Source organism: Triticum aestivum, chromosome 5D, assembly GCF_018294505.1.
Source record: "Triticum aestivum cultivar Chinese Spring chromosome 5D, IWGSC CS RefSeq v2.1, whole genome shotgun sequence".
Lineage (NCBI taxonomy): Eukaryota > Viridiplantae > Streptophyta > Magnoliopsida > Poales > Poaceae > Triticum > Triticum aestivum.
The window spans coordinates 409259523-409331611 of record NC_057808.1 but is presented as its reverse complement, the minus strand read 5'-3'; the positions used below and the strand labels follow the sequence as shown (position 1 = coordinate 409331611).

The 72089-nt window shown below is 45.4% G+C and overlaps 4 protein-coding genes and 1 long non-coding RNA gene across 7 annotated transcripts; 3 read left to right on the top strand and 2 right to left on the bottom strand.

Annotated features, from left to right (window-relative positions):
* The first annotated feature begins 23070 nt into the window (after positions 1–23070).
* On the top strand, positions 23071–24638 carry LOC123125175 (dirigent protein 1-like). The gene is made up of 2 exons (XM_044545704.1): positions 23071–23924; positions 24009–24638. The coding sequence occupies exon 1, from the start codon at positions 23204–23206 to the stop codon at positions 23750–23752; it is 549 nt and encodes a 182-aa protein (XP_044401639.1). The 5' UTR covers positions 23071–23203; the 3' UTR covers positions 23753–23924; positions 24009–24638.
* Positions 24639–35303: 10665 nt separating this feature from the next.
* LOC123120752 (uncharacterized) lies at positions 35304–37059 on the bottom strand. The gene is made up of 3 exons (XM_044540749.1): positions 36710–37059; positions 36010–36457; positions 35304–35347 (listed from the first exon to the last, which is right to left on the bottom strand). The coding sequence occupies exons 1-3, from the start codon at positions 37057–37059 to the stop codon at positions 35309–35311; spliced, it is 837 nt and encodes a 278-aa protein (XP_044396684.1). The 3' UTR covers positions 35304–35308.
* Positions 37060–37075: 16 nt separating this feature from the next.
* Positions 37076–40886, top strand: LOC123122195 (uncharacterized). 3 transcript variants are annotated; one of them, XR_006460101.1, is made up of 4 exons: positions 37076–37762; positions 37873–38133; positions 38306–38578; positions 38710–40883. It is a non-coding gene; the product is annotated as an uncharacterized lncRNA (long non-coding RNA). The 3 variants fall into 3 exon arrangements; XR_006460102.1 differs by having other exon boundaries at positions 38309–40886; XR_006460100.1 differs by having other exon boundaries at positions 38306–40884.
* Positions 40887–62637: 21751 nt separating this feature from the next.
* On the top strand, positions 62638–64324 carry LOC123120751 (dirigent protein 1). Its single transcript, XM_044540748.1, has 2 exons — positions 62638–63138; positions 64307–64324. Exons 1-2 carry the CDS (start codon positions 62638–62640, stop codon positions 64322–64324), a joined length of 519 nt encoding a protein of 172 aa, XP_044396683.1.
* Positions 64325–67645: 3321 nt separating this feature from the next.
* On the bottom strand, positions 67646–70068 carry LOC123125174 (uncharacterized). The gene has a single exon (XM_044545703.1). The coding sequence runs from the start codon at positions 69972–69974 to the stop codon at positions 67875–67877; it is 2100 nt and encodes a 699-aa protein (XP_044401638.1). The 5' UTR covers positions 69975–70068; the 3' UTR covers positions 67646–67874.
* Between the last annotated feature and the right edge of the window lie 2021 nt (positions 70069–72089).

The following is a 72089-nucleotide window of genomic DNA, read 5'->3' as shown; positions in this document are numbered from 1 at the left end:
GAGGGATCCCGATGTGGAGTGGCGGCGGCCGAAAGGGAATGATGGGACAAGCCCCTAGGATCTAGGGTTAGACTAATATTTATATCAGATGAATTTAGGTTAGGGGATACCTCATCCCTACGATCATAATCGAACGGCTGAGAAAAATAGGTAGGGAGTCCAACTAACAAAACGGAGATATTTTATAGATGTTAGGGGATGATCCGAACCCAACGGTAACGATAGTCCGGTTCGGGACAATTTTCGGACGCGCGCGAGGGGTCTATGCACTGCGCAAGGAGGGGTTAGGCGGTCACGGTCAAGAGGGAAGCGAAAATTCGATAGGTCTGAAACGGTCAACGAAAGCAGGGGGGCGCGGCAACTACTTGGGGATGCAAGTTTGAAAAAAATGACGGCAACAGAGTGCCGATGCAATGTGAATGATGCGATGATGAAAGCAACAAACAAATAAATAACAGAGGTGACACGCAAAACATGGAACGCATCTGGAGCGTCGGTATCGGGGCGTTACAAGACTCCATGTCTATGGCGGAAGGAGCTCATCAACCTTCCGAACTGGACTCCTCCGCCTCCTCCTCCTCCTCCGGCGAGTCAGGGCACTCCGCCTCCTCCTCCAGCGAGTGATCAGGGCACTCCACCTCCTTCTCCGGCGCGTGGCGGCACTCCTCCTCCTTCTCTGCCTGCGCCGGCGTGTCCGAGCAGCCCGCCTCCTCCTCGGCCTTGTCAGCAAGAGCGGAAGAGAGCCGACGCCGCTCCGGCTGCTCTGGCACGTCGTAGCACTCCGCCTCGTAAGCAACGAAAGAAGACAGCCGCAGCCGCTCCGGCGTCTAGTAGTACAGCCAGAGGCGGGAGGCAATACAAATTTGGTCCATCTCTCAAGCCTCTAGAGAAGTTACCATACGAGATGACCGAGGAGGAAAACGCGAAGATCTGTAAAGCCCAGGTGAAGGACTTTTTTGCAAAGAAAAATCCACCTCCGGAGGAGAAGATAGATGCGGTGAAATTGAAGCGCACTTTGGATGCCCTTAAGCGACCACCACCGCCTCCGCCGGATGACAACCATGTCCGCGCTCTTAAAAAGGCAGCGCAAGAAGCGCGCCATTCGGGAACTACTTCAACTGACAAAAGGTTACAAGAAACGAAGAAGTGGCAAAAAAAATCCCCAGCTCGGCGAACAGGCGAACCAATCGTGCCCCCCCCCCCCGCTGAAGGTGTCTAGCGATATCACCGTTAATGATCCGAGGATGGTGCCCGGTTATACCAATCCTGGTGATTACCTGCCCGACTCTGCACATTTTGATACAATGGAGGTGGATGAACACAAATACCGGTACGGGAGGCCTCTCGTCAAACCTGGTCATCCTCCTCTAACAATGATGATGCGAAGATTCCATAAGTGGTACATGGACACCTGCAAGTCTGGGAAGGATATTTTGACGCTGAGAGTTAAAGAGGAGCACGACCTCGTTGGAATTGATCTATTGTTTGTTCCATTTGAGGAGTACTTCCAGTTTTTCAATCAAAAGGCCCTCGATAAAATAATCATCACTTGCTACTATCTGTAAGTACTACTTCTGTAATTAAGTCTCTATATATAGCCGAGCTCTTTCATTGCATGTATATATAATTATCCTCACTATATTATGCAGATTGAAGATCGTCGAATGCAAGAAAAGACAAATCTATGTTATTGGGTTCATTAACACAAATCTCATAGATGACTGGACGGTTAAACATGATGCCAAAGAAGCCGAGGCCAACTTGCTAAAATCGTTGCTTCGAAATCAAAACAAACGTAAAATAATCTTTCCTTACAACTTCAAGTGAGTGTTACTGTCTTGTGCATATTCGGTTTCCCTTATTACTCGAGGTTAATGTAATTGATGAGTTATGCATGCATGCGCAGCTTCCACTTTATTCTCCTAGAGACTGAGCTTGAGCAGGGACTAGTAACCATCTTAGACTCAAGACGAAAAGATCCCAAGGAGTATGCGGTCATGACTAAAATGCTCGAGAAGTAAGTTCAATCGATCATTATCGCACCATATCGGCAACTTTATTCATTTCCTCATATCAAGTGAATAATTATTTTCTTTGTCTCGTAGGGTTTGGAAAGTGCTCACCGCAGAAGCTCCGGGACTATCGAAGAAGCTATGATTTACACACCCGAAAGTAAGTACTACTAGCTAGTTCCGCGTATCTCCCATTGATTCTAGCTAGTTTCATCAATACCATTTATAATGCTTGATTATCAGTTTGATTGACCTCTGTTTCTCGTAAAGTGGTTGTGGCAGGAAGGCGGGAATAATTTTTGTGGATACTACATTTGCGAGTACATCTACAACGCGGCGATCTCTAAGCGGGGCTACTCTAAAGAAGATTTTGAAGTGCGTAAGCAATAATATTCACAATTTTGTTTTAATACCATCATTTGTGTTGAGTTTCATTCATATATGTATTGATCACCTTCTTCAAATTAGCTTTGGGAGCTGCGGGACGAACTCCTACCACAAGATCGCATCAAAGCAATTCAAGAGGAATTGGCGGGATTCTTTGTTGACCACGTCATAGATAAAGACGGAGAATACCATGTGGAAGTTTACATCATATGCTAGGGATTGTAAGAGATCTTATATTGTATATATGTAGCTAGTAGCATCGGATAGATGTACGAAAACTTGTTGTTCGACCAATCTCTCAGAGAAAGAGAGGTCGATCACTTCTCTTTGTATATGTTCATGACAATCTTGTGTACTTAATGGTTTCCTTCATTTGCTTACTAGCTAGCGTGTCGATTCCTCTCTATACGTATAGTACGTAGCGTCGACCAAGCACGGAGATAAGAGAGAACACTTCTCTCTATTAGCTATCTAACACAATATATGAAACCCCTAAATTAACCCTACAAAACCCCCCACCCCCCCCCCCCTTCAAAATAAAAACAAAAACCCCAGCCCCTGAAGTGCTGACGCGTGGAGGCTTATTGGTCCCGGTTGGTGTTACCAACCGGGACAAAAGGCCCCCCTGCCTGGGCAAGCCACAGCGGCCACGTGGAGCCCCATCTGTCCCGGTTCGTATAAGAACCGGGACTAAAGGTACTGGGCTTTAGTACCGATCCTTTAGTCCCGGTTACCGAACCGGGACAAATGGGCCTTATGAACCGGGACAAATGGGCCTTTTTCTACTAGTGAGTGTGCCCAAGCTACCCGCCGCTACACCCCTTGCCATCCTGGCGACCAAGAAGCATAGCCACCGTCGCCGCATGGCACCTGCCGAGGAGCCATCCATGCGGAACACATCTTGGGCTGCCGTCCCAGCGTCCACGTCCTGAGACACCACCAAACATCCTCATCCCAACGCACCAACCATGATCAGAAGAGTGGAAGACACCCTCTTTCACTCCTAGCCCGACATCATCCACCAGGTCTGGGTCAACACCACCACCATAGGAGGTGTCCACGCCTGTGTCCCCAACCCGTCTAGGTGGACCGGAGCAATTTTAAAGTGTTCATGCAATTTTAAAAAGAATCTCACCGTAGGAGGGTTAAAGTGTTCATGCAATTTAAAAAAATCACTCATTTTTTAAAAGTATCCATTCTTTTTTCTTAAATGCATCATTTTTTAAAATGGACATTTAATTTTAAAAATGTTTTCAGTTTTTTTAGAAAAGATATTCATATGTAAGAACAAAAAAATACTGAAAAAACATAGAAAACAGAACCCCCCCCCCCCCCCCAAATCGCACGAAACCATATGCTCTGTTTAGAGAACTCCTTGCACTTTATTCAAAACTCAGGAGAAGGAGAAGAAGAAGAACACGAAGAAGAAGTTCTTTAGAGAACTACTTCCTAGTCTTTTTACTGCCCATATTGTTTTTGTCTTAAGTAAATATAATTAAATTATATCGAGCTTATAGAAAAGAATATCGACATTCACGATGATTTTTTTTTCATTTTCTTTCTCCTACAGGGTAATACCAATGCCCGTAATTTATTCTACCTTCGAAAATTCTTGTTTTTGTTTTTTTTGTTACTTCTTATTTGTTTAAGTTTAAGTTTTTCTTTCTGCAGCAAATTTTTGTAACTAGGTCACGAATTTTGTTTAACAAGGTCATTGTGTTGATCTTAATTCCACACCTTAAAGCCTATAGTGTCAGAATATTGTGGAAATCCCATATGACCAATGTAATTTATTGTGTGATTTAATTAAAAACTTAGCATAATGGTTGCTAAAAAAGAAAAATAGAATAAATATTTTAATTCCCTCTTTTCACCTCCCATTATTTTGCATAAGTACAATGTATGTGTTTGCAAGCAAATATACTTGTTAAGAAAATTTATGTACATCACGATGTTTATATAATGATTTACATGCATAGTGTGTCTGTATGCATAAAGGACAAACTTTAGCAAGTTGAGTAGATAACGTACAATACTAGTAGTATGGGCTGGTGCGCCATACATAAAATTTACGGGAAGGAAAAGAATCACAACGATCTTGGTTTTCAGCCTTTGGATGCAAATCCAATGGACAGAGGACAATTTGACTCAAACATGAAATATTTTCAGGCACCTGTCACGTAGGTGCTTGGCCCTTATCCAAACGCCATTAGACATAGCACAAGCAACCCTTCCGACGGATTTAATATTGTTTTGGCTATGTCCGGGGCAATGGCATCCAGAGTGTCGTTGAGCCAACCATCAAACCAAAAAAGAATGGACTCGCCATTTCCAGGTTCCACTTTGGCAAATGATTTGAAGATTGCACGATCCTCAGCCCCAAGCAGCACAGCTAGGTGACGCCAAGGGACATCAAGATTAGTCAAGCAAACCATGCCCTTCTCGACTACATGGACACATGGCGTCAAGACAAGAGAGTCCGAGACCTTCCTTATCTTTAGGGTGACAAACGACCTCCCATTTAACTAGACAAAGTTACCCAACAACTTCTGATCTCCTCCAAAGAAAAACTTGTCTAATTTTGTCAAATTCTTTAAGCACCCAAGGTGGAGGGTCAAGGGAGAGCATATGAAAAATCTTATATACATAAGAAGTTAGATCTCCAATATCTTATTTATCTCAACACGCACACATGTTACCTCATCAAAGGCCCATCACCACATGCATGAGAAAAAGTTTTTCATTATTAGTCGATCTCATGCACACCTTTCACCTCACCACACATGTCACATCATTAAAGGTCTACTCAACATGCATGAAAAAAGTTTTCCATTACGTCATGCCACTTATATTCAAAATATTTTCGGAGTACACAATAATCAAATACAATATCTAATATTTATTTTTAGCTTTAGTTCATATATTATTAATTTAACAATGGAAGGTTAACAATCAAATCACTGAAATATATTGCAATCAATTCCCGTAGCAACGCGCGAGGTATTCTCTAGTTACCATAGAGGTGAGAACCGATTGCACAAGTATAAGGCGGCCACTTTGTGTCAGCATGGAAGCGCGCCATGTCGCTAACCTTGCTTTGATTATATCCAACAATCTTTGAAAATCCTCTTTACGAGCCTTCTTAGAATTGAGCGGTAGACCCAGGTGAATGATGGGCAGATGGGATATTTGGCAGTTGAGCATATTGCAGCAGTCTAGTGCCACATTCAAAATATTGTTACACTTCTCTTGATATGTACAACTTGTACATGTACCATACAATATTCACGTGAGATATTTCAATTGTCTAGGACAATGAGAATGAGGTTAATTATTTTGTTCCGTCATATGCATTGTACATTACCCATGCTTATCCGGCGTATTTCCTCTTGCAATTGAAGGAAACATGAAGTACTAAAAAAGCAAATGGGAAATAAGAGAGGGTGATACGCATGCTGCAAAATTGTGATGACTAATTTCTCCAAAATGGACATGTTGGCTTTTGTGGGGAACATGTTATGGCTGCTGCTAGAAGGAGGGCGCGAGAGGGTCGGACGGGGCCTTTTTGCTCACGGCCGGGCAAGAGGGAAGGGATTTCCTTCTTAATTCTTGCTTGATTAGATTGATACATCTCCTCTCTTTATATAGAGAGGTTTACTTCACTCCCAAGCAAGGCTTACTTGACCCCTAAGCAAGCGACCCTTATCTCTAATTAACCCTAAGACAAACGGGCTATACCGCCAGCCCAGGCCCATTAGGCCCATTACGTACTCTAACACTACACCTCATCTGGACATGCAGCTTGTCCTCGAGCTGCAGCCTAACCAACTTATAACCCTGACTCGACGCAACACAAACCTAACACCTACCGCCAGCCCAGGCCCATTAGGCCTTTTACATCTTGGCTTGTTTTATTACTCTCAACCTGAAATGGATTGGGACGCTTTACTTTGGACCCCTGAACACAAAGTGGACACCATCCACACGTCGGGCGTGCACGTGTACAGCCACCTGGATCCCATGGACACCATCTGGACAAAAGGAGTGCATGTGTATGGCCACCTGGAAGTGGTCGCAAGAGCGACCAGCAGAGGCGCCCTCGCGGCGGCCGCCGGCGGAATGCAGTGGTGCTACGCGGTGCGCTCCTGTCGGTGACACCATGCCTTCTCCCCGCCGGACGGCTGTTGGATTGCACCGCACAGAGAAGAGTGGAGGCCTTTCGATGGAGAATGACGAGGAGGGGTGCCCCCCCCCAACCGCCGATGTCGTAGACTTTGAGGTCGTTGTCCGTGGGGACGAGATCGAGGTCCTTTGCGCAGCGAAGGACAACTGGGAGGAGTGGCAGCTGCAGACCACGCATCTCCCACACACGCCAACGCGTTAGGAGGCCGCGCGCAGCAGCCTGCAGCCTCACCACCGCCGACACGTGGCGGGTAGCGATCCAAGCCGGAAGTGGTGACGGCGATGGCGGAACTTGATCTGCTGGATGGGGACGCCCTGGGAAAGCGGTGATGGCGACGGCGGGAACTTGATCTGGTGGATCTGGTTGATCACCTCGAGGAGTTCCGCAAGCGCTTCCCCGCCTTCTAGCTCGAGGATGAGCTGTTTGTGCAGGCAGGGAGAAATGTTATGACCGACATATTAGGGGCTTAACCTAGTTAGTTGTGGCCCGTCTATCTTATCGTTATTAGGGGCTTAGCCTAATTATCTTAGTAGGAGGATTATATAAACTCGTGTAAGGATCCGTTTTGGAATTAAGCAAGAAGCAATCATATTTGCTCGGCTTCCTTAGGGAGCCGAGAGACCTAACCCTAGCCGCCTCCTTCCCTGCGTCATCTCCCTCTCAGCCACCGCCTCCTCGCGCACGACGGCGCCCAGCCGCCGGCGTCCGCGTGTTCGTCCACGACCAGCTCCCTCCTTCCCCTACAACCTCCGGCCTAGACCCGGTAGAACCCTAGCTCCTACCAGAACAAGTGTGTGATGTTCTCACGCACATTAGACTTTAATTATCATGCAAATATGCACCAGAGTTCCCATGTACTCATGCTTATATATATGTGTGTATCATTCCTTGTTGCAGGAACCAAAACTTCTCTACATACACTATATACCTTCCGCTGATTCCATTTCCTAGCTGAGAGTGTGTGTCAATGAGCTAGCTAATATAGCTAGCAACCAATCTTTGTGCTTGGTTACTTATTCTCGACCATGCTGTTATTCAGTGGTACTAGCATGTCTACAATGTTTGGTTATGTGAGGGATTGGAGGATACCAAGATGATAGCAAGCAGACTTCTGTCGTGGATAGATGTGAAATATCTGTCCACCCACTGTGTTCTCACAGCTCAACCAGCGACATCCACTTCTCACTGGCTGTAGCTTAAACGGATAAAACATGCTTCATGTTGGCTTGGCAAAAGCACTTGCCAGAAGCGCTTCTCATTTACTCGGGTGTTGTTTGGACCCGAGTAGAATCCCAAACAAACTCACGGTAGAGACCAATCTCGCTCATCCCCTCTCCGGCCAGACCTAAACCTTGCTGACCAGTCGAGCTGGCTGAGCTTCAGTGTCCTATCGCGAACAAGAAGTGTCGGTGCAGCTCAGCTCACTGGAAAGCAACGGGACATGATCTGAGCCTTTTACCCCTTCTTTTACTTATATTTGTATTGGATTTACTTTTTGGTTTCGTTTCAATGGAATGGAGACGGAGCGAGACCCTGTTGATCAGAAAATAAATAGATATTGGATTTATTTTCCCAGAATCTTCGTTGGGCTGCTGGATATATTTGCCACTCTTATGACTCAACAGAGTTTTTTCTCATATACAGTCGTATATTCTGTGCATCTTCATTCGAACAAATAAATAAAATCTACGAAGAAATATATCCCAATATCTGAATAAAACACTAATAACTTGATGATGGTTGCAAATGTGGTCAACCAGATGGTCAGAGTAGTAGATAACATTCTTAGAAAGCTAAAGAATGCTTGTTTTTTGAAACTATAAAAAATGAATGTCCTAATTAATTTGTTAGTTGTGACAGCTACATATACGGGCATGCAGGTCTATTGTTAGCCTGCAGGTCACAGTCCTAGCATTATGAGCAAGCTGAATCCATCGGCAGCTGAAATATCAGTTGCTCTTGCTACACGTTCTGAATTCTGATCACCATGGCCCCCTCCTCGTCGCTGTTGCTCTTGCTCGTCCTCCTGTTGGCCTAGTGGACGGCGCCGTACCTCGCAGCGCGCGCCGGCACCGGCGCCAGTGACCACGGCCTCACGCACATCCACCTGTACATGCACGAGACCTTCGCCGGCCCGAACTCCACGACGCTCACGGCGGTGCCGTCGCCGCTGGGCACCGACGCGACGTTCGGGACACTCGGCGTGCTCGACGACGAGCTGCGCGACGGGCCGGACGCGAGGAACTCGTCGCTCGTCGGCCGGTACCGAGTGAATTGCAGAAAACATCGACATCGAAGGCTAGGGTTGCAGAAACCACGGTTCTACAATTTTGTGCCAAAAATCACTAATTCCGAGGCTAATTTTTTGCAAAAAACACTAGTCACCGGCTTAGGACGTTTTGAGCACTATTATGACAGGTGGGTCCCACTGGATAGAGTGACGTGGCAAAGGAAAAGGCAAATTACACTCTGATACATTTATGATTTGCAAAAAGACCCCTGAAAAGAAAGCAATCAGGTCCTCCGTGACGTTCACCTCGCATCGGTCCGGTGGTGGACGCCGGCGGCCACTCCCTCTCCGGGCAGCTACCGTTGAGAGCCGGGGGGAAGGTGGCGTGAGGCCGCCCCTGTCGAAAGAGCAAGAAGGGGCGGATCCTACCGGATCCAGTGCCTGGCGGGGACGAGGCGGCTGTCGGGTTCGCTGGCGGCCAGCCCCCAACATTGAAGGTCAACGGGCGGCGGCGGCTCGATTCCCGGCCGAATCCCGCCGGTTCCGGTGCAGCACCGACGTCGTGGGTATTCGCGACCGTGCAGAGCAGCACCCGGCGTGCGGGGAGGAGGTTGAGGCCGGCCCTTAATTCGAACTACAGGCCTTGGGGAACTCGCGAGCGAGGTGGCCGGCCGCGGTTTCTCGCGGCTGGGGGCGGAGCTCCGGAGGCGACCCAAGGAGTTGGCCGTGAGAGACACAGGCGGGGGCGAGCAGCTCGTGGAGAGAGAGAGAGGGAGAGAGAGAGATGAGAAGGGATGTAGGGGAGGCGGGGTGGGGCGTCCGCCGGATGGCGGGCTCGCCGGCGAACTTGGGCGTCCATGGCCAAGCGGTGGAGTGAGCTCGCCGGCTGGGCAGCGAGAGGCCGAGGCATGACCTTGTCCTCTTTTTTTCACAGCACCAATCTTATCCTCTTAGTTCCTTTTTACAGTTTGGTCCATGCAATTTTGTCTATTTGTGATCTGTTATATCGTGTCACCGCCACCCTGTTAAGTGGGACCCATCTGTTATAATCAGACTTAAAACGAGCAAACTGGACGACTAGTGTTTTTTGCAAAAAATTAGCCTCGGAATTAGTGATTTTTGACACAAAACTGTAGAAGTGTGGTTTCTGCAACCCTAGCCTTCAATGTCGATGTTTTCTGCAATTCACTCGCCGGTATCAGGGCATTTTCGTCGGCGCGGGGCTCGTGAGCCCGCCAAGCGGGCAGTCGGCGATCAATCTTGTCTTCGCGGCCGGGGAGCGCCGCGGGAGCACGCTGGCCATGCTGGGCCCCGTGCTGAGCTTCACGAGCGCCATCGAGCGCGCCGTGGTAGGCGGCACCGGCGCCTTCAGGATGGCCCGCGGGTACTGCGTCATGACTCCCGCCGGCAGCCCCACGCCGGATTCCCTCGTCTACGAGGTCGACCTGTTCCTGGACATGTACCATGCCCTGATCGATTGTGTGCATGTTGGTTTGTGTGCGTACGGTGCTATGATGTGCTCCCTCTGTAAACTAGTAGTACTACAGTATAAGACTTTTTGATCGCAGTGATCTAATTATAGCGTATTAGTTTACAGAAGAAGTACATAGAAGCGAAGCCTCGCAAATTAACGTGCAGAATAGTTGTGATGACTAAATTCTCAGAACTAATAGTTGTGGCTTCTATGTGGAACAGTTGCGTGATATGCTCATGCAATTTAGACTTTATGTATCATGCATCTCGAGTTCCTATGTACACATGCTTATATGTGGGTATCGTTCATTATTGCATAGATGAAAGCTTCTATATATACCTTCCACTGGTTCCATTTGCTAGCTGAATGTGCGTCAATGAGCTAGCTATCTAGGTAGTAACCGATCTTTGTGCTTACCAAGTTATTCTCCACCATATTTCATTGGTATTATTATATGTTTACAATGTTTAATATTGTTATATGTTTACAATGTTTAATATGTGAGAGATTGGAGGATACCAACTTGTTAGCAAGCATGCTTCCCTAGGATAGGCATAGCCAACATGCCATGTTTCCGCACCTCCCTCTGCAACGCATTAGGCGAGAGATGACCTGAACCTATCAGAGCGCCATCATTTTCAGCGAGGGGAACCACCTATATTTGTAATGAATTCAGATCATGCACCACCAAAAATAAATGCTCGCGAAAAGAAGTGGCAAGAGATAATGTACTGGGTGCTAATTCCATTGGTGGGAGTCATGTACCCCAAGGACATTGCCAATAGCTATCTATGTTGGAACAATAGTCGGGAGTGTGCGTGGGCGGACACGTCTTGCCTCGGTACGAGGGGACGTGTTGCGTGTTAAATGGCAGGGGCGCATGATCCCTGATAGCTCATACAAAGTTGTTGGAGAGAATTAGGAGTACAACTTGAGGAGGAAGAATAGAGAAGATAAGGCTAGCTAGTTACGACCGAAAGCAAGATAGCTATACGCCTAAACTACCATGTAGATCTCCGGTCACGTTACAATTATATATGTGCGCATATGTGTTTGACACCCCCTTAATCACAACTTCATCAAGTTGAGATTATGTTTGAAGTCTTCAAAGCTTCTTATAGGCAAAGCCTTTATGAATCCATCTGCAATTTGATCTCTGGAATGCACAAAACGAATGTCAAGCTGCTTCTAAGCAACTCTTTCTCTGACAAAATGAAAATCTATCTCTATATGCTTTGTTCTAGCATGAAAAACTGGATTTACAGAGAGATAGGTAGCACCAAGGTTATCACACCACAAACATGGGTCTTGTGTACTTTTCACACCAAGCTCGTTCATCTGGGACCGAACCAATGTGATCTCAGTTGTAGCATTTGCTAATGCTTTGTATTATGCCTCTGTGCTTGACCTGAAACAGTAGCCTGTTTTTGTGCACACCACGATATCAAGTTAGGTCCAAAAAATACTACAAACCCACCAGTTGAGTGCCAGTCATCCAGGCATCCTGCCCAATCAGAGTTAGAGAAGGCACTGACAAGAGTAGAAGGTGATTTGCTGAGATTTAGACCAATGCTCAAAGTATTTTTTGACATATCTAACTATATGTTTGGCAGCAGTCAAGTGAACAGTAATGTGTGCATGAAGAAACTGGCATACTTTGTTAAGATCAAAAGAAATATTAGGTCTGTTAAGAGTCAGATACTGAAGCGCTCCTTCTAAACTTCTGTATTTTGTGATGTCCTCTTGATTCAAGAGTGTCCCTTCTGTAAGAGTTAATTTTTCTGAGCTGGATAATGAAGTGGGTGAGGGTTCACAACCTTGCAAGCCAGCTTTTTAAACCATACCAGCTGCATACTTTTCTTGAGAGAGATGAATTCCATCTTTGTGTGTCTTCACCTCAATTCCAAGGAAAAAATGCAAGTCTCCAAGATCCTTCAAAGCAAAATATGCACTCAAGTCCTTTAGAAATCCTATGATTGCTTCATTAGATGAGCTTGTCACAATGATGTCATCAACATATATGAGAACAAATATGCATGCGTTGGACTTGCTGTAAATAAACAATGAGGTGTCAGATTTAGAAGGAACAAAACCAAGTGCGTGCATTTTATGACAGAGATGAGAGTACCATGCCCTTGGAGCTTGCTTCAATCCATATAATGCTTTATCAAGTTTGCACACATGAGAGGGATCATTTTTACTTTCAAACCCAGGAGGTTGTTTCATGTACACTTCCTCTTTCAGAACACCATGAAGAAACACGTTCTGCATATCTAGTTGTTTGAGACTCCAGCCCCTGGAAACAACAGTAGACAAAACAAGACGGATGGTGCAACTTTTACAATTGGACTAAAAGTGTCCTCATAATCTATGCCATACCGCTTTTTAAAGCCTTTTGCAACAAGCCTAGCCTTATAACGGTCAATGGTTCCATCAGATTTTCTTTTAATCCTGAACACCCACTTGTAGTCAATCAAATTTTTACCTTGTTGTGGAGGAACCAAATGCCATGTTTTATTTTTCTGTAGTGCCATGTACTCTTCATTCATGGCTTTCTTCCATTTCTCATCACCAAGTGCTTCTTCAAGTGTAGTTGGTTCACCTGTAGAACAAACCATACCATATTTGGTTATATGTTTGTAATTAATAGGTTGTATTACCCCTTTTTGTAACCGTGTGTGTCGTGGCGGTGGTGTAGCCGGATTTGTGGCCGCAGAAGATCCTGTGAGGTGATACCAATGCCCGTAATCTATTCTTCCTTAGAAAATTCTTGTTTTTGTTTTTATTTTGTTACTTCTTATTTCTTTAAGTTTAAGTTTTTCTTACTGCAGCTAATTTTGTAACTAGGTCACGAATTTTGTTTAACAAGGTCGTTGTGTTGATCTTAACCACACCTTAAAGCCTATAGTGTCAGAATACTGTGGATATCCCATATGACCAATGTAATTTATTGTGTGATTTAATTAAAAACTTAGCATAATGGTTGCTAAAAAATAAAACTAGAATCAATATTTTAATTCCCTCTTTTCACCACCCATTATTTGCATAAGTACAATGTATGTATTTGCAAGCAAATATACTTGTTAAGAAAAATTATGTACATCACGATGTTTATATAGTGATTTACATGCCTAGTGTGTCTGCATGCATAAAGGACAAACTTTAGCAAGTTGAGTGGATAACGTACAATACTAGTAGTATAGGCTGCTGCGCCATAAATAAAACTGAGGGGAAGGAGAAGAATCACAACGATCTTGGTTTTCAGTCTTTGGATGCAAATCCAATGGACAGAGGACAATTTGACTCAAACATGAAATGTTTTCAGGCACCTGTCACGTAGGTGCTTGGCCCTTATGCAAACGCCATTAGACATAGCACAAGCAACCCTTCCGACGGATTTAATATTGTTTGGTCTCGAATTGGCTATGTCCGGGGCAATGGCATCCAGAGGAGTGTCGTTCAGCCAACCATCAAACCCGAAAAGAATGGACTCGCCATTTCCAGGTTCCACTTTGGCAAATGATTTGAAGATTGCACAATCCTCAGCCCCAAGCAGCACACCGCCAAGGGACATCAAGATTAGTCGAGCAAGCCATGCCCTTCTCGACTACATGGTAGAACACATGGCGTCAAGACAAGAGAGTCCGAGACCCCCCATATCTTTAGGGTGACAAACGACCTGCCATTTAACTGGACAAAGTCCCCCAATAACTTCTTCTGATCTCCTCCAAAGAAAAGCTTGTCTAATTTGGTCAACTTCTTTAAGCACCCAAGGTGGAGGGTCAAGGGAGAGCATATGAAAAATTATCATAGAGGTGAGAACCGATTGCACAGGTACAAATTGTGATGACTAATATCTCCAAAATGGCCATGTTGGCTTTGGGCCAATAACTCCTGTGCGACACATTTGAGGTGAATTGGCAAGAGTGCGACGTTGTTCGAGTGAATGACTGTGGTGCGACAATTTTGAGCAGGTAAATAGCCCACACACGACATGGCTGTTAAACTCAACTGATGCCCTCGTTAGCTGTTGGGGGCTGGACCCACCACTTATCCACGTAAGCGCGGGACCCACCACTTGTCTATTCGCGGGACCCACCTCCTCGCAGCTAGAAGAGACGAGCGCCCGTGCCCGTCCGCCCGCCGCCGCCCATTCATCTCCTTTCCCCAATCTTTCTCTTCTCCAGCAACCTAGCGCAAATGTCTACCTCCTCCGCCACACTCAAAATGGCGACAGTATGGACCAGTGCTGCTCACAAGGTGCCCTGACTGCCCACGCCCAGACCCTCTTAAACGGTTGGTCACTAAGAGGGATGACAATGGCAATCTTGGGCGGGAATTTGTGAAATGCTTGAGCAAACCAATGGCAGGAAGGGATGGCAAGGTTAGATCTCAGTTCTTAGCCCGTTCTTTCGCTGTCTTTTGCTCTGATTTCTCCATATTTTGTTTTTTCTCCTTGAATTTAGGATTTAGGGTTCATGTTGTTCTTTTCAGATCTTGAAGAAATGTTACCATTTCGAGTGGATTGATGAATATGTTGATAGGATTCAGTTTGAGGGCTACGTTGATTCGAGCGTGACCGCAACCCGGGAGCTCAATTTGGGCGGGGTGCCGCCGATTGCTGTGGAGAATACGGGGAGCTCGGGCGGAGGGGCGGGCAGAGTCGTGCCGATGGCGATGTATGCGTGCAATGCTGAACTGCATGCGGAGTCCGAACTGGCCGAGGAACTGAAGAAGATCAAGAAACATCTAATGCAGATTATCGATTTGCAGAAGCAAGCAAATATCATGGCTGGGGGATTCTATTGTTGTATCATTGCTCTGTTTTTGTTTTATTTGTTGTTCATCCGTCATTAGAATGGGCATTTAGGCCTGTCAGGGTAGAGGATGTGATCTGTGCGCCATGCCAAGTTATGTATCTGAATTGAAGCAGCAATTTGGAACACAAATTATTCAGTGTCCATGCTCTGTTTCCTCTGTTTTTGTTCTTCAGTTAACAGAGTACACACCCAAATTTAGTTTCTAGTAAAAAACAAAATTGGGCTGCCGAATAGATGTTGGGCCGTGACCAGCCCACCCGCGTAGGGGCACCAGCCCACCTCTAACTTTCGCAAATAAAATGGGGCCCAATAAAATGTTACTTGTTTTTATTTTGGCCTTTTTCTTGAACTAAATTTTGTGATGGATCATTTTTTTATGCACTAAAACTAAATGTTAATTGTTTTTATGCATGTCTACGGTTCCATGAACTAAATGAGTTGCATGCTTGCATGAAGTGCCCGAAGTAAATTAGTTTGCATTTCCTAGTTGCACCCATGTTCATAGTGGGTTTGCATGGGGCTCCTAGTTGCATGTCCATGGTTTGGCCAATATTTTGAAGATGGTGTGTGTGGTGATTGGGGTGTAGAAACCCGGGCCCGTAGCAACCCATAGCAATACACGAATAATAAGCAGAAACAACCCATAGTAATCCACAAATAATAGCACGAAACACACAATATATATAGTAGCATAACGATTATATAGAAGCATAACGGTTGCAACCCATAGTTCCACGATAGCCTTACAACTCCATGATAGCCTTACAACTTAAAGTACTAATAAAACTTAATAATAGTAACATAACGATTACAACTTAAAAAACTAATACGATAGATCTATACCAAGCTAGATAGATAGGGGGCACCAAACGCGGGTTCTTCGGGTTCTTCTTCTCCTCCTCCTCCGGGGCCACCACGCTCCTCCGGGCGCCGCCCTTCACTCCTCCCTGTTGTTGATGGGGTACGGGAGCGTGTGCATAACGTCGTTGTTGGGGAAGATGCCGTTGAAGTCGGTGAAGATATTGTAGGTTGTGAAAGCTATGAACTCACAACCAACCCAATACGCTCGCCCGAGGAGATGGAAAGCATCGAAAGGGTTAGTGAACGTGGAGAGGAGCCCAACCACAACGCCATTGTGGTTGACCTCCTCAAGATGGTACATCCGAGGAGAGCCGCATGGGAGGTGGCGGAAGCCGGCCGCAAGGAAGAACTCCGTTAACTCCCTTGCGCCCCTCCACCTCGAGATCGCCCAAACCCTAAGGGTTCTCTCTACATACACTCCGACCGGGTAGAGCTTTTCCGGCACGGTTGGGGGGAAGCGGTAGGTGGGGGCGTTGTACTGCATGGTGGCGGGGTGGCTCGAGGGCTCGATCGGGTTTGATGGAGAAGAAGGAAGAAGAAGGGCAGAGGAGGCAGAGGATGGGGTGTGGATGAGGAGGGAGAGGAAGATGATAGTGCCCGGCTTAATAGCCCAAGTGCGATGTGGTTTCACCCCGTAGAATTAATGGGCGGGCGGCGTTTGGTGGCACCCCATGAAAGTGTGTACACGAGCGTGGGAAACGGGCTGCGATCCTTCTGTGCCACCGGTCGCGGGTCAAGGGGGACGGGCTCACGCACGCGTCTGTGCCGTCGTGGGTCAAGGGGACACGCCTGCCCCGGGTTCTCTGCGTGTGCCGCCCGTGCATTCATGTTGTAGCCCATTAATTTGCACATCTTGCTAGGGCCTGGCTAGAGGGCAACGTTCGGTCGATGGGAGACGTGACAATAATGGACGCCTTCATTTGCCCATCTTGTAACGGGCAGCACGCCGTTTGAACTGCATCGATACCCACATCGATACCCCATGCCAGTATTGCGTCCTCAAAGAGGAGCACGCCATGTACAGCACGCCATGCAGCGTTGGCTTTTTGGTTGTCTTCATCGGGCTGCTGCATTGTGCCCGGGTGCATGCTTTGATGCGACGATGCATCGGTTCTAATGGTAGGCATGCGACAGCTTACTGCGTCGATAGGGGTGGCGGAGCAGGGCTACGTCGAGGGCATGCATGCAACGCACGGGCGCAGTTCTGCGGGTGGGCATGCATGCTGCAGGTAGGCACGGGCACGCATGCAACGATGGAAAGGGCACTGCGTAGGCTTGGTCCATGCACCGCGTCAACTCTTGCCGTTGGATTCAAATGAACGGTCCTGATGCCCCAACGAGAGAGGCTGATCCAAACCCCACCGATTCAACCAATTAGTGCGTCTCATGCGGATCGATGCACACTGATTCAACCAATCAGCGCGTCTCATGCGGATCGATGCACACTTTAGCTAACCCTAGCGCCTGATCTCAACCGTCCACGCACAACGATCGACGACCCGGTAGTGTGCGGGGTTTTGAGGGGTTTTGAGAGGGGTTTTGACTGATTAGGGTTGAGCATAACTAATGCAAAAAAAAACAAAAAAATATAAAACTTGCGCACATAGTCTTATTATGTCGTATAGTAACAAGAAAAAGATATAAACATGGTTTACATACATTTTTACGAAAAATCCTTCACAAAATTGGCATTTCTCGAACAATGTAGTATGGAGTTCAAGGGAGAGAGTAGTGGGCACCCGAGAGTAGGTGGGGTTTTGAAAATGAAAAGTGTGAAAACCTCACCAAAACTTCATTTTGGATTGACTAAGAAAGATCATAACTTACTTTTCTCATTTTCATGTTTTAAACTTGTTATATATATAATTTTCTATTAAACCTTGTTTTTTTTAAAAAAAATAGAAAATTAATTCAATAAATAGTGAGACTTTAGATTTACACTATATAGGTAGAATAGATGTGTAGAAAAATTATTTGGCTGGTTTAGACAAGGTGCCAAAAAAACTTGCTTAAATATGAGGCTGTTTACCCTACCTTTGGAGGTCATTTGAGACACACTTTTCATGACTATGAGTTCAACTTACGAAAAGGGCTCGGAATGATCAGCAAGCAAACATATTTCAGTTGAGGTACTTTAGATAGCATTAAAACATCAATACCCCATCTCTAATTCAAATTTGAGCCCAAATTTGAATTTAATTTTGAATTTTATTCGGCTGGTTTAGACAAGGTACCAACAAACAAATTCGAATAGAAATACGGGGATACATAGTGACTACCAGTACGCACCAAGTTACAAATATTTTTACATGCCCCAAATTTTCAAACTGTTCTCTGTTCTACCTCTTCCTACCACGTCGCGTGCCCTTCTTCGTCTTAGCACTTCTTCTTTTTCGGTTCTACTACACACACAAGTTCACCGATCATCTTGGTTTTCTTCACTCGTCTTTTCAACACCTCGCCAACACCCTTGTGATCAGTGTCTTCGGTCTCAATGTTGACAGGAGTTTCAGTTTCTTCGGTGTGTACCTCAACATGGCTTTCTTCAGTCTGAACCTCGACACGCTCAGGTTCAGTTTCAACCTCGAGAGCAGTTTCTTCAGTCTGAATGTTGACTACAGCAGGATTTTCTTCAGTCTGCTTAGGCTCAGGCACACTTCTCTTCTTTCTACCGCCATTGACTCTTGCTTTTTTGTTGGCCAACACTGTTCAACAACAAGGGGCTGACTTGCTCGCTTCCTCCTGGCCATTGGGAAAATGTTATAGATATAGTAATTGGAAAAAAAAGCACCAAATCAAAACACAGACAAATAAACAAGAACATACTTTGGCTTATCAGGAGTGTAACGGCATTTGACAGATCCCACTCTATGCCCAAGTTCCTGGCACAACTTACATATGTTTTTGTTACCTTTTTGGGCCCTTTTTGGCTTTCCATCTTTCTTTCCCTTCTTACTACTCCCACCTTTCTCAAACCATGCCTTGAATCTACTCTGTTTAGGCCTGCCAGCTTTCTTTTCGTCAAGGGAGGACACATGGAAAATTCAATGTCCACTTCAGGCCACTGAGACTGATCTGTAAGTGCTGGAATTGGAGTAGCATATGCAGCTTTGAATCTTTCTACCGAATAATATTCATGCAAATATGGGTGCATGTTTATCTTCGGTTGGGATGCTAAGAAGAGAATGGCATGCTCACATGGTTTACCAGTGTGTTGCCACTCGAGGCAAGTGCAATCATGCAATTCAGTGTTAACAACATGTCTCCTTTCAGTTTTGTTATCTCTAACTTCAGCACCCCAAGGTGAAGATTTTTCAACAAACAAATGTGAAAGACATCTGCTCCTATCGACCACCTGTTGTACCACTGCTGGAAGCTTATCACCTTGCAGACAATCACCTATCCTTCTTCTCAATTCCCACAACCGCATGAGCATGATCCTGATTTGGTCAACCATGTCATGCACAGGCAAATCTTTTAACTCCTTCACCTTGTTGTTGAAACTCTCTGCCAAATTGTTGTTGATGTGGTCACACTTGATGGCAGTGTTGAATGCTGACCTGTACCATAACAAAGAATGGTAGGCGTTCAGTCATGGACCAAACTCATCACATGCTGCCATTATCTTATCAAGATGATATTTGTGTGTCTGTCTAGTGTAAGATCTTGCTGCTGGCCACATGCGCCCAAATTCTTCTCCTCTAAATTTTTTGATCAAATTAATCCACAAATGACCGAGGCACTCCTTCTGCTCAGCATGTGGGAAAACATTTTTCACTGAATTTTCAAGCCCCTTACATGCATCTGTGTGTATAGCCAAAGGTGACACTGGCCCTAGGCATCTTTTCAACTGGATCATGAACCATGTCCATGAAGCCTCTGTTTCTGACTGAAACAAGCCAACAGCAATAGAAAACATCCAGTTGTGTCCATCTAGAGCATTGCATGCTGCCAACTGACCACTCCACTTGCCTGTCAAAAATGATGAGTCTATGCTCAAATATGGACGGCACCCTGCTTTGAACCCATCGATGCAAGGCTTCAAAGCCATAAAAAACTTGGAGAACTTGACTTCACCTTCGTCTGATACCTCTGTATCTATCTCCGCAACACTGCCAGGTGACCTCTTTTCCACCTCTGCTTTGAAGTTGTAAAGCATCCTAAATGTATTTGCCCAATCACCATATAAAATTTTCATTGCCCTTTGTTTTGCCTTCCACACTGTGGTATATTTCAGTTTAATGGGGTACATCTTTTCCAAGTCTACTTTGAGTTTCTTGGCAGTAGTGTTTGGTGTTTTGGCTAAAATTGGGGTGATCTTTTCTGCAACCCAAAGTTGTGATGTCATGGTTGATACTCTCTGTGAACTTGTAATACAAGTATCTTGATTGGGGATTTGGTTAACCCTGACAGTACTTCCATCAGGTTGCAGTCTAGCAGATATGTACCACTTGCAAGGCTTCACACTACCATCACATCCTCTGCACCTCGCATAAAACTTCTTTCTATCAGTCCAAACAGTCTTGGCATCAAACTCATGTTTCACTGCATAAGTCTTGAAACACATCCTAAACTTCTTCATGCTTGGGAACAACTTGCCTACTTCAATGACAGGGTTTTCTTTGTTATACACATGCACCAGCTCATCATCATGTGCATCATCTACTTCATCTGCGGCTTGTTCCATCAACTGTCCATCTACTTCTTCATCAGCATTAGCAGGCAAACTAGATTCGCCCCTCTCCTGCTTATCTCTGTCATCGACTGGAATGCCAAAAAGTTTGGCCATCTCAATGTCAGGCATTGGTGCAATGACCAAATCAGTAGGCTCATCTAATTCAACTACATTCCAATCAACAGTTGCTGCAGTTTCAGTTTCAGTTCCAGTCACCTGTCCCTCTTCGGCTATTACTGTAAGTTCAGTACACATGGGAATCAATGGCCTCTGTGTAGCCCAATCATCATCTACCATCTGCGCAGCCAATTGTGATGGCACATATCCAACCTTCGAAAAAATGTTCAGATCAACGAGCTCAGCAAAAAAATTAGCCCGTTTGCTTGTCCAGCCGTTTTGCCGATCGATTTCTTCAACAATCTGTTCACCATCTTCTATTCTCACATACTCTCCTTTCCAATCATCAAACCGCAACAGTGATACTTCTTGCTCTGGACCTCAAACAATATTCTCCCCAATTTTTTCCACCCATTTCTTCACTGTCGTCTCTCCCATGTTCTGTAAAACTTGTGGATCAATCTCTGTAAACTCAACCTCCCATTTAACAATTGTGTCTCTCTCAATGTTCTGTATGCTACCATCAACTAATTTTGCCTTTGATGGAAAGAAATTGACTGTCAATTCGAAGGTCCGAGCGGCAGCATCCCCTCTGTCAGTGGCGGACAGTGTGAGCCCCCCCCCCCCCTAATTGCATGCAAAATTGGATCGGAGAGAGGCGCATTACCTATTCGAAGTTGAATCTGGCGGCTCCATCTCAGTATGCCCACGGGCTCCCCTCACAGCCTATCGATTCCGCAAGCGAAAACAGAGGAAACGAGCTGAGATCTACGGGCCCGAGAGAGGAACGGGAGGGCGACTAGGGTTTGAATTCACTCACCATTTTCTGAGGACGAAGGCTCCGCCGCCGTTAAGAACGAGGGCTCCGCCGCCGCCACCGAGAACGCAAGATCCGCCGCCGCCGGAGAAGAAGGGGGGCAGAGTGGCGGGCCCGGCACGGTCGGGCGGCAGGGCACGGTCAGCTATTTTGAGGAACAATTAAGTTGGACCCACATATCCTAACATAAACGGGCGGGCTTGGTTGACGACCAATTTAACCACATTTAACACCCCATGTGGCCCTGGGCTATCTACACGCTCAAATGTGTCGCACCACAGCCATTCGCTCGAACAATGTCGCACTCTTGCCAATTCACCTTAAAAACGTCGCACAGGAGCTATTGGCCCGTTGGCTTTTGTGGGGAACAATTGTATGATGTGCTCACGCACGTTAGGCTTTAATTATCATGCACATATGCATCAGAGTTCGCATGTACTCATGCTTATATGTGTGTATCATTCCTTGTTGCAGGAACCAAAACTTCTATATATACACTATATACCTTCCACTGATTCCATTTCCTAGCTAAGAGTGTGTATCAATGAGCTAGCTAATATAGCTAGCAACCAATCTTTGTGCTTGGTTACTTATTCTCGACCGTGCTATTATTCAGCAAGTACTGGCATGTCTACAATGTTTGGTTATGTGAGGGATTGGAGGATACCAACATTATAGCAAGCAGACTGCTGTCATGGAGAGATATGAAATATCTGTCCACCCAGTCAGTGCATTCTCACAGCTCAACAAGCAACATCCACTTCTCATCGGTTGTAGCCCAAGCGAATACCTCATGGTTCATGTTGGCTTGGCAGAAGCACTTCCTAGAGGCACTTCTCAATTAATCGGGCGTTGTTTGGACCCGAGTAGAATCCCAAACAAACTCACATCTCGCTCATCCCCTCTCCGGCCAGACCTAAAGCCTGCTGACCTGCCGAGCTGGCTGGGCTTCAGTGTGCTAGCGCGAACAAGAAGTGTCTGCGCGGCTTGGCTCACTGGAACACAACTGAACATGATTTGTTGCTAAAAAAACATGATTTGAGCCGTTTATCCCTTCTTTTACTTATATTTATTGGATTTACTTTTTAGTTCCGTTTTTATGAAATGGAGACAGGGCCACACCCTGTTAACTGAAAAAAAAATACTCCCTCCGATTCAAAAGTAGTGTTGCAGTTTTGTATTGAGGTTAGGGTGTAATATATTCTGTGCATTTTCATTCAAAATAATAAATAAAATCTATGAAAAATACCCACAGATCTAAACAAAACACTAACTTCATGATGATGGTTGCAAATGTGGTCAACCAGATGATCAGAGCAGTAGATAATACTAGTGTTTAGAAAGCTAAAGAATTCTTGTTTTTTGAAACTATATAAAATGAATGTCCTAATATTTTTTTTAGAATAATGTCCTAATTAATTTGTTAGTTGTGACAGCTACATATACAGGCATGCAGATGCAGGTCTATTGTTAGCCTGCAGGTCATACTCAGACGCGGTCCCTCAACGAGCCGATGAAGCCTACGGACCGTTATGAGCAAGCTGAATCCATCGGCAGGAACGCTGCACTTCCACACCTCAGCTGAAACTGAAATATCAGTTGCTACACGTTCTGAATTCTGATCACCATGACCCCCTCCTTGCCCTCGCTGTTGCTCCTCCTCCTGCTGGCCTTGTGGCCGGCACCCTACCTCGCAGCGCGCGCCGGCACCGGCGCCAGCGACCACGGTTTCACGCACATCCACCTGTACATGCACGAGACCTTCGCCGGCCCGAACGCCACGACGCTCACGGCGGTGCCGTCGCCGCTGGGCGCCGACGCGACGTTCGGGGCGATCGGCGTGCTCGACGACGAGCTGCGCGACGGGCCGGACGCGAGGAACTCGTCGCTCGTCGGCCGGTACCAGGGCCTCTTCCTCAACGCGGGGCTCGTGAGCCCGCCGGGTGCGCAATCGGCGATCAACCTCGTCTTCACGGCCGGCGAGCGCCGCGGGAGCACGCTGGCCATGCTGGGCCCCGTGCTGAGCTTCACGAGCGCCATCGAGCGCGCCGTGGTGGGCGGCACCGGCGCCTTCAGGATGGCGCGCGGGTACTGCGTCATGACGCGCGCCGGCAGCCCCACGCCGGAGTCCCTCGTCTACGAGGTCGACCTGTTCCTGGACATGTACCATGCCTGATCGATGGTTGTGCCTGTTGGTTTGTGTGCGCACGGTGCTATCGTGTACGTTGGTAAATTCTAAATATACTAAACCTGGCCAGGTTTAATTTATCATATTTTTTGACTTTTTCTTATCAGTCAAAATCGGACCAATGGGTGAGCGGCACGTGCTTTAATGGGGATACAGCCAGGTATGCAGCTGTGTGCGTGTAGCGAATGCCGCTGGAAAACATAAATTAAGGATTTAGTTCTCTATTGGTTGCATGTCCATGCAGGACCATATGATTCTAATTGGCGCGGGGGCATGAAGAGATCGAGTTTGCGACCACTTCCATTCCGTCCTACTAGATCGGAAACGCGCCTTGGCGTGAGGGTACCGGTCACAACAATGTGTCCAAACAAATATTGCTCAAATTAATAGGAAGTCGGGTTTAGCGACGTATTCAAACAGGATACAACAAACTAAAAGGAAGAGGAAACATTCACATGTAATAGGAGGAAAACATCATCGAGATTGACATCGGCATGAGAAATAAGGCAGCATTCAATTTAGTGTGTTCATGAGACCACAAAAGGTAACCACTTGATATTAAGCTCGGTACTAAGAGCGTGAATATGAGAGAGGAAGTACCAAGAGCAGGAACATAATATAAATAAATAAAAACTACGTAGCCATAGCTTCTTAGGCATACTACTTAGTTGCTTCATTCGGCTGCCTTCTCGATCAACTCCATAGATGGCACGTCACTTAACCTGATGCAGGCAATGTGTTAGATATATTGCATAGACCAATTTATGTGTAGACAAAAAATGCACTTGCATTTTTGTACCTTAGCCTTTTAAAGCTTATAACCAGGGAGTGATGGTTCCCCTTTTCAATTTTGAAAGCAAAGACACATATGATACTCTCTGATCCCTGCCGCTTTGACAGAGCTTGACCAATTGTTTGTTATTGTTGGTCTCTTGTCCGTATCCAGGTGCACTCATCCAACCCGGTAATACAACCATTGAAGCATTGCATATAAAACATGGCATTATCTATGAACTGACCCACTACTACAATGCCTCTCAATTATGATGTGGACTTAATCAAAGTGGTGCTACTTGCCCAACCCCAACTCCCACAGAATCCCGTTTTTCCTAACCCGGTAATAGAAAAAAATAGGTATCTCAGGATGGAAATGTAGGGACTATCTCAAGATAGAAATGTATCAAGGAATTAATCAACTAAGTTCAATGATCAAACCTTTGATATAAATATTTCAATTAACATCTGATATTACTCAATATATCTCAGGATGGAAATATATCTGAGTAGGTGATGGTAGATACTCACAGTAGTAATCACCCCATAAAATATATCTAAAAAGATGACCCTATATATGCATGCCATCGACGCATTTGTTATAAAATATGACGTGAAATACCTCGCTTTGGTATGATAGAAACCAAAAGATAAATATCATGCATTTATTTGTTTGGCCAGACCTTTTGCCCAAAGAAACTGAATCTCTCATCACAACAAAGTTCAAGTAAACTGCAAATTTGCACTACGATGGGCGAGTGGATAAGAGACAGAGAACTATAGCAGCACAATAAGCCTCTGAAGCAAAGAAGAAGGCTCAGTGATGACATCGACAGCCTTGTCATACAACGACAAAAATGGCTTGAGCTGTTCAAAAAAATGATGAAATCAAAATGGGGGAGTAATTTCTTTAGGCAAACACTGAATCAAAATCTTAGTGGTTGGTTTACCGACAACCAGTATATGAGGTATGTTTACTATTTATGGGACTTGTCCATTTAAGCCTTAATATCCCAATTACGGATATTTTGGTAATTTATATGACGCACTGTAAAAATATTAAGCACTCACAATTGATTATTTCCTAATTGGTCACCTAAACACCCTTTAATATACTGTGACAAGTAATGTTATAAGTCATCAAGCTCTTTATGATATTTTCTACTTCAGATTCCAAGTCGCATTAAATGAGTGCACAAAAGAGAATATAAAAATAAAAAGGCTCAAGGTACTTCTGACAGAACTAATCTCAGTGTTATTTTGGTATATAGCTTAAGCCCTGGATCAACTAAGCTAGCATGGTAGATTTTTCTTCTTAATGAAAGCACATATATGTAAGAGCATGCAGAAAGGGTCAAAGAGCTAGAATCCTATAAAATACAGAATCCATCTTTCGACACAGGGAACAATTATATTTATATTTGATACAGAACATGCACTTGTGAATTGGCAGGTAATATGAAGGTCATGTATGGGAATTTTACTTTCGCTTTCAGTGACACATATCAGATCATCTTCCCCTCGACCCTTTCATGATGTGGTTGCTGCCGGTGCTCTAGGAAGAACAAAGTTGTTTTAATAGTAATTTTGGAAAACACATGGTGATTGGGAAAAGCAAAGTTTAAATCACATAACAGATCAAGTTCAATTAATATGGTGTACTAGTAGGAAAAGGGGCTTTTACCCCGGTTCATAAGGGCCTTTAGTCCCGGTTCAGGAACCGGGACTAAAGGGTCGTTACTAATGCCCTAGCCCTTTAGTCCCGGTTCTTACACGAACCGGGAGTAAAAGCCGTCCACGTGGCCGGTGCGGGGAGCCCAGGCAGGAGGGCCTTTGGTCCCGGTTCGTGCCACCAACCGGGACCAATAGGCATCCACGCGTCAGCACCTGGCAGGAGCTGAGGTTTTTTTTTGAAAGGGGGGGTTTGGGGGTTTTGGGGGGTTAATTTAGGTTGTTATTAGGTAGCTATTAGAGAGAAGTGTCCTCTCTTATATCTCCGTGCTTGGTTTACCAACGCTACGTACTGCTATACCTAAACATGGCTTAGATTGAAGTGAAGGCAACATGTGGTGCATGTCAAAAGTAATACTAATCCGGACTTGATCAAGTTTGGATTGTACTACTTTCGACACGCACCACATGCATGTTGCCTTCACTTCAATCCAATCCATGTTCATTTCACCCGCTGATATATAATAACTCTTCATGCACGCATCATGCATCATCATATATAATAACAAGTCCTACTAATCATCATCATACAACTTCTACTCGTTATTAATAACAAGTCATACGATCATCATCCTCACAGTCATCGAACCAACCCTACTTAATTGTTCTTAGCACATGATCATCAGTATTAGGTAGGATCGAAATACCCTCTTTAAGGTAAAATAGCATAAAACAATATAGACCCTGACTCTCCATTATGGAGAATGGAGATCATCCTGTCTCCAATTCTTGCGCCTCGCTTCCTTTTGCTTCCAAGAAGCTCCTTGCGACTGTCCATACATTTTTTCCATTCTTTGATTTGCATGTCTCCACTTCTTTTATAAATCCGGTATGGACAGTTGAGATTCGTAGGATGACCTGGTTGTATATTCAAAACATCAAGCCTACCATTCTGATACATCAAATGAGGCACACAATCCTCTGGGATTATCTGTTGAAAAACATAGTAATAACTTCATAGTTAGCAATGATAATGCACTAGTTTTAGAACTATGCAAAATATGCACGGATGTCATAATAGTAAGAAATTTTACCAGGGTATCTCCATAGTAGTTACCGTAGTTCAACACGTGCACTAGTGGCACGTATGGAGGACCATAATGATGAGGAGTTTGATTGTAGATATTATAATTCTCAATATCAGTACAAAATCCGACCAGATGAGTTTTCTCCTTATAAGTTAACTCAGAGCCATCGGTGTAGTAGGTTCTGTCTACCATGTTCCGCACATTGTTTGAACAATCAAAATAAGCTGTCAATGAAAATAAGCTGTCAACTAATTTGAAATGAACAATATAAATTAGCTAATAACTATGTTTGAGAAACTCACATAGCGGTAGAATTGGAGGCGTATCAACAAGGACCCAAATGTCCATATTGTCTTGCTCGATGTCAGGATCACCAAGATCCATGGTGACAAGCATACCCTCATCAAAACCATACATCTTGCAAAATGCTTCCCAATTTTTGCAACCAAAATGGGTTACGCTCTCAGAATTATACAGCTTTACTTCAAAATCTATATCATGATGGGTCCTTAGGTGAATTTTCTTTGTTTCCATACTTTCATGGTCTTCAAAACCCATCCTCTCCAAGACGTAGCGTCTTGCATGGCATGGGATAAGCTAGCCGAATTGTAAAAGATGAAAAGTACATGTTGAAATAGTTGAAGTCGTGCTTAATTACGAAAAAATAACACTAGCTTGTCGTCGTTGCGTACCGTTTCAACATCGAACGTCTCCTCCAGCTTAATACTGAAGCACCGATCTTCGTCCAGGTGAGGCCTGTCGCACTGACCTCGGTCGTCGTGGCACCAGGCGCACTCCCCCGGGAGACTTTCGTCGTCCGAGTACGACATTTCCTATGTTCATATATAATTCAAATATTAAACATCTACAATTAAATATATGTACTAAAAAACCTAAGTTAGATCATTGTTATTCATCACGGGTTGACTATCGGTTTGTCGAGTCTTTTCTTGAAAACTCTCAGCTCACGTGGTGTATACATTCGACCGTTGGTGATGGTCGCTCCTCCCTTTGTCCCCGTGTGCATTACACCAAAATGTCTAGCTAGCACACGGGAACAAAGGAGAAGCGACCCCCACGACAACAGTCGGGATTCTTCGTCCTCTCATATATATATGGTGGAACTCTCCCCCACTGATTCCTCTCTGACATTTGCGACCGTCGGTGATGGTAGCTCCTCCTTTCGTTCTCGAGTGCATTACACCAAATTGTCTAGCACACGGGAACGAAGGAGAAGCTACCCCCACGACAACAGTCGGGATTCTTTGTCCTCTCATATATGGTGGAGACTCGACAGACTTACAGTCAACCCGAAATATCGTTTAATTATCTTTCTAAAAGAGGATTTGGCTGGTCTCACCTCGATGTCGGAGGGGGCGGTGACGGGGACGACGGCGGGGATGATGGAGGGGCCGGGGAGCTCCTAGATTTCTGCAAAAACAAAAACCCTATAAGCTATCAACTAATCATAGTGCTCTCCAATTTTAGCATTCAAAGTAGGATCGGAGTAGTTTTCCACTTTGAGCATTCAATAAGCAAAATCAAATCACAAAATAAAGTAGTATTCAAATTAGGATGCATTCAATTATAAGCAAAACTACATCATCTCCACGCGTCCGTACATCGTCGAATATTATCACTAATACACCTCGAATACTATCATACATATAGCATCGCTAGTACAGCTAGAACTGTAGCGCCCGACGGATATCGGCGCGGGCGGTGGACACCCAAAGGGACGGAACCATCACAGGATCATAGCTCCAGTGAGATCCCTGAAGAACCTGCCAGGTATTGTCGAACCTGCCCTCCAACGCAACCATGTAGCGACGGACGTGCTGGTCCTCCTTGCTGACACGGTGACGTACCTCCTCCGCGGTGTCCGGAAGCCTCGGCACCGTCACTGGCCCACGCGAGCGCCACCAAACAAGGATCGGGTCAACGACGGGCTGGTTCCTCACCAACCTACGCCCACCGGAAGGTAGCACCTCCCAAAACCAGCCCGGCGGAGCCCAGTCCCGGACATGGCCCCTCTGATCAAGCCGGCCTCCTCCACCGAGTCGACGACGAGGATGCGGGATAGGCATCGTCGACGTCGATGCGGGAATAATTGCTTTAACTAAAAAACAAACTAGTTCTATTAATTTCCTTGCTAAAAATAAACTACTTCTATAGTAAAATAAACTAGTTTTGTTAAATCAACTAGTTCAACTACTAATTAAGCACTTACTATAAATAAAATAAAGTAGTTTTATTAATTAATCAACTAGTTCAACTACTAAGCACTTACTATAAATAAATAAAATAAAGTAGTTCTTACTAAAAATAAACTACTTCTATATATAGTAAAATTTAATAAAGTAGTTTTATTAATTAATCAACTAGTTCAACTACTAAGCACTTACTATAAATATATAAAATAAAGTAGTTCTTACTAAAAATAAACTAGTTTAACTAGTTCTATTATTTTTCTAACTAATTCTATTAAACACTTTCTCTTCTTATTCTATGAACAAAATTACAACAGAAAAAAATCATAAAAATTCTATGAACAAGATAAAAATTCTATGAACAAAATTACAACAGAAAAAAATTATAAAAATTCTCAGAAAAAAATTGACATATTCTTTGCATATATATGTACACACAAACATTTGCATATTCAACAATAATATCACAAAAAAAATCTATGAACACAAAAAAATTCTAACATTTGCATATTCTAACAGAAAAAAAATCTATGAACAACTAAATTAGGAAAATTCATATGAGCTCACAAAGGGGGCGGCGATCGACGAGGAGGCAGGGCACGGGGGCGACGGTGAGGGGCGCGGCCACGGGCAACGAGGAGGCAGGGGGCGGCGACGGCGACGGTGAGGGGCGCGGCGACGGGCGACGAGGAGGCAGGGGGCGGAGGTGAGGGGCGCGGCGACGGGCGACGAGGAGGTAGGGGGCGCGGGGCGGCGACGGCGTCTGGGCGGCGCGGGACAGCGTCGGAGGCAGGGCGACGACGGCGACGGCAAGGCGCAGAGGGGCAGCCTGGCGGCGTCGTCGCGGCGGGATCGAAGAACTGAACGAAAAATTTCACAAGTGTTGTATATATAGACAGAGCATTGGTCCCGGTTCGTGACAGCAACCGGGACGAATGCGACCTTTAGTCCCGGTTGGTGCCACCAACCGGGACCAAAGGCCTCTTTTCAGCAGCCCAAAGGGCGGGAAGCGATGGCCTTTGGTCCCGGTTGGTGGCACCAACCGGGACTAAAGGGGGGCATTGGTTCCGGTTGGTGCCACGAACCGGGACGAATGCGACCTTTAGTCCCGGTTGGTGCCACCAACCGGGACCAAAGGCCTCTTGCTGCCCGCGTCGCGGCCAAAAGTTTAGTCCCACCTCGCTAGTTGAGAGGGCTCGAGAGTGGTTTATAAGCGCTGCTGCGCCCACCCTCTCGAGCTCCTCTCAACTGCAGGCTTTCGGGCCTAATCTGTCACTATGTGTCTGTTGGCCTACTGGGCCTCCTGCGGGCCTGAATCCTGGTCCATGGATGGGTTTCTAGTCGTATTCAGGCCGTGGTGGCCCAGTAGGTGGCATATTTTTTATTTTTTGCCTTTTTTTGTTTTCTTTTTTGCTTTATTATTTTGTTTTGTTTCTACTTCCAACAAAAAACTAGATGCACTTCGTGTACAAAACGGACAATCTCTTTCAAAGTATCAGGATTTCATCCGGAAACTCGTCTGTTACAAAGGGATTTCATTTTTTAAAACTTATTTGAACTCCTGACTTTTTGTGTGTTCAAAATGCACCATTCAAAGCCACATCATCATTTTTCAATCCTTTCTGACTTCATTTGTTATTTTTCATGCATTTACTAATTATTTTGAGCTATAAGACCCTAAAATTGAAAAGCATTTCAAATAAACTCTGAAAAGGTTGAAAGTTGGCATGATATCATCATTTCATCCACATAGCATGTGCAAGAAAGTTGAGAGGGTTACGGCATAAACTGGATGCACTTCGTGTACAAAACGGACGATCTCTTTCAAAGTATCAGGATTTCATCCGGAAACTCGTCTGTTACAAAGGGATTTCATTTTTTAAAACTTATTTGAACTCCTGACTTTTTGTGTGTTCAAAATGCACCATTCAAAGCCACATTATCATTTTTCAATCCTTTCTGACTTCATTTGTTATTTTTCATGCATTTACTAATTATTTTGAGCTATAAGACCCTAAAATTGAAAAGCATTTCAAATGAACTCTGAAAAGGTTGAAAGTTGGCATGATATCATCATTTCATCCGCATAGCATGTGCAAGAAAGTTGAGAGGGTTACGGCATAAACTGGATGCACTTCGTGTACAAAACGGACAATCTCTTTCAAAGTATCAGGATTTCATCCGGAAACTCGTCTGTTACAAAGGGATTTCATTTTTTTAAACTTATTTGAACTCCTGACTTTTTGTGTGTTCAAAATGCACCATTCAAAGCCACATTATCATTTTTCAATCCTTTCTGACTTCATTTGTTATTTTTCATGCATTTACTAATTATTTTGAGCTATAAGACCCTAAAATTGAAAAGCATTTCAAATGAACTCTGAAAAGGTTGAAAGTTGGCATGATATCATCATTTCATCCACATAGCATGTGCAAGAAAGTTGAGAGGGTTACGGCATAAACTGGATGCACTTCGTGTACAAAACGGACAATCTCTTCCAAACGCATTTTATTTTTATTTATTTTACTGCTGCTATTTTTATTTATTTTTCTGCTGCTATTTTTACTTAATTTATTAAGGTTTATTTATTGTAGTTACTATAGTTTATTTTATTTTATTTTATTAAGGTTTATTTAGTTTTATTTATTTTATTAAGGTTTATTTATTTTATAAATATAAAAAATGAAAATAGATGCGCTTATAGAGAAAATTCAACCTAAATTCATAATAAATTTCTATGAAATTTACTGTGAATTTAGGTCAAATTCCCTGTTTAAGAGCATCTATTTTCACTTTAAAAGGCAGAGAGGGACGGGCTTATAAACTGGTGTGAGCCCCCTTCGGTTGGCGAGGTGGGACTAAACACTGGCCGCAACTAGGACCAGCCCTTTAGTCCCGGTTTGTAGTATGAAGCGGGACTAAAGGGTGGTGGGCCAGGAGCGTGGCCCATTGGTCCCGGTTTGTACCACCAACCAGGGTCCATACGAACCGGGACCAATGCCCACGAGGCCCCGGCCGGGCCCCTGGGCTCACGAACCGGGACCAATGCTCACATTAGTCCCGGTTCGTGACTGAACCGGGGCTAATGTGAAAACTGCCCTGTGACCAAAGCCCTGTTTTCTACTAGTGTGTCATAATCAGAAACTTTCTATACTACCATATAAGCATCTTTGAAAGATCAAAAGATCAAGAACAACTTATATGCAATAAAGGTATGAGAGAGAAGAAATCTTTACATAAGACGGCTATAAACACTGGAGCATAAATAAGCAACACCTTTAAATACAAATAAAAAGGGTTCAGGGTTCAATGCATAGTGGGCTCAGATTCGCCTTTCCTCGATCATATAACCTACCCCCGTCATCTCTTATCACCAGATCAATCTGTTTATACAGTTGAGCTGCCCTGGTTATCACTCAACAAGATTGACCATCCAAGGGCAGAACAGTAAGTATCACAGGATGAAAAAGGATTCTACAGACAACCGCTCACCTCCTCCATGGTGCTCGGCAGAGGGAGCCAATATGGCACTGCAGATTTTCAAGTTACCAAGGCCATCAGGAAGAGATAAATGTATGTGGTTGAATAATAAAAAAATAACAAAGAACATTGCCATTGGGACTGAGCCGACCTACTGGTGCTACTTCTCACCATGGTACACAAGGCAGCCAGCCCTGGCATCTACGGAAATGAAAGGAAAGTGCAAAAAAAGTAAGAACATAGAAAAGACAGAAAAGTAAGAACAAAGTGTGACTGATATCTACTTATCCCAGGTTAACAATTTGGGTTCGAAGAAAGTGTGAGTGTATGCTCTCGGTTTCTTCTAGATTAATAGAATGGACATGACAAACAAGACACTGGCATATTTTTCAAATGACTACTAATATTGAGTACTGCATTAGATACTTTCAGATTATGCTAAGAGACCAGACCATGTACAACTACCTGGCTAATGACGATTGCCTACCTTCATAATTGTCTATTGCCTTGAGCTCACACCAAGATTAGTACCTGCAAATAACATATACACAATTTAGTGTCAAGGCAAAGACAAAGAAAAGAAAAATGAAATAAGGGAATATAAATACTCATTATGTAACAAAACCTAATAACCAGTTGTAGATGCTAAAAAACTGTTTGTCTAAGTGTTCAAACTGAGGACTTTTGAAGGTCACCTTCTCTGATAGGTAAAGGCGCTGACGATTCTTCTAGGTAGTCTGCTCACACAGAAGACCCCACCTGTTTCCAATCAAACCAATAGATCAACAAATAATTAGTTGCAAAACCACTATTGAAGGCAAAACAGAACCACTATTTAAGTCAAAACTGCTGCAAAACCAAACCAGCATGCTTTCAAACAGAATGCCACCAATCTGGAACATTATTAGCTTCAAAGTACCCGGTGGTGAGTAAGAATGCTCCAGAGCCGATGCTCAAAAAAGAATATCATCAAATCATGCGGGGCGGTCTTAAACTCTACTCCATGGTAGACAAACATCAAGTGATTGAAATGCAGCAGAGTCCCTGCAGTACTTACCTAGCTAGCTGAGAGCGAGTGATGCCCAGGCTGCATCATCGATGAGACAAGAGGTGCGCCTTGACCTGGAGGTGTACCCCAGGGTTGAGAGCTCAAGAAGCAACAGATGTTGGTTGATACTGAAATGTAGGATTAATTAACCTGTCAAACAAGGGGGGGGGGGATCTAGTTATTGACAGGGAGAAGCATTCCATGTACATATATACGTAATTTAAAGAAAAACGGCGAGAAACAACAAAGGCGTGTGTTTATAAGAAGACACACAAGCATGATGTTGTGTTTAATAGCCATTAAAAACTCAACAGCATATAACAACAAAGCTTATTTTGCCCTTTTGTTTATAATTACCTATAAATGATGCTACCATAGGCCTATTTACCCAAAAAAAACATATCAATGTGCAACATTTTTTTTACCTAGTTTCCTCCACAATTTCTACTTAGGCTCGTAGTTCTACTGAAATCTCTTGCTCGGAGTTTGGTTTTGTGTTCTGCTCAATTATATTCAGGATGTCTTGGAATAATGAATTCAATTTAAAAGACAGTTTACTTTAAGTGATTACACATGCGAAGGGCGGGTGGCGCGCGGCAATCTGAAGAGAATATTTCACAAAAATAAAATAAAAATCACAGCAGGTATAATTCATCTTATAGTTATTTCAGTATAATATGGTAGATGCAGTCAAGAAGTAGATGCATTGCAATCTGAAACGTTTGATATGGTGTGACCATAATATAGAGATCTTAAGGTACCTGGTGAGTCCTTTTAACAGAAGACAAATTTAGATAGACATGTACAAAAAATGCGAGAGTAACATTTATACAAGCATCTATGGGAGGGACAAGTCCTATGGTTTTGTTGACATTGTACGTTTAGAACAGGGCACATACCTGTATTGCATAGATTGTTTGTATATTTTGGTCATTAGATTGTTTGTTTGTTTTGACTGAAGGCACAGACAAAGATACAAGGATGTACATGGCCATTTAGAATAGGGTAGTATGGCACAAACCAGTATTCCATAGATGTTGTTGACAACCCCTCATCTCACCTTTCAGTCTGCAAAATAAGAGGCAATCGAGCTTGAGAAAGAGATGGACTTGTAGGCCATCGGCGGTCACTATGGCGAATTTGCTTAAGAGCTGGCCAACCCTGGGTACGACAAATTCAACAATCAGCACTCCGTATAAAATAGTCTGAAGAGGCTTATCTCTCTACAGGAATTGAGTAAGGAGACAGTCATACCATACACTTTGTAGAGTTCTACGATTCTGCTGTCCAACTTGACGGCAGGCCGTCCTTCTGCACGAACATACAGAGACTTAGGAATTCCATACACAATTAGCTATCTTTTCTTCCATTGGCCAGTGCACCTAACTCGTGTACAAAATGTGATTTCAATGAATTCAAAAGAATCAACAGACTGAAGAATGGATGCCCACCTGTTGAGACCGTGGCGTCCTTCTCTATGATTTTCTGGAGGATACTAACAGATTACTACTTCTCCGGTATCGATGTCGTCCATTCTACCCAATCAAATCTCCCATTCCCAAAAGCAGAGCCAACGACAGTAACTTATGGAACTATGAATCCACAGAATAGCCATAGCTTTGCTAGTATTCATCAGAGTTGCCTGCTGCCTAATCAACAATCCCATTCCCAAAAGCAGACGACACCAACAGTAAGGAACGAAAACAAAATTCACAGATTTTGCACAGCTTTGCTAGTACGTATTCATCAGAGTTGCCCTCTATCTGCAGATCGTGGCCGACTAATCAGCAACACTGCAGGCTCTCAGGCTTGCACACCAAAAAATGGGTAATCCCCCGCGCCGGACAATTTCGCTGCTCACGCCCGCCCCACTGACAGTCGCTAGCTAAAGCTGCACCGCACAGAACCCATCGCCACGAGCCGACGAGCGGTCGAGCGAGGAGGAGCAGGGGAGGGGAGGGGTGACTGCTCACGGGGAGGTAGTCGGCGAGGTGGGGCACGTCGTCGAGGACGTATCCGAAGTCGCCCTCGGAGATCTTGATGTAGGCGGCGTTGGTGAGGCTGTCGTTGGAGGCGTTGTGGAGGGCGTGGAGGTTGGGGTAGGAGTCGCGGGAGATCCGCACGCACATGGCGGAGAAGGGCAGCGCCGCCTTGGCCTGCTGCTGCCGCTCCCTGCCGCCGCCGCCGTCGTGCTCCTCGTCCTCCCTCCGCTGCTGCTCGTCGCCCAAGGCCTGCTGTTGCGTCGCCTTGTCCTGCTGCTGCTGCTCCGGCGCGGTTCGAGGCGGTGGGTGGCGGCGGCGGCGATGTGGGTGGGAGGAGAGGAGGCGGGAGGGGAGGGGAGAGGAGGCGCGCGGGAGGGAAGGGGAGGCGGCGGCGAGCTGGGAGGGCGGAGGAGGCGCGAGTGCGGGAGGGAGGCGGCGGCTAGGTCATCCCACGGCAGCGCCCCCTTTTTATACCCAATAGTCAAATGACTAAAATGCCCTCGGGGGGGCGCTGGAATCACAGGCGGTGGCACGAACGATGGAGAACTATTCATTGTAGTAGTGTTCGTTTTTTTATCCAACAGCCAATATCTTCCCAGAGCGAGATCCGACGGCCGAAAACACATCAAACAAGAGATCTGACGGCCAGAAATCGCTGAGCTCTGAGAACGCTCATGTTCTCCCAACTAACATAGTTTTGGATGGTTGGTTCTGCATGTCTGTTCTCTTCCAATATGCATGTCTTATGTGTTTGTTCTTATTTGCATGTCTGTCCTCGGGGTTGCTGCCGCCGCGGAATTGCTTCGTTGTGGGCGACTCGAATGCTGCTTCTTCCTTCCTGCTCCTGCTTTTTCTCTGCCACGTCCGCCTTGTTGGAGTCGGCTGCCGCCCGTGCCTTCTAGTTTTCCCATGCAGTCGGTTGCCGCTTTTGTACAGCCTTCTGGGTGTTTCTGCAACGTGTGCGGTCGTTGGTTTCAATTTGTGCTCTGTTTCTTTGCTGCCTGCTATAAATACCGGTTGTGCGGTGCATCCTTCTTCCATTCCAGCTGCTCCCAGTTGTGCTCTCTTCTTTGCAATTAGTGGTGGCATCTGTTGACCCGGAAATGGTTGCTCCTGCTTCTGCCCGGTCTGGACGGCGTCGTCTCTCCGTCGAGCTGCCTCCAGGGGCGTACCGGGGAGGGGCTGCGTCGAGCCGTCGTGTCCATCTCGCCGCCCAGATCCCCTCGCCATCCCGCAGGTCCAGCCCAACCACGACACAGCCGATGTCCAGCGGGCCTCGCCGTTATGGCCATCTTCACGCCGTTGGGTCCTCCGCGCTGCCGATGCCTAGGCCGACCCAACGTGCGCCGCCCGCACCCGGCGCGCGACGGCTGGGGGCTCCGCCGCCCACGATAGCGAGCATGCCCCAGTCTGGCTCACCATGCGCCATCTTCCCCAACGGCATGAGGGTGGCCACCCCAGGACCTACCTGGCGGACGAGATTGGGACGGGTCCAAGGTTCTTCGCCGAAGTCCATGGCTTCACGAGCCCAACGAGCAGAAACAGGCATCCATGGAGGGATCCTCGATACGCCACCCGATGCTCCCTCCCTCTTCTTTCACGTCTCTGGCTACGCTGAAGGAAGGGCTCGAGCCGAGAGCGCTGCCCCCGTCGGTCTCTAGCTCCCCAGCTGGTCTCCGCTATCCGGTGTCACTATCTGATCCTCGCAGGCCCTCTTCCCCTCCTCTGTTCTCTAACAAAAACAGTAAGTAATTCTTGCTCTGCGTTCTCTTTTCTACAATTCAATTGACATTCAATTGACTCAGTAAGAAACATATTGTGGGATATTGCCGGTTGATCGATTGCTTTAATTAGTTGTTGGTTTGCAAGTCTGCCGCATGTATACGAGTACGAGCAATGGATGTTTGTGAAGGCTATGAGATACTGGAAAATCGAGGAGCTAATTGTTTGGGTCACTTGACTGAATTGTAACTGCACCATTTGAGGCGATTTTGCCCTGGTTTGGCTGGGTGGTGAGGTAGTTTATGAGGAGTTTCTGATTTGGTGGAAGATTGGGGCATTTGCATATGGTTGGGATTGAGGAGGATTGTGCTGCCGGAGTGGGGAGCAGGAGAGGTATGTTATCCTAAAATGTACACTCTTAACTGTTTTCCATTTGTTGCGTGTTAACCTCAAATTGGTTATGTAGGAGAATTTTAGGTCGATTTGGTGGAGTTAATTCTTTTTATTTGGTTACTTGGTTTAACATGATGCACACCATATCGATGACAAATTTTTGTTGTTGCAGCAGCCGTTGGATCATGGATTTTTTCCCCGAGCAGAATGTGGACTTACTACCTATATATTAAAGATTCGGCAGTTGGAAGCTGATGTAACACGTTAGAAGTTCTCCACTCCTCCATAAATGGATTACATGATCAACCTGCAATGTTAAGTTCATGCTTATAGACGATCTAGGTTCAGATTGTGAAGTAGGAGCACTCAAATTGTGAAGTTACTGAAACAATACCATGTGTTCGTGACACTTTCTCTGCTTCTTCAAGTGAAGTTGATGACAAAGGTAACCACAACTGACATACGATTCTAATAGTCAAAATTGTGCTCTGCTATTGTGCTCTTTGTTCCATCTGGAAATTTAATTATACCCTTTCAAATTTAAATTTCTGAACGCGGAGAGGAGACAATTTTCAGGTGCTTATGAGACGGAAGTTAAACGAGATGGGACAAGAAAAGAAGGTTTTTCAGGTTTTACTTGTTTAAATTTGCTGATTCATTAATTTTTAAGAAACATCATTGCATAAGTAAGATTTACTTGCTATCCATTGGAATCAAAAAATTGAGCGGAGATATGATTTTATTGTTCATGTTCTTTATTTCTATTTGTATTGAGGTTCATGCTTGAATATATCATGTTGTGGTACTGTCTGATCCATGCATACTTTTTTCTTTCAGTTTTTTTATTGATAGGCAACATCATAATTTTTTTGTATCGTAAACCTCTATGGGGTTGGTGAATCTGCGTTCATTGGATGATCTCTTCTTTCATATTAATAAGAATGATCCTTTCTTTAGTATAGCAAGACCGAATCTGGTTAGGTTGCGTGTGAAATTGCCCGACATAGAATGCACTCTATACACCAATTATCTACTTCCATTTTCATTGGCATGAAGTCTGCCATTAACATACATTTTTGTTAACATATGTTTAAGTAAATGCGGGAACAACCACACTCTTGATAATTAACTTTGTCATTTGTTTCAGACTACAGAAGTTACAAATAATGTTACCCAGATGTTTTGTAATGCTCAAGTTAAGATTCTGACGGGTAATAATTACCATTCCTCAAAATCTGGCAACTATCGGTGCAGTTGCAAATAAAATAACCAATGACGGTTTCCTCAACGGAATCATATTTCAAATGTATAGTCTGAAACAGTTCTTCAGCTCAAAAACTAAGGAAGGCTATTTTAATTCTCACAACTTCTCCCAAGTTGGACAATGGATTTTTATTTCTTCTGCCAGTACTTCTGTTTTCACTGCACCTACAGGGTGCACACAAGTCTGAACAAGAATGACCTAGATGATTAATGCATTTTCCTATTATATATAAACATATATTTCTAAAATAAATCCCAGTCTATATGAAATGCTAATGAGATCTTGTGCTGTAAATACATTCTAAAATCTCTTCAAACTGAGACTTCCTTCAGAGTTTTGTAGTACTTTCTATGGTTGCAGTGCACTGATCTTATGGAAGAAACCATTAATGATTGTATCGAGCGAAACGCTGGCCCTTTTCCTTTCAACTACCGGACAACTATAAACTCAAACTATGCTGCTTAGCTGTGCTATAATATGATAACTCTGAACAATTGATTTGCAGTCAAGTAGCACCAGACGCCATGTTCATCATTTTTGCTAGACAAAATGCAGAAGATTTAATTTCCCTTCTCTGCATCCTGCCCTGCCTCCTCTTCCACTTGAAGCTCCTCTGCAGCCATGGTGATGGCGGTGCGCCTCTGTTACTGCAAAACCGCCAACCTCGAGGTATACAACAGCAGCCACTGTGTTTTGCAAATGAAGCCACCAGGGCTTGGCAGGCCATGCCCATCGTGCCGCGTATTGTCAAAGTTGCTGCCACTACCACTGTTTACTTGGCCAAGGTCAAACTACAGCCACGATATCAGATGGTTCCACGTGTGCTTTTGTTTGCCCTGTAGTTAAATCAAGTGTTCTCTCTTTTGCTGGCTACTAAGAACCAGCTCGAGTGATGGCGGCCACGATGGCATGGTGTTTTTCTCCATTAAAAGCAGTAAGTGTATTCTGTTTGAGAGTGACCATGTATGTTATCAGGATGTAGTTAATGACATGGTTAGTTTCATGTTATTTGTATAAATTTGTATCTTGATGACACGCAGAAAAAAGATGTGTAAACCACAAATAATTTGTCACCTCTCAAATTTAACTATGTAGCTGTAATACCTTTTGATAGGCTACGGAGCTTTGCTTTTTTTTAGAAGGAGGATCACTCTGCATCCGGCTTTGCTACTCTTAAAATACTATATTCTGCAAACTTCGAGTCTTCGAGTCGAGTTCCCATGTTTCACGGATATTATGAAGGAACATAAAGCGGTGGACTCCATTTGCAAATATAAAAATATCAATTGTGTTTCGCATCCATCAATATTGAATAGAGCACTCATCGGAAAGTCGAGATCTAGCAGTTCAGTAGTAGTTAGTAGGAGTTTTGGCCCCTTTGTAAGAATAGAATATTTTGATAAATTTAGCCACATGCCATACGAAAGCTACTCTTCAAGAATCAAGAGGATATGCTGAAGATCTCATATGTTAAGCGTGTTGATACATGCTTACATCTGTCTAAGTGGAAATTTAAGGAAGAAATTTTGTTCTCATATATGGATGTCGTCCTCCAAATTATGTGCTCCTTCTGGTTCCATGTCGATTCTTACCGGGTTCTATCACGTGCGTATTGGTTGGCCCTTGCCTCAAAGAATAAACACAATGTATATAACCACACTGTATCGGCCGTCACGGCGTGCCGTGCGGGGAAAGGCTAGTATATTTTCAATTGGTGTTCGAATGTTCTTGAAACCCCAACAAAATGCATTCAACTACTGAGCATATGTACTGTATGTATGGAAGCAAAGCCTAGCAAACATGCAGCGTGCACGTATGTACTCCCTCCGTCAGCATTTTTGACACTACATTAATATAAAAACACTCTTTTATTATGGGACGAAGGAAGTACAATTTACATAGCAAGGAGGACTGAAGCCCGGAAGACAAGCTTGAAGAAGAAGCACCGCCATCCGCCCGAGCATTGCAGCCGTGAGAACTAAAAGAACTCTAACTTAAACTAGTAACTAGACGAGCTATTTACCCAAAAGCATCACACTTGAGCATATGGTAATAACTTAGTACTACACTGAAGGCAGGGCACAAAAAACGCCGAAAATGCGCCTAATGCGTAACGCGAAGCACTGACACTCGAATTTAGTCGCGAAAACAACAAAACCGACAGGTGGGGCCCGCCTGTCGAGACGAGGTGACATGCTTGTGTGGACAATATGCTCAGTTGGACGAGGGTCCCACTTGTCAATGACTAAAGTGTTTATTAATTCTTCACCTTTTCTTTTTGTTTCTTCCTTCTTTTCTCTCTAGGCATTTAACCGAACAGGTTGTGAGCGCCGGACATGGCCATCACCGGCGCAGCCACCAGAGAGGACGTGCACAGCGGCAACGCCTGACCAGGTCGTCGCGCCGGGAGACCAGATTGTGTATGAGGGCCGCATCCTGGAAGTGGTCGCCCGTCGGAGGAGGACGCGGACACAACCAGTGCGGGATCTCGCCGGAGCGCGGCGTGTGGCCACTGGACCTCGTGTGTGGCCACAGGGAGGTGCACGAGAAACACAGTATGCTCGCCGGCGCGGACAGCAATGGCGGCCGGCGGCAAGGCGGGGCCTCGCGAGTGCGCTCTTGTAGGGCCACGCGTGAGGTGCGTGTGTGTGTGGCCGAGGTCAGCCATGGCTGACGACCAAGGACAGTGCGGGACGAGCTGCTGCCGGATCTCGCGGGAGTGTTGTTGTGCGCGTGTAGGTGCCTGTATGCTCGCGGCGTGGGTCACGAGTAGACAAGGCGGCCCGGGGCTAGCTCAAGCAGGAGCTCGGCTGCCATGGCCATGGTGGCCATGGAGCTCTCAGGTCGCACGGGGACAGAGAGCTCGAGCGTCCACGCCGACGGGAGCGGCGTCGGGCTACGAGCCTCACGGGCTCCCCCTCCTCCCCCCCCCCACCCCCACCCCCACCATCACGGTGCTCGCCGGTGTGGGCATAGTCGCCGGAGTCCGGCCGCCCACAAGCTGCTCGATGTAATGTCGCATAGAAGAAGATCATGTAGTCACAGACAGGTGGGGTCCGCGTCCCATTTGCCACCTCAGTTGGTCAAAGCTTTTCTCTGCTTGGTCTTTGCCACATCAGCCCCGACAGGCGGGCCCCACTTATCGGTTTTGCTGTTTTCGCAACCAAATTCGAGCGCCAGTGCTCTGCGTTACGCATTAGGCTCATTTTCGGTGGTCTTTTGTGCCCTGCCTTGAATGTGGTATCAAGTTGTTACCCTAGCCCCAAGTGTGGTGGTTTTGAGTAAATAACTCTAACTGGACGGAGGCATCGGGATTTCCCTCCCCGCCACCGACCGCCGAAGCGGCAGACAGAGGGGAGAGGCGAATCAACGGGCTCGTTGGTGAAGCCTGCGGGGGAGAGTTTGCTCTAACCGCCTAGAGTAGGGGTGGAAAATGAGAGGACGTGTAGAGTGAAGCACAAATATTCATATGACTGGCTAGCATGCACCCCAAGCCTTGACTTTGTTATTGGTACAAAATGACTTAAAGGTGTGATTCCTATGTCCTTGGTACATCAGACTGATTTTTTTGTAGTGTCATAAAACTAGTTACCAACTTACCATATCATTTTAACAAAATAATATAGCTGAAAAAGATAACAATCAAAGTCAACATGTTCTTGCTTCTGGTTTATGCTAGGGTGGGAGACATGCAAGCATTGCAGTATCGCTAGCAACATCATGCATCTAGGATCGATGAGAATAACAATTTCTTCTATATTCATTCTAGCCAAGTCCAAACTGACATAGGATAATCTATATTGTTGAAACAAAGTCATTACTAAAGAACTGACTATCAATGGCACAAAGTTGCTGACATGAAATGATTATATTCAAGAGAACATGGTTTTTTTGTTTGCCAAGTGCTGAGTGTTGGAAATATGCCCTAGAGGCAATAATAAATTGGTTATTATTATATTTCCTTGATCATGATAATCGTTTATTATCCATGCTAGAATTGTATTGATAGGAAACTCAGATACATGTGTGGATACATAGACAACACCATGTCCCTAGTAATTCTCTAGTTGACTAGCTCGTTGATCAATAGATGGTTACGGTTTCTTGACCATGGACATTGGATGTCGTTGATAACGGGATCACATCATTAGGAGAATGATGTGATGGACAAGACCCAATCCTAAGCCTAGCACAAGATCGTGTAGTTCGTTTGCTAAGAGCTTTTCTAATGTCAAGTATCATTTCCTTAGACCATGAGATTGTGCAACTCCCGGATACCGTAGGAATGCTTTGGGTGTACCAAACGTCATAACGTAACTGGGTGGCTATAAAGGTGCACTACAGGTATCTCCGAAAGTGTCTGTTGGGTTGGCACGAATTGAGACTGGGATTTGTCACTCCGTGTAAACGGAGAGGTATCTCTGGGCCCACTCGGTAGGACATCATCATAATGTGCACAATGTGACCAAGGAGTTGATCACGGGATGATGTGTTACGGAACGAGTAAAGAGACTTGCCGGTAACGAGATTGAACAAGGTATCGGGATACCGACGATCGAATCTCGGGCAAGTACTATACCGGTAGACAAAGGGAATTGTATACGGGATTGATTGAATCCCCGGCATCGTGGTTCATCCGATGAGATCATCGTGGAACATGTGGGAGCCAACATGGGTATCCAGATCCCGCTGTTGGTTATTGGCCGGAGAACGTCTCGGTCATGTCTGCATGGTTCCCGAACCCGTAGGGTCTACACACTTAAGGTTCCATGACGCTAGGGTTATAGGGAATAGATATACGTGGTTACCGAATGTTGTTCGGAGTCCCGGATGAGATCCCGGACGTCACGAGGAGTTCCGGAATGGTCCGGAGGTAAAGATTTATATATGGGAAGTCCTGTTTTGGTCACCGGAAAAGTTTCGGGTGCTATCGATAACGTACCGGGACCACTGGGAGGGTCCCGAGGGTCCACCAGGTGGGGCCACCGGCCCCAGAGGGCTGCGTGGGCCAAGTGTGGGAAGGGACCAGCCCCTAGGTGGGCTGGTGCGCCTCCACAAGGGGCCCAGGGCGCAGGAAAGGGGGGAAGGGGGAAACACCTAGTGGGGCGCCCCCCTCTCTCCCCCTTTGGCCGGCCCCCAAGTCCCATCTAGGGCTGGCCGCACCCCTTGGGGGGGGGGGACCCTAGATGGGGGCGCAGCCCCTCCCCCTCCCCTATATATAGTGGGGGTTTTGGGGCTGCCATACACATGAGACTTCCTCTCTCTTGGCGCAGCCCTAGCCCTCTCCCTCCTCGTCTCTTGCGGTGCTTGGCGAAGCCCTGCAGGATTGCCACGCTCCTCCATCACCACCACGCCGTCGTGCTGCTGCTGGATGGAGTCTTCCCCAACCTCTCCCTCTCTCCTTGCTGGATCAAGGCGTGGGAGACGTCACCGGGCTGCACGTGTGTTGAACGCGGAGGCGCCGTGGTTCGGCGCTTAGATCAGAATCAACCGCGATCTGAATCGCTACGAGTACGACTCCTTCATCCGCGTTCTTGCAACGCTTCCGCATCGCGATCTACAATGGTATGTAGATGCACTCCCCTTCCCCTCGTTGCTAGATTACTCCATAGATTGATCTTGGTGATGCGTAGAAAATTTTGAATTTCTGCTACGTTACCCAATAGTGGTATCAGAGCCAGGTTTATGCGTAGTTTCTATGCACGAGTAGAACACAAAGTAGTTGTGGGCGTCGATTTTGTCAATTTACTTGCCGTTACTAGTCTTATCTTGATTCGGCGGCATTGTGGGATGAAGCGGCCCGGACCGACCTTACACGTACACTTACATGAGACAGGTTCCACCGACTAACATGCACTAGTTGCATAAGGTGGCTAGCGGGTGTCTGTCTCTCTCACTTTAGTCGGATCGGATTCGATGAAAAGGGTCCTTATGAAGGGTAAATAGAAATTGGCATATCACGTTGTGGTTTTTGCGTAGGTAAGAAACGTTCTTGCTAGAAACCCATAGCAGCCACGTAAAACATGCAACAACAATTAGAGGACGTCTAACTTGTTTTTGTAGGGTATGCTATGTGATGTGATATGGCCAAAAGGATGTGATGAATTATATATGTGATGTATGAGATTGATCATGTTCTTGTAATAGGAATCACGACTTGCATGTAGATGAGTATGACAACCGGCAGGAGCAATAGGAGTTGTCTTAATTTATTGTATGACCTGCGTGTCAATGAAAAACGCCATGTAATCACTTTACTTTATTGCTAACCGTTAGCCATAGTAGTAGAAGTAATAGTTGGCGAGACAACTTCATGAAGACACAATGATGGAGATCATGGTGTCATGCCGCTGACGAAGGTGATCATGCCGCGCCTCGAAGATGGAGATCAAAGGCGCAGGATGATATTGGCCATATCACGTCACTTTATGATTTGCATGTGATGTTTATCATGTTTACATCTTATTTGCTTAGAACGACGGTAGCATAAATAAGATAATCCCTCACTAAAATTTCAAGAGACGTGTTCTCCCTAACTGTGCACCGTTGCGAAGGTTCGTTGTTTTGAAGCACCACGTGATGATCGGGTGTGATAGATTCTAACGTTCGAATACAACGGGTGTTGACGAGCCTAGCATGTACAGACATGGCCTCGGAACACATGCGAAACACTTAGGTTGACTTGACGAGCCTAGCATGTACAGACATGGCCTCGGAACACAAGAGACCGAAAGGTCGAACATGAGTCGTATAGTAGATACGATCAACATGGAGATGTTCACCGATGATGACTAGTCCATCTCACGTGATGATCGGACACGGCCTAGTTTGACTCGGATCATGTATCACTTAGATGACTAGAGGGATGTCTATCTGAGTGGGAGTTCATTAATCAGATGAACTCAATTATCATGAACATAGTCAAAAGGTCTTTGCAAATTATGTCATAGCTTACGCTTTAGTTCTACTGTTTAAGATATGCTCCTAGAGAAAATTTAGTTGAAAGTTGGTAGTAGCAATTATGCGGACTGGGTCCGTAAACTAAGGATTGTCCTCATTGCTGCACAGAAGGCTTATGTCCTTAATGCACCGCTCGGTGTGCTGAACCTCAGCGTAGTCTGTAGATGTTGCGAAACATCTGACATACATGTTTTTGATGACTACGTGATAGTTCAGTGTGTAATGCTAACGGTTTAGAATTGTGGCACCAAAGACGTTTCGAAACGTCGCAGAACATATGAGATGTTCCGAAGACTGAAATTGGGATTTCAGACTAGTGCCCACGTCAAGAGGTATGAGACCTCTGACAAGTTTCTTAAGCCTGCAGACTAAGGGAGAAAAGCTCAATCGTTGAGCATGTGCTCAGATTGTCTGAGTGCCACAATCGCTTGAATCGAGTGGGAGTTAATCTTCCAGATGAGATAGTGATGGTTCTCCATAGTCACTGCCACCAAGCTATTAGAGCTTCGTGATGAACTATAACATATCAGGGATAGATATGATGATCCTTGAGCAACTCGCGATGTTTGACACTGCGAAAGTAGGAATCAAGAAGGAGCATCAATTGTTGATGGTTAGTAAAACCACTAGTTTCTAGAAGGGCAAGGGCAAAAGGGATACTTCATGAAACAGCAAATCATTTGCTGCTCTAGTGGAAAATCCCAAGGTTGAACCCAAACCCGAGACTAAGTGCTTCTGTAATGAGGGGAACGGTCACTGAAGCAAAACTACCCTAGATACTTGGTAGATGAGAAGGCAGGCAAGGTCGACAGAAGTATATTGGATATACATTATATGAATGTGTACTTTACTAGTACTCTTAGCAGCACCAGGGTATTAGATACCGGTTCGGTTGCTAAGTGTTAGTAACTCGAAATAAAAGCTGCGGAATAAACGGAGACTAGCTAAAGGTGAGATGACGATATGTGTTGGAAGTGTTTCCAAGGTTGATGTGATCAAGCATCGCATGCTCCCTCTACCATCGAGATTGGTGTTAAACCTAAATAATTGTTATTTGGTGTTTACGTTGAGCATAGACATGATTGGATTGTGTTGTTCATTTAAGAAGAATAATGGTTACTCTTTTATTTGAATAATACCTTCAATGGTCTTGCACCTAAAATAAATGGTTTATTGAATCTCGATCGTAGTGATACACATGTTCATGCCAAAAGTAATGATAGTACCACATACTTGTGGCACTGCTATTTGAGTCATATTGGGATAAAACGCATGAAGAAGCTCCATGTAGATGGATCTTTGGACTCACTCGTTTTTTGAAAGGATTGAGACATGCGAACCATGTCTATTGGTATATGTGCATGAAGAAACTCCATGCAGATGGATCGTTTGGACTCACTTGATTTTGAATCACTTGAGACATGCAAATCATACCACATGGGCAAGATGACTGAAAGGCCTCGTTTTCAGTAAGATGGAACAAGAGAGCAACTTGTTGGAAGTAATACATTTGATGTGTGCAGTCCAATGAGTGCTGAGGCACGCAGTGGATATCGATATGTTCTTACTTCACAGATGATTTGAGTAGATGCTGAGAATATTTACTTGATGAAACACAGGTCTGAATTATTGAAAGGTTCAAGTAATTTCAGAGTGAAGTTGAAGATCGTCGTGATAAGAGGATAAAATGTCTATGATATGATCATAGAGATATCTGAGTTACGAGTTTGGCACACAATTAAGACATTGTGGAAAGTGTTTCACAATTAATACCGCCTGGAACACCACAGTGTGATGGTGTGTCCGAACATCATAACTGCACCCTATTGGATATGGTGCATACCATGATGTCTCTTATCGAATTACCACTATCGTTTATGGGTTAGGCATTAGAGACAACCGCATTCACTTTAAAAGGGGCACCACGCAATTCCGTTGAGACGACACCGTTTAGAGAAACCTAAGTTGTCATTTCTTAAAAGTTTGGGGCTGCGATGCTTATGTGAAAAAGTTTCAGGCTGATAAGCTCGAACCCAAAGCGGATAAATGCATCTTCATAGAATACCCAAAACAGTTGGGTATACCTCCTATTTCAGATCTGGAAGCAAAAGTAATTGCTTCTAGAAACGAGTCCTTTCTCGAGGAAAAGTTTCTCTCGAAAGAATTGAGTGGGAGGATGGTGGAGACTTGATGAGGTTATTGAACTGTCACTTCAACTAGTGTGTAGCAGGGCACAGGAAGTTGTTCCTGTGGCACCTACACCAATTGAAGTGGAAGCTTATGATAGTGATCATGAAACTTCGGATCAAGTCACTACCAAACCTCGTAGGTCGACAAGGATATGTACTACTCCTGAGTGGTACGGTAATCCTGTCTTAGATATCATGTTGTTAGACAATACTGAACCTACGAGCTATGGAGAAGCGATGGTGGGCCCATATTCCGACAAATGGTTAGAAGCCATGAAATCCGAGATAGGATCCATGTATCAGAACAAAGCATGGACTTTGGTGAACTTGCCCGATGATCGGCAAGCCATTGAGATAAATGGATCTTTAAGAAGAAGACGGACATGGACGGTAATGTTACCGTCTATGAAGCTCGACTTGTGGCAAAGAGTATTTTCACAAGTTCAAGGAGTTGACTACGATGAGATTTTCTCATCCGTAGCGATGCTTAAGTCCATCAGAATCATGTTAGCATTAGCTGCATTTATGAAATCTGGCAGATGGATGTCAAAACAAGTTTCCTTACCAGTTTTCGTAAGGAAAGGTTGTATGTGATACAATCAGAAAGGTTTTGTCGATCCTAAGGATGCTAAAAGGTATGCTAGTTCCAGCGATCCTTCCATGGATTAGAGCAAGCATCTCGGAGTCAGAATATAAGCTTTGATGGAGTGATCAAAGTTTTTGGGTTTATACAAAGTTTGTTAGAAACTTGTATTTACAATAAAGTGAGTGGGAGCGCTACAACATTTCTGATAAGTATATGTGAATGACATATTGTTGATCTGAAATGATGTAAAATTTCTGGAAAGCATAAAGGGTTGTTTGAAAGGAGTTTTTCAAAGGAAGACCTGGATAAAGCTACTTACATATTGGGCATCAAGATCTATAGAGATAGATCAAGACGCCCGATGATACTTTCAAAGAACGCACACCTTGACATGATTTTGAAAGAGTTCAAAATAGATCAGCAAAGAAGGAGTTCTTGGCTGTGTTACAAGGTGTGAGTATTGAGTAAGACTCAAGACCTGACCACAGCAAAAGAGAGAGAAAGGACGAAGGTCGTCGCCTATGCTTTAGACGTAGGCTCTACAGTATGCTATGCTGTGTACCGCACATGAAGTGTGCCTTGCCATGAGTTGGTCAAGGGGTACAATAGTGATCCGGGAATGGATCAGATAACAGCGGTCGAACTTATCCTTAGTATCTAGTGGACTAAGGAATTTTCTCGATTATGGAGGTGAAAAGGAGTTCGTCGTAAAGGGTTACGTCGATGCGAACTTTGACACTAATCCGGATGACTCTGAGTAGTAAACCGGATTCGTATAGTAGAGCAGTTATTTGAAATGGCCCCAAGTAGCGTGTGGTAGCATCCACAAGATGACATAGATATTCGTAAAGCACACACGGATCTGAAAGGTTCAGACCCGTTGACTAATAACCTCTCTCACAAGCATAACATGATCAAACTAGAACTCATTGAGTGTTAATCACATAGTGATGTGAACTAGATTGTTGACTCTAGTAAACTCTTTGGATGTTGGTCACATGGTGATGTGACCTGTCAGTGTTAATCACATGGTGATGTGAACTAGATTATTGACTCTAGTGCAAGTGGGAGACTGTTGGAAATATGCCCTAGAGGCAATAATAAATTGGTTATTATTATATTTCCTTGATCATGATAATCGTTTATTATCCATGCTAGAATTGTATTGATAGGAAACTCAGATACATGTGTGGATACATAGACAACACCATGTCTCTAGTAAGCCTCTAGTTGACTAGCTCGTTGATCAATAGATGGTTACGGTTTCCTGACCATGGACATTGGATGTCGTTGATAACGGGATCACATCATTAGGAGAATGATGTGATGGACAAGACCCAATCCTAAGCCTAGCACAAGATCGTGTAGTTCGTTTGCTAAGAGCTTTTCTAATGTCAAGTATCATTTCCTTAGACCATGAGATTGTGCAACTCCCGGATACCGTAGGAATGCTTTGGGTGTACCAAACGTCATAACGTAACTGGGTGGCTATAAAGGTGCACTACAGGTATCTCCGAAAGTGTCTGTTGGGTTGGCACGAATTGAGACTGGGATTTGTCACTCCGTGTAAACGGAGAGGTATCTCTGGGCCCACTCGGTAGGACATCATCATAATGTGCACAATGTGACCAAGGAGTTGATCACGGGATGATGTGTTACTGAACGAGTAAAGAGACTTGCCGGTAACGAGATTGAACAAGGTATCGGGATACCGACGATCGAATCTCGGGCAAGTACTATACCGGTAGACAAAGGGAATTGTATACGGGATTGATTGAATCCCCGACATCGTGGTTCATCCGATGAGATCATCGTGGAACATGTGGGAGCCAACATGGGTATCCAGATCCCGCTGTTGGTTATTGGCCGGAGAACGTCTCGGTCATGTCTGCATGGTTCCCGAACCCGTAGGGTCTACACACTTAAGGTTCCATGACGCTAGGGTTATAGGGAATAGATATACATGGTTACCGAATGTTGTTCGGAGTCCCGGATGAGATCCCGGACGTCACGAGGAGTTCCGGAATGGTCCGGAGGTAAAGATTTATATATGGGAAGTCCTGTTTTGGTCACCGGAAAAGTTTCGGGTGCTATCGGTAACGTACCGGGACCACCGGGAGGGTCCCGGGGGGTCCACCAGGTGGGGCCACCGGCCCCAGAGGGCTGCGTGGGCCAAGTGTGGGAAGGGACCAACCCCTAGGTGGGCTGGTGCGCCTCCACAAGGGGCCCAGGGCGCAGGAAAGGGGGGAAGGGGGAAACCCTAGGCTAAGATGGGCCTAAGGCCCATCTAGTGGGGCGCCCCCCTCTCTGCCCCTTTGGCCGCCCCCCAAGTCCCATCTAGGGCTGGCCGCACCCCTTGGGGGGGGGAACCCTAGATGGGGGCGCAGCCCCTCCTCCTCCCCTATATATAGTGGGGGTTTTGGGGCTGCCATACACATGAGACTTCCTCTCTCTTGGCGCAGCCCTACCCCTCTCCCTCCTCGTCTCTTGCGGTGCTTGGTGAAGCCCTGCAGGATTGCCACGCTCCTTCATCACCACCACACCGTCGTGCTGCTGCTGGATGGAGTCTTCCCCAACCTCTTCCTCTCTCCTTGCTGGATCAAGGCGTGGGAGACGTCACCGGGCTGCACGTGTGTTGAACGCGGAGGCGCCGTGGTTCGGCGCTTAGATCGGAATCAACCGCGATCTGAATCGCAACGAGTACGACTCCTTCATCCGCGTTCTTGCAACGCTTCCGCATCGCGATCTACAATGGTATGTAGATGCACTCCCCTTCCTCTCGTTGCTCGATTACTCCATAGATTGATCTTGGTGATGCGTAGAGAATTTTGAATTTCTGCTACGTTACCCAACACTGAGCATATACTATACAAGGAAGGAAGCCTGAGAAACATATATACAATGTGCAAGTACGTACAACATACGTGCTCTGTATCTAAAACCAATCATAAGGCAGTCAATACCGTTTTATATGTCATGTCCTGTAATTAATTAACCTCTCAATGATGCATATCAATGGGTTTAACTGCTTGAATACACAGAGTGGTCGCAAATATTACCTCTTGTATGTGCATATCTTATATGGGGAGCTTGCAAGAACTTTCAATCGTGACACAGCGATCTCTTTTCAATTTGTGCAACTTGAACATGTATCATACCATTGATAGACTTTGGATCGGAGTAGGCTAGTAGATCCGGTGAACCTACCTTCTCCAACAGTGGATGAACTCGAGCCGGAGGCCATCGTGGCGCTGGGGTGCACGGCGATGGCGGAGGGTGGGCGAGGTGGAGGTGGAGCTTCCCGTGAGCACCGCGCTAACCCTAGATCGGTAGGGATTGTAGGTGGGGATTGTGGCAGCGATTAACCTCGTAAGTCATGCCCTGGCCCCCACCTCTGTTTATATAGTGCGGGTCACAGGGGCCCACCAACCATGGTTTGGTTGGGCGCCCCCGATCAGGGCGCGAGTCAGGGGCCCGTTCGACCCGTTGGGTTCGAACGGGAAAGAGATCAACCTAACATTCTCCCCCTTGATCTCAACTTTACTTTTAACTTTATACTTTCTAGTTTATTTATTTTATCACGTATTGGTACATAGAGCATGTTTCATCGTCACAGCTTAATTGCCGATAGAATCATACAGCTACAACATACGTTATGTTCAGAAACAAATTCTGTTCCTTTTGGGCCTATCCAGGAATCATAAGGCTTTCCCTTAAACCCATGCCGGCTAAGTGTTCCTTGAACACATTGGGTGGTAAGCCTTTCGTTAGCGGATCCGCAAGCATATCCTTTGTCCTTATATGCTCGAGACTTATAGTTTGATCCTGGATTTTATCTTTCACAACATAATACCTTATCTCTATTGTTTTGGCAGCATTACTCGACTTGTTGTTGTGAGCATAGAATACTGCGGGCTGGTTATCACAGTACATCTTTAGTGGTTTGTGAATGCAATCTACCACTTTCAAGTCGGGTGCAAATTTCTTTAGCCATATTGCCTGCCCCGTGGCTTCGAAGCATGCTATGAATTCTGCATACATCGTGGATGATGCAACTATCGACTGTTTGGAGCTTTTCCACGAAATAGCTCCCCCAGCGAGGGTGAATATGTATCCTGACGTGGATTTTCTATCATCTCTGTCCCCCGCAAAATCTGCGTCTGAATACCCTTTTATCTCTAGGGAATCACTTCTCCTGTATATTAGCATGTAGTCCTTCGTGCCTTGCGCATAACGCAATGCTTTCTTTACCATCTTCCAGTACTCTAGGCCTGGATTCTCTTGATATCTACCGAGTACCCCAGTGATAAAAGCTAAGTCAGGGCGAGTGCACACTTGTGCATACTGTAAGCTGCCAACTGCCGAAGCATATGGTACTGCTTTCATTTGATCGATCTCATACTGGTTCTTGGGACATTGGAATTTCCCAAAACTATCGCCCTTGACTATTGGAGCAGGTGTGGCTTTACTCGCATGCATATTATACTTTTTAAGAATCTTTTCTAAATATGCTTCTGAGATAGTCCTAAGACTCCATTGTTCCTATCTCGGTGAATTTCTATACCCAAAACATATGATGCTTCACCAAGATCTGTTATGTCAAAATTTGAGGATAAGTATTTCTTTGTTTCTTGTAGTAGACTAACATCACTACTAGCAAGCAGGATATCATCCACATACAAGATTAGGAAAATATATTTCCCATTTTTAAACATTGCATAAATGCAATTATCCTCAATATTTTCTTTAAATCCAAAACTTTTAATCGTTTGATTAAACTTTAGATACCACTGCCGAGAGGCTTGTCTTAATCCATAAATGGATTTCTTCAGGCGGCATCCCATATTTTCCTTGCCTTCCATGATAAAACCCTTGGGTTGTTTCATGTAGACCTTTTCTTTTAAATCACCATTCAGAAATGTCGTCTTAACATCCATTTGATGTAACTCTAAATCGAAATGAGCAACTAATGCCATTATGATTCTGAAGGAATCCTTACACGAGACTGGAGAAAATGTCTCATTGTAATCTATCCCTTCTCTTTGTGTAAATCCTTTTGCCACGAGTCGTGCTTTATACTTTTCTATATTCCCTTTAGAGTCATACTTAATTTTGTAGACCCATTTACAGCCTACTGTTTTGGCTCCTTTGGGAATTTCCTCTAAGTCCCAAACATCTTTGGAACTCATTGATTTCATCTCGTCTTCCATTGCCTTCATCCACTTCGATGAATGAGGGCTTCTCATGGCTTCTTCATATGAGGTGGGATCTTTTTCCATATGAACCATTTCTGTGTTATAAACTTTAAAGTCAGTAGAAATAGCTGACTTTCTTGGTCTTGTAGGCCTTCTAAGGGCCTCAGTTTCTGGCACATTTTGTGCCTCAACTTCTGGCACTTCTTCTAAAATTTGCTGTTGCACCTCCCTTTCATGCTCAACAACGGGTTCAGTCGGCTCCTGACGGACAGGTTCCGGGTCTTCCCCCATAGCTGTCATGGGTGGAGTTGCAACTGGTAGTGAGAAAAATGGCTCCTGAATCATCGGATTAGGTGCATGCACCCTCTTCTCCTCAAGATCAATTTTCCGAGCTACCAAGCTCCCCCTCATCATTTCGTCCTCTAAGAAGACTGCATGTCTCGTTTCTACAAACTTTGTATATCTGTCAGGGCAGTAGAAACGAAAACCTTTTGATCTGTCTGGATAGCCAATGAAGTGGCAACTTACTGTTTTGGGATCTAACTTTGCAATGTTCGGATTAAACATTTTGGCCTCAGCAGGGCACCCCCACACCCTGAAGTGTTGTAGGGAGGGCATCCTTCCTGTCCATAGCTCGTACGGTGTTTTGGGCACCGACTTGCTTGGTACTCTATTGAGAATGTGAATGGCGGTTTTAAGCGCCTCCATCCATAATCCCAATGGCAAGTTGGAATAACTCATCATGCTGCGCACCATATCCATAAGGGTACGGTTGCGCCTTTCAGCTACTCCATTTTGCTGAGGCTCGCCCGGCATTGAATACTGGGCTACTATGCCAGTCTCCTGCAAGAACTTCGCAAAAGGTCCAGGGACTTGGCCATATGGAGTGTGTCGACCGTAGTACTCTCCCCCACGGTCGGACCTTACTATCTTTATTCTTTTATCGTGCTGATTTTCAACTTCAGCTTTCAATATTTTAAATTTATCCAACGCTTCCGATCTTTCTTTGATTGGATAAATATAACCATAGCGAGAGTAATCATCTGTGAATGTTATGAACGAGTCATATCCATCCACACTTTTCACCGGAAATGGTCCACAAATATCAGTGTGAATGATTTCTAGTGTGCCTGTGCTATGGATTGCACCTTTTTTGATTTATTTTACGTACTTTCCTTTAACGCAATCTATGCATTGTTCTAAGTCTGAAAATTCTAACGGAGGAAGAATTTCACTTTTGACTAATCTTTCTATTCTCCCCTTCGAAATATGGCCCAAGCGACAGTGCCATAATTTCGATGAGTCAAATGTTCTTTTTCTTTTCTTTTGTTCTTTATCCGACGCGGAAACATGTTCTTTCACATTGCAAACGGAATAAACTTTTTCACGAAGTGATAACAAATAAAGCTCATCATGTAGTAAAGCATCACCCACATAAGCATTATTTAACCAAATGGCACACTTGCCATGTCCAAAATAACATTCATAATTATCTTTGTCCAAGCAAGAAACACTTATTAAGTTTCTATGACATGATGGAACAAATAAAACATCTCTAAGTAGAAGATTGAATCCATCAGCTAACTCCAAGGAGATATCACCGACAGCTTCAACTTCTGCTTCAACTCCGTTCGCCACTTCAATGCGTCTTTCGCTTCTTAGCGTAGTCCGCGTCGAATGGAATCCCTGTAAAGAATTTGCAACATGAACAGTTGCTCCTGAGTCAATCCACCAAGTGGATTTTGAAAACTGTGCATACAGGGATCCATTTACAAATGAAACTATATTGTTACCTCTTTTTGCCATGATTGACTTTAGCCAATCAGGACAGTCTTTCTTGTAATGCCCGGTCTTCTTACAGTGGAGACAAGTGTCTTTGTCCACTGAGAAAGGTTGTTGCTGACGCTGATGCTGATAGGAAGCTTTTCCTTGTGGCTTTGAAGGAGAACTTTTGTTGTTTTGATTGTAATTCTTTCTTTTGTGACCCTGCACATAGTTGAGTGTACCACCATGTGAGGCTTTGAGTCTCTCCTCTTCTTGGACACACATTGCTATTGTCTTTTCAATGTCCCATGTTCCAGGTGACATATTGTAATTCACAACAAAAGCTTCAAACTCCTTCGGCAGTGAAGCCATGACAAGGTGGACCAGGAGCGTTGGTTTGATCTCCAGATCCGCATCCATGGGCTTGAGCTTTGCTGCCATATTGCTCATCCTGAGGATGTGCTCTCTTATGCCATGACTACCACCTGTGTAGCGTTCTGTCACCAGTTGCTCTCACCTAGGTGGCATATATCTTTGAAGAGCCAGTGAACTGGCTCTTTATCTTTGAGAGCAACTCCCCTGCGGAAGTGCACTCTGCAATGGAGCCCACAATGACGCTCTCAATTGTGTTCTTTATAAAGGCCATGCATTTTTTGTTTGTATTGACCCACTTTTGGTTATCTATGAGGTAGGACTGCTCCAAAGGAGCATAGTCCCCTTTCTTTTTAGCCCATGCAGCATCATCATCAGTGGCCTCTCTTACTGGCTCTGTGGGTCTGACCGGCTGTGGTTTCTCCACAACCCAGTCAAGATCAGCACAAACAAACGCCAGTTCAACTTTCTTCCTCCACTCAGTGTGGTTGTCACCTCTGAGTGTCGGAACTTCTTTTAGGCAACTCATCAAGTGAAAGCCTCCTGAAATCACAATTTAAGTGACATCAATATAACAATCATATGTATTAATCTAACGTTGGTCAAATTAAACCTATAATTGTCTATGCAATTAAATCTATATTACCGTTGGGCAAAAATTAGAAATAAATGCACCTTTAAATTTCAATAATAAAACATGATCATGTTATTAACAACGTTGGTCATAAAAATAACATAATCATATTCATTTTAATAATCACTTTAACATGCTCTTAGAAACTTAATACTATGTAAACTTTTATTTTCTTTGTAAAAGAGCACTATTAATTATTTACACAGCGGAAACACATGAATAAAAAATTCATGAACTTTTTACTTTTACTTTTTAGAGTCATTTTCTGTTAGCTTTTCTATTTTCTAAACAAAAAATTTCGTTGGAAAAAAAATTGCATAGAAAAACTATTAAATCTGCCCAAAATCTGGAAAAAATCTGCAGCAGCAACGGCGTGCGGCTAAGGCCTCGGCCCAGCGCGCGGCCCAGCCGGCCTGGACCCAGCGTGCCCGCGGCGGCTGGCCACGGCCCAGCGGCGACTGCGCCCGGCCTCCACTTTCGGCCCGAAAAAGCCCGTGGCCAGCTAGGGTTTCATCGCAGCCGTTGGATGCAATCAGACGGACGCGCGTGCATCTCGGCAGCACAAAAACGCCCAGCCGGCCTCACCGCCTGAACCCTAGCCTCATTTTGCTTCTCCTCTCGCACGCGCCGCTCGTCTCTCTGTCGGCCGGTCCGGTCGCGCCGGTCGCCGGCGACAGCGTCGACGGCCACAGCGCCACGCCGCTCTTCCCCTTGCTCCTCCTGCTCTCCCCCATCCACAGCTTCCTACTGGACCGAGAGAGAGGCAGAGAGGTGCGGGGCTTTCTCGATGCGGCGGGTTGGGGCCGCGCCGGTCGCCGGTGACGGCGTCGAGCGGCCACGGCGGCACGCGAGCCTGCTCTTGTTCCCCTTCCTCTCTTTCTCTTTCCCTTTCTCTGTTTCACCCATCCCCCACCTTCCTTTTTTAGAGAGAGAGAGAGCCGTGAGCTGCAGTGCGCGATACGGCGGCGCCCTCCCTGTCCCCTTTGCCGGTGTGCGCGAGCACCTCGATGGTGAACGCGCCGCCGTCAAACGGCTCGGTGGCGGTGCCAGTACTTTGCCCCTGTGGGGGGTGGTTCTTCGTCCCTGTCGCCTCGGCTTGTCGATGCGCGACGGGATCGAGAGGAACAGGCGCGGCCTTACGGCGGCGCTCTTTTCTTCTTTGCCCTTCTAGGGTTCTTTGGGAGAGGGAAACTTTTTTCTTTTTCTGTTTTTGTTTCTTTGTACCGAAATCAACTAGCCCGATCTGGCTGATACCATTGATAGACTTTGGATCGGAGTAGGCTAGTAGATCCGGTGAACCTACCTTTTCTAGCAGTGGATGAACTCGAGCCGGAGGCCATCGTGGCGCTGAGGTGCACGGCGATGGCGGAGAGTGGGCGAGGTGGAGGTGGAGCTTCCCGTGCGATGGCGGAGAGTGGGCGAGGTGGAGGCGGAGCTTCCCGTGCGATGGCGGAGAGTGGGCGAGGTGGAGGTGGAGCTTCCCGTGAGCACCGCGCTAACCCTAGATCGGTAGGGATTGTAGGTGGGGATTGTGGCAGCGATTAACCTCGTAAGTCATGCCCTGGCCCCCACCTCTGTTTATATAGCACGGGTCACAGGGGCCCACCAACCATGGTTTGGTTGGGCGCCCCCGATCAGGGCGCGAGTCAGGGGCCCGTTCGACCCGCTGGGTTCGAACGGGAAAGAGATCAACCTAACAACCATATCCACATCAGATATTTCAATTCTTTTGGCCAATTGGAATGAGGTCAATTGTTTTGTTTCTTAATGCCATCAAGCATTTATATTTCAAGGCATGCTTATCTGGTCTATTTTCTCTTGCCTTTGAAGAAAACATGAAGTACTAGATGAAGCAAGAGAAATAATAGAGGGTAATATGTATGACGCAAAGTTGTGATGACTAATTTCTTAGAACTATTCACGCTAGCTTTTGTGGAAAACCGTTGTGTGATGTTTTCATGCAGTTTAGACATTATCATGCATTTCTAGTTCCTATGTACTCATGCTTATGTGTGTACCATTCATTGTTGCAGGGGCGGGCACTTCTATTTATACCGTCAACTGGTTTCATTTTTCTTTCAGCTGAGTGTGTGTGTCAATGAGCTTATTTACTTGCTCTTCACCCTGTTATTACTCATCTGTACTAGTGCATTTACAATGTTTAGTAGTATGTGAGAGATTGGAGGATACCAACATGCTAGAGAGTAGGCTTTTCTTACAAAGACGCAACCAGCCACACCTTCCTCTGTGACACAATAGATGAGAGCCGACATGAAGCTATAGGAGCACCGATGTTTTCAATGAGGAGAACTTGCTTGAAAAATGAGGGAAAAAAGAGAGTGTATTGGTGCCAATTTCTGTATGCGAGGGTCATGTAGCCGAGGATAGGTTAAACAAGACCCGCTGCGCCGTTGCTGCAACAGAAATACATAACATGTGGCTAATTAAGTTTAGACAAAAATGCTGGGTTGTACGTTTTGGGTTGAATCCATTTCCTTGTCTATTGTATTATTTTTGAGAATACGGTTGAAACAGGCATTTGCCCTGCTTTTTTTAAGAAAACACCCACTTTATTAATTGGAAATAATGGTTACATCGTCTGTAATAAGAGGTATAATATTCTCTGTAGGCCCTTAACCAATCTCTAGTTACAGAAAATTTCGCTAGCCTAGCAAGTTCACGAGCAACCTTATTAGCTACCCTATTACAATGTTCAGATCTAGTTAAAGAAAAATCACATGCCATGAAGTAACAAGCATCGAAGACTACCGCTGCCGCCGCTCCCGCAGATTGTCCTCCATTCTTCATTGTTTCAATGACTTCCATATTGTGGCATTTGCCCCACTTTATACATAAAGCATCACAACCAAGTTACAGTGCCGAACGGTATAGGATAGTGAGGTAGCCCTCTTACAAAAGCAAATCCTGGGATAATCGGACACCACAAACACACGTGACCATGATGCCGAAAGATAGCATATTTTTCATGCAAGTTTTTAATACATTATGAATCATCTTTATAAAAAAAAATTGAGAACAGGTCATTATGATTGTCAATGTTAAGCATATTTGTATAATACCCTTTTTTCAATTTACTACACATGCTCGTTTTGTCTTAAGTCAAACTTTTTAAAATTGTATTGAGCTTATAGAAAAGAATTGGCATTCACAATACCAAGTTTTTCTTCCATTTTATTTCTTCTTAGGGTAATACCAACGCACCTAATTCATTCTTCCTTAGAAAATTTCTGTTTTTATTGGTTTAAGTTTAACTTTTTTACTAGCAACAAATTTTCTTTAACCAGATTGTTGTGTTGATCTTACACACCTTAAATCATGTGGTTTAAGAATATTGTATAAATCTGATATGACCAATGTAATTTATTTTGTAATTTTAATTAAAAAATTATAGTGGTTACTAAAATAAAAGGCTAGGCTAGAATTGGTGTTTTAATTCCCACTTTTGTGTGCATGTTTACACTAGTTTTGCACTTGTTTACACTTGTTCTTGCACAATACCAAATTGTGCAAGTTTTTTAATATATTCAGAATCCTCTTTGTAAGAAATAAGTTTGACAATGAGTCTTTATGATAGTCGATGTTGGGCATATTTACCTCTTCCTATTATTTTTACTCCCATATTGTTTTTGTCTTAAAGTAAAAATAATTAAGTTATATCGAGCTTATATAAAAAAATTGACATTCACGGTGCCATGTTTCTTTCCATTTTATTTCTTCTTCAGGGTAATACCAATGCCCGTAATTCATTCTACCTTAGAAAATTCCCTTTTTTGTTTTTATTTTGTTTAAGGTTTTCCTACTGCAGCGAATTTTGTTTAACAAGGTCGTTGTGCTGATCTTAATTCCGCACCTTAAAGCCCGTAGTGTCAGAATATTGTGGAAATTCCATATGAGCAATGTAATTTATTGTGTGATTTTAATTAAAAAGCTAGTATCACGATTTTCAAACTGTGACTATCTTGGTAGAAACAACTTTGGCTTGAAACATTTAAGATATATAGCTCAGTGTTCGTAACCATGGACGAACTGTTTTTTGCTACCTTTCGGTATTTATCTAAGTTAAATTGGCTTGCACATTACTAGCTGTCAGCTCACTTACTCACTGCCTTCTTTTCTTCTATAAGAAAAACAACACAGCCACACACACGGGCTTCACGACGGGCACGACATGCCGCCGCGCTTCTGCCTGCTAGTGGGAAATAAGAGAGGGTGATACGCATGCTGCAAAATTGTGATGACTAATTTCTCCAAAATGGCCATATTGGCTTTTGTGGGGAACAATTGTGTGATGTGCTCACTCACGTTAGGCTTTAATTATCATGCACATATGCACCAGAGTTCCCATGTACTCATGCTTATATGTGTGTATCATTCCCTGATGCAGGAACCAAAGCTTCTATATATACAATATATACCTTCCACTGTTTACATCTCGTAGCTGAGAGTGTGTGTCAATGAGCTAGCTAATATAGCTAGCAACCAATCTGTGTGCTTGGTTACTTATTCTCGATCATGTTATTATTCAGAGGTACTAGCATAGCATGCATAGAATATTTAGTTATGTGAGAGATTGGAGGATACCAACATGATAGCAAGCAGACTTCTACCGTGGAGAGATGTTAAATATCTGTCCACCCACTGTGTTCTCACAGCTCAACCAGCGACATCCACTTCTCACCAGCTGTAGCCCAAGTGAATACCTCATGGTTCATGTTGGCTTGGCAGAAGCACTTCCCAGAAGCGCTTCTCAATTAATCGGGCGTTGTTTGGACCCGAGTAGAATCCCAAACAAACCCACATCTCGTTCATCCACTCTCCGGCTAGACCTAAAGCCTGCTGACCAGCCAAGCTGGCTGGGCTTGGCGAACAAGAAGTGTCAGGGCGGCTCGGCTCACTGGAACACAACTGAACATGATTTGTTGCTAAAAAGAACAGAACATGATTTGAGCCGTTTATCCCTTCTTTTACTTATATTTATTGGATTTACTTTTTAGTTCCGGTTTTTACGAAATGGAGACAGGGCCACACCCTGTTGACCGGGAAAAATATATACTCCTCAGAAGTGTCGCAGTTTTGTACTGAGGTTAGGGCGTAATATATTATGTGCATCTTCATTCAATAAAATAAATAAAATCTATGAAAAAATACCCCAGGATCTAAACAAAACACTAACTTCATGATGGTTGCAAAGGTGGTCGACCAGATGGTCAGAGCAGCAGACAACATTGCTTACAAAGCTAAATAATGCTTATTTTTTAAATTATATAAAATGAATGTCCTAATTAATTTGTTAGTTGTGTAATTAAGCTACATATATACGGGCATGCAGGTCTACTGTTAGCCTGCAGGTCATACTCAGACACAGTCCGTCAACGGGCCATGAAGATTATGAGCAAGCTGAATCCATCGGCAGCTGCGTTGCACACCTCAGCTGAAATATCAGTTGCTAGTTGCTATACTTGCTTGTCTCAAAAAAGAAAAGTTGCTTTACTTGCTACACGTTCTGAATTCTGATCACCATGACCCGCTCCTCGCCGTCGCTGTTCCTCCTCCTCCTGCTGGCCTTGTGGACGGCGCCCTACCTCGCAGCGCGCGCCGGCACCGGCGCCAGCGACCACGGCCTCACCCACATCCACCTGTACATGCCGCTGGGCGCCGACGCGACGTTCGGGGCGGTCGGCGTGCTCGACGACGAGCTGCGCGACGGGCCGGACGCGGGGAACTCGTCGCTCGTCGGCCGGTACCAGGGCCTCTTCGTCAGCGCGGGGCTCGTGAGCCCGCCGGGCGCGCAGTCGGCGATCAACCTCGTCTTCACGGCCGGCGAGCATCGCGGCAGCACGCTGGCCATGCTGGGGCCCATGCTGAGCTTCACGAGCGCCATCGAGCGCGCCGTGGTGGGCGGCACCGGCGCCTTCAGGATGGCGCGCGGGTACTGCGTCATGACGCCCGCCGGCAGCCCCACGCTACGAGGTCGACCTGTTCCTGGACATGTACCATGCCTGATCGATGTGTGCCTGTTGGTTTGTGTGCGTACGGTGCTATCGTGTACGTTGGTAAATATATTTTCAATTATATTAGTGTTCAAATGTTCTTGAAACCCCAACAAAAAATGCATTCAACTACTGAGCATATATGCTGTACATGGAAGCAAAGCCTCGCAAACATGCAGCGTGTAAGTATGTACTGTTGGAAAGTAAAACTAGAGACAATAGACATAATGTAAAGTGAAGGGTTGTCCTTATTGATGATTGAGTACAAGCATATATAGCCCCGAGGGGATGCATCCAACAGACGCGATGGTCCGAAGAGACACGAGCGAACAGTCATGTCCCTCGTACATGGCGGTTAGGGATAGTGGAGATTCTCCATAATTAACACATGGGTTAATTAAACTCAACATGTACAATGTACATGCTCTAGATAGCAAACGCACTTTATGCGGAACAGTTCTGATGACTAAAATTCTCAGAACTAACAGTTGTGGCTTCTATGCAAAACAGTTGCGTGATGTGCTCATGCAATTTAGACTTCATCATGCATCTCGAGTCCCTATGTACACATGCATGCTTATATGTGTGTACCATTCATTATTGCAGAGCTGAAACCTTCTATATATACCTTCCACCGATTCCACTTGCTAGCTGAATGAGCATCAATGAGCTAGCTATCTAGGTGGTAACCAATCTTTGTGCTTGCCGAGTTATTCTCCACCATATTTCATTAGTATTATTATGTTTACAATGTTCAATATGTGAGAGATTGGAGGATACCAACTTGTTAGCAAGCATGCTTCTCTAGGATAGGCCTAGCCAACATGCCATATTTCCGCACCTCCCTCTGCAACGCAATAGGCGAGAGATGAGTTGAACCTATCAGACCGCCACCATTTTCAGCGAGGGGAACCACCTATATTTGTAATGAACTCAGATCATGCATCACCAAAAATGAATGCTCGCGAAAAGAAGTGGCAAGAGATAATGTACTGGGTGCTAATTCCGTTGGTGGGAGTCATGTACCCCAAGGACATTGCCAATAGCCATCCATGTTGAAACAATAGTCGGGACGACATTCGAGCCATGGTTCGCCGTGCCATGATGTGCGTCCCCATTACTACCGCTCAAGTCCAAATAAACTGATTTTGCATCCCTATTACTACCGCTCAGTTCTGATAATGACTTTTTATTGCAGGGTTTGGAGGTGGACTAATCAATATAACCAACATTTGCAACGGAAAAAGCTTGCTGAAATCTATGAGGGCCAAACTGAGCTTCTTGCTCAACCCGGTGAACCCCAAATAACACAAACAGTTGCAGAGGCCCTATCGGGGGTGACCGCCAAGTTGAGAAGACGACCGAGATACTTGCTGGAAATAAGGATGGCATGGTCCACATGTGGGCCCAACACCGTAGGTGAGTAGAAATCTCAAATCATGCCAGAGTTGGGCTTTTTTTCTCACCTTTTCTGGAACCTGACTGCATGGTCAATGCCAAGTCCAGATGCTGTAAGAATGCAAGTTTTGGGTAATCATAGGCTTATCAATTGCATGTTTTGTAAGGAACCTGAGATGAGTTCCCTGAACTTCTGTTTATTTTCCTCAAGGATTCCCTTGCGGCTTCTACAGGCACCTGATCACACTTCAGTAAATGCATGCTCCAGAATTATTATCTACTTTTGCAAATTAGTTTGTTGGTTTTGCAGTTTTTGAATGCATAGTCCAGGAGGCAACAAATATCACACAGAACACTTAAGACGTGAATAGCAAACAGACGAGGCAATATGTTGGTAAACAAGAAGCACAAGCAAGGCCAACTAATTTGTTAGCATCCTAGGATGGAAGTCCTTTATTTCTGCAGTTCTGCTCTTTGCAGAAGTGCTATATGATAGGGGCCAACCGGCAATAAAACGAGATTCTTTACAATATTATATAGAAGAAATGTCAATACTTTGTACTAACGTATTTTTTTAAATGATTTTATCTCCCTGTAAAATATGAGTGAAACAATTAAATATCTTTGTTTGTGCTCTTGGACATACAAAAAGACAAATGCTACTGATAGTGTATTAAGTAGGTAAAATTGCCACTAGCACAACTTGATGCAATCACCATTTGATTGTGAAATTTTAGCACACAAAAAAGGAAGCGACTGACTACAGTTAAAACCAACCCACACAGTAACTACAAAAATAATTAGAAACAACTTATGTTAGTTCATGTTCAACTCAAATTTTAGTTATATGATATACCACACAGAGAAAAACCAAGGATTTAAGGCTATGAGTAACGTATTTTTCTGTGAAGCAGTGGGAATTGAGCAACTATCTTACGTTCTTAACAATTTGTGTTTGTAATGAAAATAGAGACTGACAAGGCACTCTCTCTTCCCCTTTCTGCCTGTTTTACATTAGATGTTCTACATGTCTCTCTTTCTCCAAACAGATATTAACTTCAGTCTCACTTTGGGAGGTCTTTAGCTCAATTGCTTAAGCTGAACCTGTGTCAGCTTAGCTTCAAACAGATCATGGTTACTGAATCGGCCTCAAAATCTTGTTCCTCCGCAGAAGTGAAAGATGAAGATGCTGCAATCGCAGCTGTGATTAATGCAGCTGAACTCAAATGGTTAGAATACAACATTTCCTTCTCTCGCATATATCAGCACCTAGATTATTTGGTACCCTCTCCAATGATCATATTTAATGGCGCATTGCATGTAGGGAAGAGCAGTCATCTAAGAGAGGACAAGCTGCTGGAAGGTTTACATCAGGACACCATAATGATAAAAAAAATATGTGTCTTCAGTGTCAAGTTCTTTTGAGTTATGATTATGCTAGCAGATAGTCTGAAAAGATTCTCTTAAAAGATCAAAGCCATTGTTATGATGAAAACGAGTGTGTAGGCGTTCATGCTTTGCTAAGACCAGGTTTCTTTTCTTTTTGGTATTACTTGATCTTTTTTGACAATCTAACTAGACGATTGTTTCCAGCCGTTGAACTCCTAGGAGATTTCAATACAAATTGTAACAGATTATTTACCTTGTGTGTGTGAATATGTGAACTATACTATTCCACTATATTTTTGCGTTGCTCTGTCTTCTGTGAATCTGTTTAGAATATGATTTAACATGTTCTTTCAAATTGAAGGTGAGGCACCTCCACCCGGCTATGCGTGCCGAGCTGCGGAGTTGCAGGCCATTTCATTCAGCATTGCCCGCAGGAAAACCAAACACCTCCACTTGGCTATACCTGCTACGTATAGATGGCAGATTCCAGGGCATTTTATTCAGCATTGCCCAACTATTGGGGATCCCAAATTTGACAATGAGAAAATGCCTCGTCCAGTTGCCCCGGTTGTATCTCGGAATCCTATTGATGGCATTCTCTCTGCACTTGCCCTAGCTGCATCTGTGAGTGTGTTAATGACTTGCCAGCAGAACTCCACTGCCAACTATTCAGAAATATAGGGAGTACTATGTAATAAGGTGATGGCAGATGCGGTCTGTATCTTATATCCGGTCTGTATCTTTAGATGTCCTGCTCTGTGGTGAACCAATGTTCAGATATTCGGAGTGTGATTATGCCCCGGCTTTGTTTTATTCTATCATTTTCATGAGTTTATATGCTGCTTTAATTTGGATGAGGACTAACCGTCAGTTTCCCTGATCCTGAAAATCACAGAGCCACACCACCTCGGCTGCTTTGGAAATGGACATGAAGCAATTACCGCCAGCTTCTCCTGACGCCCGCCTCCAGGTCGACCTCGGAAAATTTTGAATCGGAAGAGCAACACTGAAGGCTCTGCAGGGCGGTTAGCGGAGAAGAAGTTGCTAGGACTGATCAGTTGGAGAAGAAGCTAAAGAAGGCAGACTCATCTAAAGACTTTGCAGAAGTGCTTCTCTAAAATGAAACTGCCAAAGTCTCATGATAATAATAATATAGAAAAACATCTCAGTATTTCTTGTTTCAAACTTGTTGACAGCAATGTATTCCCCATTCAAAGCCATTTTATTCATTCTCTGATTCCTGCACTCTTGTCCTGCAGAAACAGAGAATTTCAAGCTAAACTGGCCCTGAACTGAATTCACTTCATACCTACGACAGTAATAATCAAAGAGACTCACTACATTCCTATCCTAGTACCAACTAAAGCAACATGTTCAGATATTCTTTTTTTGAAATTCTGGAAATAAGAAGCTAATCAAAACACCACGACAAACAAAACCGAGAGAACCAATAAAGGGCACGAACACGACCATGACAAGCGCCGCAACAATTGTGTTTCAGCAGTATACTCTATACAAATGAACTGGCAAATTAACAGCACAGCAGCAAGCTGCCATGGCATGCAGTAACAAAGAAGCATGTTGTTGGATCAACAATACAACTACCTACAATATGCCAGTGGACGTACAGTATTAAGCACTAGAAATCCGTTCTTCCAGTCCAATCACCATACCACATAGAGAGAGAGAAAAAGGTTACAAGCATGATTTTGGTTTGGATTCAGAAAATCAAACACCACGAACAGTACACTGTCGGGAATTCAGAAGTTCATTCATGCACTCCAAATCAAGGACGATTCATCACTAAACTGGATAAAGCTAAACCATGCCAATCATCCTACCAGCTCAACCATCATGTTCAACGACGGAAACCTATTGCATTTGCAGACATGGTTTTGGTTCGAATTCTGAGAATCAACACTAGCTGCCAATTATGAAAAGAACTGATCAAACTAAGCTCATGACAACTGACAATCGATCTAATCGAACACCTCCAGCTTCTGGTACTCCTCGCCGGCGATGGCCTCCATCATGATGGCCTCGGGGTTCACCACGCCGTCGTTCTTCAGGAAGATCTTGAGGAAGTTCTTGGAGAAGCCGCTCACCATGGCCACCCCAGGCTGGGTCGACGTCACTGGCGTCGACTTAGAGTCACGCAGGTTCCAGAAGATGATCTGGGGCACCACGTCGCCATACCCGGCAGCCCTGAACTTCTTGCAGATCACCTCGTAGTCCGTGTCCCATGACCTGCTGCGAGCATAGTACCCGCGGGTCGCCGACGCCTGGTCGAACTCCATGTCGCTGTACACGAAAATGGTCCTGATCATCTTCTCGGGCGCCAGCCGGGCCTCCACCGCAGTGCGGAGGATCTGGTCGAACACCGCCTGGAAGTTGGTGTTCATGTCCCACTGCATACTCTCCACGAAACTCATCTTCTCCCGAAGGGTCTTGCCCTTAATCAGGTGGATCTGGGGCCTCTCGCTGAAGGTGATCACCTTGCCTGCCCAGGGCTCCTCGCTGAGCTCTGAAGTGAGCACGCCCAGCGCGATGCACACCTCCATTGGGGTGCCGTGCATGCTGCCCGACACGTCGCAGACGGAGATGCAGTTGCGCAGCGACCCCTTCGAGCGGAGGTCGTCCACCATGCGGCGCCACTGCAGCTCTGACACGTCGTCCTCCTGGCCGCGGTAGGCGGACGCGGCGATCTCGTGCGGCAGGAGCGCGCCCGCCGAGATCTTGGCCTTGCCGGCCTCCACGTCCTCCAGGTACTTGCCGAAGCGCTCCTCGTCGTGCTTCTTGAAGAGGAACTTGTAGCGCCGCATGGCCACCGAGGCCACGCGGGTGTAGGGGAGCTCCGACCACCGCTGGGCGCTCATGTACACCTCCGGGAGCTCCAGCACCTTGCGCAGCGGCACGAGCACCTCGCGGCGGAGGCGGTGGAGGGCGCGGTACGTGTAGTGCTCGTCCGTGAGCTGGGCGTACTCGGGGTCGGAGTCACGCGGGAAGAGGCGGTGGGCGATGGCCTCGCAGAGCAGCGTGGTGCGGTCGAAGGACGATCCCGGCGTGGGGCACCACTTGGCGGCGAGCCCGATCTTCCTCTTCTTGCCACCTGCGGCCAGCTGCTCGAGGTCCGAAGCGAGGAGGGCGGCGAAGAAGTCCGCGACGGCCTCGAACAGAAAGCGGTACGCGCTGTCGCCGTAGTACGTCTCCAGCGACTGCACGGCGAGCTTGGCCACCTTCCGGACCTTCTTGGACATCCGCCGGGGCTTCTTCTTCTTCTGGTCCACCTCCATCTCCTCGGGCTTCTGCTCGGCCGGGTCCTGGACCGCGACAGACACAGGGACGGTCTCCACCTCCATGGGCTTCCTGCCGGACTTGGAGAGGGCGGCGGAGAGGAAGTCGCCGAAGGTGGCCTTGGGCGGCACAGGGGCCAGCTCGCGGGCGCGCTTGCGGCTGGCCAGGCTAGCCCGCAAGGCCTCCCGCTGCTTGGCGAAGTCCTTCTCCTTCCTCCTCACCTTCTCGGCCGCGGCGCCCTCCCTGGCGGCCTTGCGCACGTCGGGGCCGTGGATGAGGCGGAAGAGCAGCTCGGGGAAGTCCTTGAGGTAGCCGAACTCGGCGAGCGCGGCGACGTTGCAGGCGAGCGTGCGGGGGTGGTTGTCGTGCAGCCAGAGCGCGGCCGCGTAGAAGCCCTCCTTGTCCGACTTGCCGGTGCCGCGGACGCCGCGGAGGTTGCAGGCGAGCTTGAGCGCCGTGAGCGCGTCGTGCGCCCACGCGGCGGCGAGCAGCGCGCGCACGCGCTCGGGCGGCGTGTCGGGCACCACCTGGAAGAAGAGGTCGAGGCAGGGGTTGCCCGAGTTGGCGTACGTGGCGGAGCAGTTCTCCGTGAGCGCCCTCCGCGGCGCGAGCGCGGCCTTGGCCTCCGCGGCGGACGGCGCGTTGAAGGCCGCGTCGAGGAGGTCGAGGAAGGGGTGCGACGCGGGCGCGGCGGCGTCGGAGCCGGGCGACGGGCGGGCGGCGCGGATGACGGGAGGGCCGAGGAGGCGGCGCGGCGGCGCGGCGGGCTCCGTCTGCGTCGCCATGGCGGTTAGCGCGCTAGGGTTTTGGGGGATCGAGGGAGCTGGCTAGGCTGGGGAGAAGAATTGAGATCTGATTGATTTGATCTGGAGGAGAGAGGCGTTGGTTGGTTATATGGATTTGGAGGAAGGAGGAACCGACTTCGCTGGTCGACGGCAGATCCGATTGATCGGCGTCGCGTGGGCCCTCCCTCGTGCTTCAAACCGACATAGTGGGAGCCATTATGCGTGGTTAATTTTGCTTAATTACTCTGAGATATTTTTTCTTTGAAATTAAAGTTGGAGTATTAAATCGTAATCTGATTTTTAGACACAGCAAATCGGACATTTTTTAGGTAAATTATGTTGTCACGAGGATGACTATTCTCTTTGGCAATTATGGCAATTTCCGGCAAAAAAAATTGAACGCAGTAAGGATTTGCATGTGCTTGCTAAAGAAAATTGGCATTCTCACGGCAATATAATTTCCATCTCAGGGGTTTGATCTGCCATGTCTAAAAATCTGACGTCAAATTTATAGCAGAATACTTTCTTTAATACACTCCAATCAAAGACCATACCCCTATGAGTACATTCAAGAGACTGAACTGACACAACATCTTGAGATTGTCGAACTCACCACATGTGCATCATAGTTGACGAGAACGTCTCGTTTCACTGAACGAACATGGCGGAAAGTCTGAAAGTAAAATGCAAGCACCAATGCCAAGTTTACGACTTGAGCCCTGGTGGGTTGGTTCCACCATAAAGTTAGAGTACCTAGTTAGAACTAATTAAACCTATGAATCCCTCCCCACATCCCCAATCCCCCGTTGCATTTCAGGGTGCCCCATCTTCCCCCTAATAAACTTGCCCATGCCAACATGTCCATTATCATCCGGACAATAATAGTCGTCGGGCAACCGGCCTGGGGCTAGAACGGTCACCCACATAACCGTTCCGTCGGGTTCTTTCTGTCGTTCGATAGCCATCTCCTACCTCCCATTTTCACCCTCGCAATGTCACACAACACTGCCAGCTTGTAGTCGCATGCCCTCCCCTTGTTGTTGCGTAGCCTCGCCCCCACTGACTCATGGATGTAGCGCCCAGGACTGACACTACGCAGATCTAGCCAGCTCCACCAGCTTTCGCATAGTATTGATCCAATACCACTAAAGCTTCACACGGCGAACACGCCAAAACGTGCCCTCCATGTGGAAGAGTTGACACCACAACACATATTACAAACTATTCCGCATACAACAAGAATAGTACATGTACAATATCTCATACAACGAGGGTCATATGACCAAAATCTAACTCATACACCTGAAGTGAATAAACCTTATACATGTAAGAATGCAAATTGCCTTAAGAAGGCTCAAACTAAAGCAAATGGAGTCTATAACCCTGCCCAAACCATTGATTGAAGGCAACCAAGCAAACATCATCCATCACCATACCTGTAAGCTGCATCTGTACCTGTTGTTGTTGTGGCAAGAGTGAGTACATGGTCCTCAGCAAGTCTCGTTACCAAGGGTAATCGCAATAACAAAACTATAGGTATGAAAGAGATAAGTGGTGGAGCTGCAAGCACTAATAAGCAACACCACCATTTACGTCTATTAGAATAAGATGAGAAGCGCATAAGGACCATCTATTCTAAGCATCGTGCAACACAACCTCCATGTTGTGCCCACGTGGGCATTCTATCCAACCGTCAGACGTAAAACCATCCCATGAATCCTCCCTCGCATTCCCAAGATGAAGTACACCATGGAACTCGGCAAGTTTATTATTAATAGTTGATGAGGTAGAGCATGCAATTAACAAAAAGTTTAAGGGTGGATAAGTTTTAGCACTTATGGTGGAAGTTACTCTATGAACTGTCATAAATCTCCAAGTCATCTGTAACCGTGGACAAGGCTTATCGAAAAGATTTAACCCTGCAGAGGTGCACCAACATACCCATAATAGGCTCCATACACACACTTTTCCCAACTGGAATCTACCCCTTAGAGGTACACGTTTTATGAGCTAGCACTAGAAGTTCCGAACAACCCAACAATGCTTGATCGACAACACTAGCTGCTGCAACCCTTGATAGGTTAGCAAGAGAGATTTGAACAAAGGATTCTTACT

Coding starts and splice junctions, on each gene's coding strand:
- LOC123125175 (XM_044545704.1), top strand. CDS start 23,204: ATGACCCCCTCCTTGCCCTCGCTGTTGCTCCTCCTCCTGCTGGCCTTG.
- LOC123120752 (XM_044540749.1), bottom strand. CDS start 37,059: ATGGAAGAAGGATGCACCGCACAACCGGTATTTATAGCAGGCAGCAAA. Junction 36,458..36,709: donor AACCAACCATCCAAAACTAT/GTTAGTTGGGAG, acceptor GGGATGACCTAG/CCGCCGCCTCCCTCCCGCAC. Junction 35,348..36,009: donor ACCTCGCCGACTACCTCCCC/GTGAGCAGTCAC, acceptor ATGTTCGTGCAG/AAGGACGGCCTGCCGTCAAG.
- LOC123120751 (XM_044540748.1), top strand. CDS start 62,638: ATGACCCGCTCCTCGCCGTCGCTGTTCCTCCTCCTCCTGCTGGCCTTG.
- LOC123125174 (XM_044545703.1), bottom strand. CDS start 69,974: ATGGCGACGCAGACGGAGCCCGCCGCGCCGCCGCGCCGCCTCCTCGGC.